Source organism: Primulina tabacum, chromosome 1, assembly GCF_025594145.1.
Source record: "Primulina tabacum isolate GXHZ01 chromosome 1, ASM2559414v2, whole genome shotgun sequence".
Taxonomy (NCBI): Eukaryota; Viridiplantae; Streptophyta; class Magnoliopsida; order Lamiales; family Gesneriaceae; genus Primulina; species Primulina tabacum.
This window is the reverse complement of record NC_134550.1, coordinates 9723972-9788882: the sequence shown is the minus strand read 5'-3', so window position 1 is coordinate 9788882 and position 64911 is coordinate 9723972. Positions and strand designations below refer to the sequence as shown.

The window sequence follows — 64911 nt, the reverse complement described above, 5'->3', positions numbered from 1 at the left end:
CTGGACGAAGTAAGAGGACGAGTCCTTAGTATCAAGCCTCTTCCCTCTCTCCGAGAAGCTTTCTCAGCAGTTCAGCATGAAGAGAGCCGAAGGAAGGTAATGATGGGCGAAGATTCACCAACGCTGTCAATCCCTGCAGAATCATCAGCATTATTATCTGCCGAACACACTCAGCTCCATGCCGCTAAAGTCACCTCTGACAACAGACCTCGGAAGGCTCCACCATACTGCGACCATTGTCGCCGTCCAGGACACACTCGGGAGACCTGTTGGAAAAACCATGGAAAACCACAAGACTGGAAGCCATCACGCAACTTTGGAGATCAAGAGACTCGTGCAAACACTGCATCTATGCCACCATTCAGGAAGGAGCAACTCTATGTCCTCCACAATCTCATCAGCAACGCACAGCCACAATCTGCTTCTTCCTCCAGCTCAGGCAATATCGCTCAACGAGGTACCATCTCTCAAGCTCTTCATGCTCAGGCAGATCACTCATCATGGATAGTAGATTCAGGTGCATCCGACCACAAGACGGGTAACAAATCAGTGTTATCTACATACACACCTTGTGATCAAATCATTACTGTCACAATAGCAGATGGATCACAAGCAATTGTGGAGGGAATTGGAACTGTCCAAGTCACTTATAACATGAAACTTGAGAAAGTGCTTTACATTCCACAACTTAATTGCAACTTACTATCAGTTAGTCAACTAAACAAGGACTTGAAATGTTTAACAATATTTGATGATCATTCGTGTATTTTTCAGAATCAGGGATCAAGGATGAAGATTGGGTGTGCTGAACTGTGTGCTGGACTCTACCTTCTCAAAACAACCCTCAACACAAGCCATCATTGCCACCTGCCTTCTTCACTACATGCTTCTAGTACATTTTGTTTTCAGTCAAATAAACACAGTGATATTATGTTGCTTCATTACCAATTAGGTCATCCAGATTTCCTATATCTCAAACGTATGTTTCCCAAATTGTTTATCAATAAAAATGTTCATGATTTTTCATGTGATATATGTCAGTTGTCTAAACATACTCGGAATACATACTCTCCCCGACCCTACACTGCATCCAAACCGTTTTCAATGATACACTGCGATATATGGGGTGCCTCCCGGGTTCCAAACATCAATGGTGCTCGATGGTTTCTATTATTTGTTGATGATCATATTCGTCTAAGTTGGATATACCTCACGAAAACAAAATCAGAAGCGAGCAAACTGTTTAAACAATTTCATATGATTATTCTAACTCAATTTCAATCACAGATACAAATCTTTCATTCGGACAATGCCGGAGATTTCTTTAACCATGAACTTGAGCACTACTTCACATCATACGGAATCATACACACCAGCTCATGTGTCAAAACTCCTCAGCAAAACGGCATTGCTGAACGGAAAATAGGCATCTATTAGAAGTTGCTCGCTCTCTCCTATTCACGTCAAATGTTCCTAAATTTTATTGGGGTAAGGCAGTTCTCACTGCGGCATATCTTATCAATCGTATGCCCTCTAGAAGTCTCAAGTTTGCATCTTCTTGCCAAGTCTTAAGTCAATCATTCCCCACCACACGACTTATTTCCAACCTCTCTCCCAAGGTCTTTGGCTGTTTTGCGTATGTCCACCTCTACAACCAGGGCAAACTCGATCCTAAATCACTTAAATGTCTATTCATTGGCTATTCTCCAACTCAAAAAGGCTACAAGTGTTGTTCCCCGAGTCACCGCAAATACTTCACCACCATGGATGTATCTTTTCAGGAGGCCAGGCCATATTATCCCACGTCTGAGTTTCCAGGGGAGCCATACGATGAATCCCAGACTTGGTTGTCCTGGCTATCATGTGACACTGAAAATAACCACTCTGAACTTGACCCAATTCGGGTACAAAACCAAACCGAGTTATCCCATGATGAATTTCAACCCGACAGCTCACAGATTCACACCCAAGATTCACCAGATCCCGGTCTGCAAGAACACGGTAACATCTTTCCTTTAAACATTTCTACTTCTGAGCAGTCTGACCTTGATCTTCCTATTGATTTGAGAAAATCCTCTCGATCATGTAAACCTTACCAGATGCAGGATTATGTTTACTACGGCAATCTCTCTGCAAAATATCGGGCCTTTGTATCAACACTAGATCAGATTCAAATACCGAACTCGGTAGAAGAGGCTCTCAAAGTACCCGAATGGAGGAAAGCTACAGTTGATGAAATCCAAGCATTGGAGAAGAATGGAACTTGGGACATCTCTGAGTTACCACCAGGGAAAAGAACAGTGGGTTGCAAATGGTTGTTCACAATCAAACACAACGCAGATGGATCGGTTGAAAGGCTGAAAGCGAGGCTTGTTGCAAAAGGATACACTCAGGCTTATGGTGTGGATTACAGTGAAACTTTTGCACCAGTTGCCAAACTCAATACAATACGTGTATTATTATCTATTGCCGCAAACCTAGACTGGCCATTGTTTCAATTTGACATAAAAAATGCCTTTCTTAATGGCAACCTCGAGGAAGAAGTATATATGAGCATACCTCCAGGATTCAGTAACAGCATAAACGAAAACAAAGTCTGCAAGCTCAAGAAATCTTTATACGGCCTTAAACAATCTCCCCGAGCCTGGTTCGATAAGTTCACTCAAGTGCTCAAGAGACATGAATACAGACAGAGCCATGCCGATCACACATTATTTACAAAACACTCTACCCGAGGGAAATGCACCATCCTAAGTGTTTATGTAGATGACATTGTGATCACAGGTGACGACTCAGACGAAATACAAAAGTTGAAGAAAGTTCTTGCCACAGAATTTGAAGTCAAAGACCTTGGGCAACTGAAGTATTTCCTAGGCATGGAAGTGGCACGATCGAGTAAAGGAATATCAGTTTCTCAGTGGAAGTACACATTGGATTTGCTCAGAGAAACGGGTATGCTGGATTGCAATCCAGTAGACATTCCCATGGATCCAAACCTCAAGCTTCAAACTAGAACCACTGAGGCTACTGTAAATAAGGGAAAATATCAAAGACTCGTCGGCAAATTAATCTATCTGGCTCACACCAGACCCGACATCTCATTTGCGGTTAGTATGGTGAGTAGATTCATGAGCAACCCTTCCGAGACTCATATGGACGCTGTCACGAGAATTTTGAGGTATCTTAAAGCATCTCCAGGGACGGGACTACTGTTCAAAAAAACTAGGAGCAGAGGGATTGACGTCTTCACTGATGCTGATTGGGCGGGATCTATCACAGATCGAAGGTCTACCTCAGGAATGTGTACTTACGTATGGGGAAACCTAGTCACTTGGAGAAGTAAGAAACAAACTGTCGTAGCTCGAAGTAGTGCAGAAGCCGAACTAAGATCCCTTGCTAACGGAGTTTGCGAGGGAATATGGCTTCGACGTCTGCTCGAAGATCTCAGAACCACAGTAGATGGTCCCATAAAAATGCTATGTGATAATCAGGCATCTCTCAGTATGTCAAAAGATCCCGTACAGCATGACAGAACCAAACATATCGAAATTGATCGTCACTTCATAAACGAGAAGATCAATGCCAAAGTAATCTCCATGAACTATGTTCCTTCTCGACACCAAGTTGCAGACATTCTCACAAAACCCCTCCAACGATCAAGCTTCTTGGACTTATGCAGCAAGCTTGATTTATTGAATATTTACCATCAAGCTTGAGGGGGAGTGTAGAAAATCTATCCAGAAGCTAAATCTATCCAGAAGCATCTCCAACGTGGAATTGATAGTCGTTTATGAGTAGAATTTGTTAGCTGAATTTGTGTAGTCAGTTGTTCTCTGAGCTTGTTTCTCGGATCTTCAGTTCTTGGTTTTGTGTTTGTTCCTTCTTTTGTGTGTATATATAGGTGAATTATCAATAATATGGGTAGAATTTTTTTTTCAAGCATTTCTTCAGGATACATGTTTTCTGTAATAAAATGCTTCACTCATATAAAACAAATATAGGTTTAATTGATTTTTAAATTTTATGTTTAGTTTGTTTGGATATCTTTTGTTTTTTTTCCTACTAATATAATGAATTTTGTTTTGCTTATTTTTTATATTTTTTTCTGCTTTTTATTAATCGTCGTGGGCTTTTATGATTAATCGTGTATTTTGGGAAGTCGTGAAAAATTCGATTCAAATAATTAATATATATAGATATATTTGGTGGGAAAAAATGAAAATAGACCACACCCCTGGCGCAAGTCGTATGTCGACAAAGAAATCGCTCTTCTATAGAAACCCGCTGTTCACTCAGGCGTTGACTCCATAAACTTATCAACGACCAACGTTTTCATTAAATTTCCAAAAGGATACGTGGGGAAGCCGTTCAAAGAGAATTCCATGCCTCGATTTTCTCAGGAAGGCTGAAAATCCGAGCTAGAAGCATAGTTCAGAGACAAGAATCGAAATCATATATATTACAGGTAATAATCGATCGTTTATATATGTTCATATTTATTTGTATTGTATGAGCTTCAAAAATCAAAATATTCATGTACACGTTCATGGCAGAATTTAAGTGGGCGGAGTTGGAGTGAAGTGATAAAATTAATTAAACTGCAAAGCTTGAAAATGGGCTGAAATCACGTTTCGGAGGCGGCGACCTCACAAACTCCCCCTCTCCATTCGATTCTTGAATTGATCATCTGTTGTTTTCACTCTATACATAGCACTTTGAAAAAATTGATTTAACATATAAGTACTAAATAACAGAGAATTGTATGTTTCAGATATATAAGTCGTTTGCGGTAATGAAACACTTAACACAAAACATACATCAGAATAAATAATTTATCACACATATACTTTATACAAAAATATTTTAAGTAAATAAATTAAGACACAATACATGTAAACGGGTGCTTATAATTCTGTATTTTTGTTTCTCTAGTTAACATGCGTGTGGGAGACATGCATATAATAATCTGTAAGCCCACCTAGCTCGACCGACCTTGAGCTTTGAGCCTTCTATTCTTTGAAGAAAATTGTTCTTCTCCTTTGTTGTATTTATATACATAGTATTCATCTTGCTGTAATGTATCTGATGTGGGCTTGAAAAAAGACAGGGAAAATCGATATCAATATGGCACAGGTCCTCTAGCTAGTGTAGTTCATTGTGGCAAATTGATATCATTATGAGACTGAGAGGTTAATGGATGATTGAGGAAATATATGGATTAGAGATTTGATAGATTGTATCTTAAAATGGAAAGAAACGACGGTGCAGCTGATATTCTTCTTGATATTGCTCAATCAACATATGGAGCAGTAGTTGCTGCAGGAAAAGTCCATATTCAGAAGGAGAATTTCAAGAAATACTCAATTTTCTTGGAGAAAACAGCAATTTTTCTACGGAAGTTGTCCGAGTTCAAAGTGCAAGATCTTGATTCCTTTGACAGTGCTATTGCGAATCTTAAACAAGAAATAAAATTTGCAAAGCATCTTTCTGCGGAATGCAGCAGGCGGAATAAAATCTATCTCCTCCTAAGTTGTAGGAGGATTGCAAAGGAAATAGGGAAAAGTACTAGCAATATTGGTCGAGTTATGAGCATATTCTGTTCAGGAACTTTGGAGGTCTCATCTGAAACAAATGATCAGATTTTGCATCTGTGCAAAGATATGGAGAACACCCAGTATCAAGTACCGGCAATAGAGGAAGAAATCTTGCAGAAAATAGAAACCGGTATAGAAGAGCGGAATGTTGATAGTTCCTATGCGAGTGATTTGCTGAATGGTATCTGTGGGTATATAGGAATCTCAAACGAAAATGAGGAACTAAAGATAGTATTCAAAAATTTCAAGGATGAGATAGACAGCCTCGAATCGAGGGCAGAGGCTTTACGGATTGAACAGATCATTGTACTGCTAGGAAATGCTGATATAGTCATGACCCCTAAAGAAAAGAAGATAAAGTATTTTACAAAACGCGACTCGTTAGGGAGGCAGCAATTGGAACCTCTCCAGTCATTTTACTGTCCGATAACCGGTGATGTCATGGTGGATCCTGTGGAGACTTTTTCTGGGCAGACGTTCGAGAGAGAAGCAATCGAGAAATGGTTGGAGGAAGGGAATCACTTCTGCCCGTTGACAAAAACTTCGTTGAGTAAATCATCCCTACGACCAAACAGAAGACTTCGAGAATCTATCGAAGAGTGGAGAAAGCGAAATATCATGATCAGCATAGCTTCTATGAAATCTGAAATCCAGTCAATTGATGAGATGGAACAGCTGAATGCTCTCAAGAAATTGCACGGATATTGCATAACGAGTGAGCTGCACAGGGAATGGATCGTAATGGAGGACTATATACCAATTCTCGCCAGCCTTCTTTCTCTGAAAAGTAGTGAATTTAGAGTGCATTCTTTGGCCATTCTTTACTCCCTTGCAAAGGATGGAGATGATAACAAGGTAGATGTCTTTATCTATAATTTGAATTATTTTCGTTTATTTCAGTATTTGATCCTGAAAAACCAAAGGACATATTTTGGAATCAAATTTGATATAATTAAAATTATAATGCCTAGTTGATATAATTTTATCAGGAGAGGATTGGTAACGTAAACCACTGCATCAAATACATAGTTCGTTCTCTTGCACGTAAGGCTGATGAAAGTATACTAGCATTGCAACTGCTTTTGGAACTGTCGAAAAGTAGATTTGTTAACCTAATTGGGAGTGAGCAGGGTTGCATACTTCTCCTTGTCACTTTAGTAAGCAGTGATGATACTCAAGCTTTGGAACACGCTAAGAAGATTTTGGACAACTTAGCACACCTTGATCAGAATGTTATACAGATGGCAAGGGCAAAATATTTTGAACCTTTATTGCAGCGTCTCTGTGAAGGTATATGTTCAACATCATCTCGGTATCATTTGAACTTTACGAATTACCTACAGATGATAATCTGATACCCACAATACAAAATTGTGAGATTTGAATAATGGTAATATTTGGTGAGTTTGGACCGATTGATATAGGGGGTCAATAATTATTTCAAAGCTTCTCTAGAAACTATATCGCATAAACCAAAATCATTGAGATGAATTTGATGCCCCCTCAATGTTAAGAGTCGATTTAAGTTTGTCATCACTGAATCTTTATATGTGGCTGGTGGCTGCAAAAGCTGAATTTAATCTGGTTGACATGTCTGTACAGGACCTACAAGTATGCAAGTGATTATGGCCGAGACGTTGGCTGAGATTGAACTGACTGATCATAACAAGCTTTGTCTTTCTAGAGATGGGGTGTTAAAGCCACTTCTTAATATGCTTCATAACAGTGATATAGCCGTAAATAAAGCAGCCGTTAAAGCTCTACAGAACCTCTCAGGAGTGGCACAGAATGGGCTGCAACTAATTAAAGAAGGTGCTAAAGATCCATTATTTGAGCTTCTCTTTAATCACAACTTGTCGTTCCCTGACTTCCGTGAAAATGTCGCAAAAACGATCATGCACCTAGCCATTTCGACGACTACGCAAAAAGCGTTTGAGAATCAGATTTCACTTTTGGAAAGCGAGGATGATGTTTTTAAATTGTTCTCTCTTATTTCATTAACTGAACCTGATATGCAACAAACACTCCTTCTCACGTTCCAAGCTTTGTGTAAGTCGTCTTCCGGTTATGCTGTAAGGACTAACCTGAGACAGGTGACATCAGCTCTTTCCAATCTTCGTTTTCTTTCATTTCTACCTGAAATATAAGATAGCTTGTTATATTTGAATCAAAGAGTCACCTAATGATACGTTTTTCTTGCCTTTTCCATTTGCTAGATCTGTGCTGTCAAAGTACTGATCCAATTATGGGAATTTGAAGACCTTTCTCTGAGGGAAAACTCTGTAAAATTGTTCTATAATCTAATTCAAGATGGTGGCCATTCAACGTTCTCGGAGCATACAAACAAGAAATGCATTAGTACTTTGGTAACTATAATCAGAAGTCCCACTAATGAAGAAGAATTATCTGCTGCAGTGGGCATAATCTCTCGTCTCCCACACGATCCTCAGACATATCAGAATCTTCTAGAACTTGGAGCTCTAAAAGCCATAATTGATTGCCTCGCTTGCAGAAGCACTAACGCTTCAGATAAGAAAGGGATCATAGAAAACGCTACCGAATCCCTATGTCGTTTCACGGTTCCCTCGAATCTTGAATGCCAAAAAAAAGTAGCAGAATCAGGAATCATCCCTGGTCTGGTGTCACTACTTGAATCCGGAACTTCTTGTACGAAACAAAATGTAGCTATCACGCTGAAACAGTTGTCGGAAAACACAAGCAAGTTGACCTTCCGGGAGAAAAAAAGTCCTCTCTTCAGTTGTTGTTTGACGTCTCCAGAAACTACCTGTCCTTTACACGGTGGGATTTGTACCATCGAATCATCATTCTGCCTTTTCGAGGCTCGTGCTGTGAGACCCCTTCTGCTCGTAATGGATGAATCAGACACCCGCGCTCGTGAATCTGCCTTAGATGCGATTTTAACATTAGTAGTCGATGGTGAAAACCTGCAGAAAGGATCCAAGATTCTTGATGAAACCGGCGTTGTACCTAAAATAATCAAGACTTTGGATTCGTCTAGCCCGGGTATGCAAGAAAAAGCACTCGGTGCATTACAGCGGATATTTAGACTCGTCGAATTCAGAACTAAGTATGGGAAATCTGCAGAGATGTTGCTAGTGGAAATCACTCAGAGGGGGAGTGGTAGCGCAAAATCTTTGGCTGCCAGAATACTGGTTCAGTTGGGTATACTGCATGAACAGTCAACTTTTTTCTGATGATGCATGTTTTTTTGTTCGTATTATCATTGTGATAAATTTTTGTGTTTGATCTTGGAGATGATGAATATAGTTATAGTAATGGTTTGGAATTTTTTTAAGTGAAAAGTATTCTGTTATTCCAGTTTTAACCGTTGAAATAATACCATATTGATGAGAATCACATATTCAAAAATCAAAGGCAAAAACTTGTGTGAGATGGTCTCACGGGTCGTATTTTGTTAAACAGATCTTTTATTTGGGTCATTCATGAAAATATTATTTTTTATGCTAAGAGTATTATTTTTTATTGTGAATATCGGTATGGTTGATCTGTCTCATAGATAAAGATTCGTGAGATCGTCTCACAAGAGATCTACTCAAGTCAAAATCAAAAGAGTGAATTCAAACGCAATCATTCCATTAATTATGTTAAAAATATATTTTGGAGCATAAATGATCATCCACAGCTCGGCACTTCATTCTGCATCTATTCATCTGGTATACATGGAACTTCATATTTTGTATTTGAAAGATTTAATTTGTTATTGTGATTTTATAAGTTTTTTGGGAAAAAAAAAATCCTGAGAAGTGTGAATAACTAAAAGTTGAATATAAAATATTTGTTTCGGTTTTTAATTAAATGTTTGAAATTATAACCATTTTAGAGGAATTTCATACATAGAAGCTAACAAATAAGATCGAGGACGTAATGAATTAAATATGGATGAAAAGTAAAATTTTGTGTGAGACGGTCTTACAGGTCGTATTTTGTGAGATTGATATATTGTTTAGGTCATTCATGAAAAAATATTACTTTTTATGTTAAGAATATTATTTTTTATTGTGAATATCGGTAGGATTGACCCATCTCACAGATAAATATTCGTAAGAGCGTCTCACAAGAGACTTACTCTGGATGAAATATGAATTTTGATTATAAATTTTGTTTTTCAATTTTTTTGATTCAGTCCCGTGTCACAAAAAATTAGTTTTAACTATCTGAATTAATATGTGTTTTGTTGAAAAATATATTTAAAATGTGTGTATTGAATATTTGAATGTTGAATATTTGAATGTTGAAAATAAGAGTTGTAAATATTGAAAATTAGTGTGTGATGATGTAGGTAATGATGTATTTTATTTTTGGATTATTTGTAAAGATTTCCTATAAATAGATCTCTCATTTGTGAAGAAAATCACAATTGAGTAGAGAGAAAAATATTATAAAGTGTGTAGTTTGGCAAATTTTGAGAGTTTGAGATTTTTACTTTTTACCATAAATTTTTACTTTTTCACAACACGTTATCAGCACGAAGCTCTAAAAGTCCTCCATCCTTTTCCAAGCTCCAAACAGAAGAAAAAGGTAACAAAAGTAATAATATTTATTTTACTGTTATTTATTTATTGTGTATATATTTAATATATAATATAATGTTATTATTAATAATAAAAACAAATTTTCCAAAAACTTTTTATAAATCCTAGGAGGATGTTAAGACGACATCCCACACTCCCGGTAAGGGATACGACAAGTATAAAAGCCTATAAGATTTTTAAATAAAATATCTTATGACACATCATTATAATAATATGATATGATATACATAATTATTTAAATATGTCTAATATTATATGCACCATATTATTACCATAAAATTATACAAATACATACCTTTATTTTTTTTTATACACCAACGGTCATAAACGGTAACAAAACGGCTAGTTTTTGCCCTATAAATATGATCTCATAAACACATTCAATCACTCCAACTTTCTCTTCTTCTCTAAAAATTATTCTTCACTAAATTTTCGAAGAAGATGGCTTTCTCAAGGTTATTTTTATTTATTTTAGTTACCATACTCACGAGTCTTTTATTTATCGGAGAATACCCTCCTCGTGTGTTTTCTTTATTTTTACAAATGCTTGTACTTGTTGTTTATCCATTACTTTGTATTGCAATATTCATTAACTAATAAAATGCATCGTAATTTTTTTTAGTACCGCCATGTCAAATTTGACAAAGCTCGAATTTGTTGCGCTCGACATCACTGGAAAAAATTATATGCCATGGACTCTCGATGTAGAAATGCATCTTGAGTCATTGGGTCTAAGTGAGACAATAAAAGAAAATGGCATATCGACATCACAAGAAAAGGCAAAAGCCATTATATTTTTGTGTCGACATCTCGACGAGGGATTGAAATGTGAATATTTAATTGAAAAAGATCACATGGCTTTGTGGAAAGGATTGAAAGAAAGATTTGAACATATAAGGGAAGTTATACTTCCGACCGCCCGTGATGAATGGAATATGTTAAGATTCCAAGATTTTAAGAAAGTCAGCGATGTATCGAATAATCTCGCAGCTAAAATTTTGTGGACATGAGGTCACAGAATCGGAAATGCTTGAAAAAACATTTTCCACGTTTCATGCATCAAATATTACTCTACAGCAACAATATAGAGTACGTGGATTTGCGAGATATTCTGAACTCATCGCCTGTCTTCTTGTGGCGGAAAAAAACAACGAGCTATTAATGAGAAATCATCAGTCCTGACCCACTGGATCAACAGCATTTCCAGAAGTAAATGCTGTAAGTAAAAATGAATTTAAACCTGGAAACCAAAATAAAATTCAAAGACAAGGTTTTGGTCGAGGTCGAGGTCGAGGTCGAGGTCGAGGTCGAGGTCGTGGACGTGGACGTGGACGTGGACGTGGCCGTGGTCGTGGTCGAGGCCGTGGTTTTGAAAACAATAGAGATGGTTATTTTTATAATTCATCTCAAAAGAGCGTCCCAAACCATCCACAGAAAAGGCATCATGAGAATACAAGTATTAATGAGAATCACTCAAAAAGATATGAAAGTTCTTGTTTCAGATGTGGTACTCCAGGACATTGGTCCAAAATTTGTCGAGCCCCTGAACACCTTTGTAAACTTTATAAAGAATCATTAAAGGGGAAAGAAAAGGAGACCAACTTCACTGAACGCAGTGACCATTTGAGTGATTCAACTCATTTTGATGCTGGTGATTTTATGAATGATTTCTCTGGAAATGATCAATATGTTGGTGTGATAGAAATGAACAATATTGATGCTGTAGATTTTCTCAATGATTTCTCTGAAAATGAACAATATAGTGGTAGAATATAAATGTACAATAATTTATTTTTCATGTATCCATATAATGTTTTATTGTATAATTATGATATGTGTTATATTTAAATATATATTGCTAGTAATTTTATTTCATTGCATATTTTTTTGAAGTTCAAAAAATGGAAAATGCTATGAGCAAAGCTGAAGTTTGCATACCCGATAGTGGTACAACGCACACTATCCTTCGAGATAAAAGATATTTCTTGGAACTAAAACCAACAAAAACAACGGTGAATACAATATCAGGTCTTGTAGACTTGATTAAAGGATGTGGTAAAGCACAATTTTTGTTACCTAATGGTACAAAATTTTTTATCAATGATGCTTTATATTCACCACAATCGAAAAGAAATTTGTTGAGTTTTAATGATATATATTCCCATGGGTATGATACTCAAACAATGAATGAAGGGAATAAGAAATATATGTGTCTTATCACATATAAATCAGGAAAGAAATATGTGATTGAAAAACTACCAATGCTCCCTACTGGATTGCATTATACACATATAAGTCCGATTGAATCAAACATGGTAGTTGATAATTCTTCAATATTAACCAATTGGCATGATCGATTGAGACATCCTGGTTCAACAATGATGCGAAGAATTATAGAAAATACATATGGTCATCCGCTGAAAGACCAGAAGATCTTTCAGAATAATAAGTTTCAATGTAAAGCATGTTCTCTTGGAAAACTTATTATAAGACCATCACCAGCCAAAATCCAAACTGAATCACCAATGTTTCTTGAACGTATTCAGGGTGATATTTGTGGACCAATCCATCCACCATGTGGACCATTCAGATACTTTATGGTATTAATTGATGCCTCCAGCAGATGGTCACATGTATGTTTATTGTCAACTCGAAATGTTGCATTTGCAAGATTACTTGCTCAAATAATAAAATTGAGGAATCAATTTCCCGATTATACAATCAAGAAAATTAGACTTGATAATGCTGGTGAATTTACTTCCCAAACTTTCAATGATTATTGTATGTCTATGGCAATCATTGTTGAACATCATGTTGCTCATGTACTTACACAGAATGGATTGGCTGAATCATTGATTAAACGTCTGCAAATGATTGCTAGACCAATGATAATGAAAACAAAGCTCCCTATTTCTATATGGGGACATGCAATTTTACACGCTGCTTCATTAATTCGCATCAGAACAAGTGCATATCATAAATACTCCCCATTGCAGCTTGCATTTGGTAAAGAACCAGACATTTCTCATCTGAGAATTTTTGGATGTATGGTGTATGTGCCTATTGCACCACCGCAACGAAAGAAAATGGGACCTCAAAGAAAGGTTGTAATTTATATCGGTTATGATAGTCCATCAATCATTCGATATCTTGAACCTCAGACAGGCGACATGTTCACAGCACGTTTTGCTGATTGTCATTTTAATGAGGAAATCTTCCCAATGTTAGGGGGAGAACAGAAACATACCGAAAAAAAAATTACATGGCATGTATCATCATTGTTACATCTGGATCCAAGAACAAAACAATGTGAAAAAGATGTACAACAAATTGTACACTTGCAAAGAATAGCCAATCAAATACCAGATGCATTTGCTGACACAAAGGGGGTAACTAAATCATATATACATGCTGCAAATGCCCCTGCTCGAATTGAAACTCCAAAGAAACAAATTGAAGATACTCATGATGTCATTAAACGCCTGAAGCGTGGAAGGCCAGTCGGTTCCAAGGATAAAAATCCTCGAAAAAGAAAATTTATAGAGAAACACGATGATCACAAAATAGAGAATGATGTTCCTGAAGAATCACATGATGATCACAAATAGAGAATGGTGTTCCTGAAGAAACACATGATGGTGAAAATATTCTGTCAGAACCACAAACTGACGAGAATCATGAAATCTCTATCAATTACATTAATAGTGGAAAAATATGGAACCGAAAAGATATAGAAGAAATTGATGATATATTTTCTTATAATGTGGCAATCGACATCATAAATGATAATGAAGATCATGAACCAAAATCTTTTGGTGAATGTAAAAATCGGCATGATTGGATAAAATGGAAAGAAGCTATCCAGGTTGAATTGGATTCGCTAAATAAACGTAATGTTTTTGGACCTATAGTCCTTACACCTGAAGGTGTAAAACCTGTTGGATACAAATGGGATTTTATTCGAAAGCGAAATGAAAAAAATGAAATAGTGAGATATAAAGCTCGACTTGTTGCACAAGGTTTTTCTCAAAGGCCTGGAATTGATTATGAAGAAACGTATTCTCCCGTGGTGGATGCAATTACGTTTCGGTATTTAATTAGCTTGGCGATATCTGAAAATTTAGAAATGCGTCTTATGGATGTTGCTACAGCTTACTTATATGGATCACTTGATAGTAATATATATATGAAAATCCCTGAAGGATTTAAGATGCCTGAAGCACAAAGTTCAAAACCCAGAGAATGTTATTCTGTGAAATTACAAAGATCATTATATGGGTTAAAGCAATCTGGTCGAATGTGGTATAATCGACTAAGTGATCACTTGATGAAAAAGGGATATGTAAATAATTCAATATGCCCTTGTGTTTTCATTAAGAAAACAACATCCGGATGCGTAATTATTGCTGTATATGTTGATGATTTAAACATCATTGGAACGAATAAGGAAATTCAAGAAGTTGTGTCATACTTGAAGGAAGAATTTGAAATGAAGGATCTTGGAAAAACCAAGTATTGTCTGGGTTTACAAATTGAACAAAAAGAATGTGGAATGTTTGTTCACCAGACAAATTATACAGAAAAGATCCTTAAACGTTTTAATATGGATAAATCAAATCCTTTAAGTACTCCAATGGTTGTTAGATCATTAACATAGAAAAGGATCCATTCCGACCATGTGAAGAAGATGAAGATATTCTTGGTCCAGAAGTACCATATCTAAGTGCTATCGGTGCCCTTATGTATCTTACAAATTGTACAAGGCCTGATATATCTTTTGCCGTAAATTTGTTGGCAAGATTTAGCACATATCCAACAAAGAGACACTGGAACGGAATTAAACATATATTCCGTTATCTACGAGGAACGACAGACTTGGGACTTTTGTATTCAAAAGATGCTAATCCAAGTATAATTGGTTATGCCGATGCTGGATACTTATCTGATCCACACAAGGCACGTTCCCAAACTGGATATGTTTTTACTCGTGGAGGCACTGCAATTTCTTGGCGTTCACAGAAACAAAAGCTCGTAACAACTTCATCAAATCATGCCGAGATTATTGCACTACATGAAGCAAGTCGTGAATGTGTGTGGTTAAAATCAATGACCCAATATATCCAAATCTCATGCGGATTATCATTCGACGAGAAGCCTGTGATACTATATGAAGATAATGCTGCATGTGTTGCTCAAATGAAAGAAGGATACATAAAAAGCGACAGAACTAAACATATTCCTCCTAAGTTCTTCGCATTCACCAAGGAGCTTGAGAAGAATAAATGTATTGATGTTCGTCACATTCAATCAAGTGAAAATTCATCAGATCTCTTCACAAAGGCGCTTCCTACGTCAATATTCAGAAAGCATATATATAATATTGGGATGCGCAATCTACGAAATTTGTGAAGAATTGTTCGTGTCAACATGAGGGGGAGTTTACGTGACTGCACTCTTTTTCCCTTGCTGTGGTTTTTATCCCACTGGGTTTTTCCTAGTAAGGTTTTTAACGAGGCAGTATAAAAACACGTAATGAAGACAATCATTATGATCATCATCACAAGGGGGAGTGTTGAAAAATATATTTAAAATGTGTGTATTGAATATTTGAATGTTGAATATTTGAATGTTGAAAATAAGAGTTGTAAATATTGAAAATTAGTGTGTGATGATGTAGGTAATGATGTATTTTATTTTTGGATTATTTGTAAAGATTTCCTATAAATAGATCTCTCATTTGTGAAGAAAATTACAATTGAGTAGAGAGAAAAATATTATAAAGTGTGTAGTTTGGTAAATTTTGAGAGTTTGAGATTTTTACTTTTTACCATAAATTTTTACTTTTTCACAACATGTTTTAATTTCAACTCTATGAACTTAAAAATCCAAAAATTATATTACATACACTCAATTTCAGTTGATTGATACTCAATTTAAGTCACTTGATACATGGAATACATACATTTGTATCATATTTTTAACAATATGTACCTTATTGACCAAAATAATTGTTAACAAATATGTCATATCTAAAAATTATAATTACATACTCAATTTGATTCAGTTGATACTTAAAATATTTATATTTTTTATATAATCTACACTATATTTAACTATATTTATTGAAGGTTGATACTTAAAATTTGTGTATTTTTGATATAATCTACACTATATTTAACTATATTTATTGAAGGGATACTTGCTTTGAAATCTCGAACAACATAGTTAAATGTGTGTTCCGTACATGTCAGACCGAAACTCTCTAAAGTCTGTGATTCACACAAAAAATGTTTTTACACTCAGTTGACCAACAATTATTTTTCGGATGAAATTCGGTACAAAAAATAAAAAAATTGGAATATATATGATAATGTAGAACCAATTAATTTAGATATGGTATAAAATATAAAATTTTGAGTATAAAATATAAAAAACTATATTAATATCAATATTTACTATATATCTTTGTGTGCTCAAATATCATATATTACTATCTGATCTGAAAACGTTTATACTGAAATAATCATATATTAGTATCACATATTTAAACTAATTTTCATTTGAAAAAACACGTGTCATTGATACCAGAATTAGTTATACACATTCGGTTACTCAAAAGTAATATATTAGTGTCATATCTGAAATATTTAGTATTCAAATACATTATATTAATATCAGATTTTTAAAGTTTTGTACCAAATTTTTCATATGAAAAAACGTATCATTAATATCAAAATTTGTTATACATATTTGAGTACTCGAAAATCATATATTAATGTTAGATCTAAAACATTAATTTTGAAATATCATATATGTTCTAGATTTCCAATATAATCCATTTGAAAAACACATGTGATTTCGGAGAATGCACACACACATTTTTGGCTTATATTCGTATAAGAAAAAGAATCGATATATTCCCCTTTTTGAATCAACTAGCCATGTTGTTTTCCCTAAATTACTCGCGTTTCTAACAAAAAATTCGAGTCGCGTTTTTCTGAGTTAATTAATATCCAGAACCACATCGGTCTCCGGCGCAGCTAAAAAAGCCGGCTCCAGTGTCAACTCATAATGTACTTTACGAGGCCGTTTTGGAGCGACAGCCTGACCGCGGAGTCGGAAGCCGAGCCCCAATCGCCGGTACTTGAGCTCGTGAAATCGCTGGACAAGCAGAGACTATATAGAGAGGTGACACTCGCGCTCCGAACCGGGATACGGGAAGCGAGCGCGGAGTTTTCTTTCCTTCGAATTCGCGGACTCCGTAGCATCCTCAAGTTCCTCCGATCCGTCGCCGAGTCGGATAATATGATAGATCTGTTTCGTCACTCGCAATCCATTCCTGAACTCCAGGGTAATTTTCATTAATTTGCTCTATCTGCTTTTCTAGAAGTTTTTAATAACTTGTGATCATGTGGCAAGAATTCAAATATGAGAAATGTATTTGATTGGTGTATGTTTGTCGGTTAATCATATTAGCAAGCCTAATAGATGGAGTTCAATGGTGGCGAATTTCATCTGTGATTGCTAATTTACTTTTAAGTGCAGGTGTGATTGTGAACCATACGATTTAATGAATCTTCTGGCTACGTTTCAATTTCGTATGGAACTTGATACTGTGTTTGAGCTTGATTTGATTGGCAAAGAATTAAACTCAAACATGGTAGCTTGAGTTGCTTTACATTTCTGCTGTACTTCATCATCTATACAATAGGCAGTGAACCCAGATCTTAGGAGATATAATCATTAATTTAGAGTAATTTTATCCCATTTCAGCCCTATAATTGATGGAGCTAAATATTGGAGCCTCGACTGCCTCAGATGCCGGTGTTCCCAATGTTGCATAAGCATATATGTTCTTTAAATTTTGAACCGACTTTGTGTGTATATTATCTTGAAGAAATATGCAGTATAGTGAACGAATGAACTTTAGAGATATTTATTTAATGTATTAGCTTCTTATTTTTTATGTAAGTCATATTTAAAAAGAATACTCCACCTATTTTAATAGGAAAAAACGCTTGGATATTTATTTTACTTGAATTTGCTTTCATGGATTCAAAAGGTGGTGTTTCTCTTGTAGAACCACATTATTTGGATCGGCAATTTATCATGATGTTCTCCAATGATGACACTGGGAGTAATTTTGATGCAAGTAACTAGAATTTGTATGTGACTGGTATCGTGCATGTTACAGTGGTTCCTGTTCTGTTTCAACATTCTCTTAAAGAGATGGAAGACCAGACAGTGACATGTTTGGATCACATATTTACTGTTGAACCCATGAATATAACCAGTCCTTCGACTGATGCTGAAGTGGCTCTTGCACTGCGAGTTCTTGAAGGATGCTGTCTTCTTCATGGAGAGAGTGCAATCTCGGCTCATCAACACAAGGCGATAACTGTATGTGTATACAAGATACTTTTTGCATTGGTCTGGTTATTGTACAGTGATACTTAGAATGCTGAAAAACGTCTGTTCTAACTTTTTAGTTCTTAGCACACCTTTTCTGAAAATTAAGAAGTGAACACATCCAAGACTTTATCTTCTATATATATATATATATTTGACGGAAACTTTATCTTCTATATTGTGTTTGGTTCCTCAATATTTTTGAAAAGTTCAATAAAAATGTGAATTGTGTTTACTAATACTTGCCTTCGTAGAGAAGGAAAAACCTGAGATTAGATTTGGAGAAGGCCGCATCTTTTTACAACTTATAATTCAATACCATTATTTACATTTTTATGTATCATTTTAGTTATTTTGGTGTTTTACACAAACTTGATCTTTATGGGCTCACCAGATTTTACTTATTTTTTTTATCAATCATCAATCAGGTTTTGATGAATATATGGTCAACTCGTGGAGTACTTGAGCATGGTGCATGCCTGGATGCTTTCATAACAATTATGCTAGATTCTTCTTCCAATCAAATGGTAGGCCTCATTCATCATGTCACTGCAAAAATGGTTGGAAAAGTCCGTTTCATAAATAATTTCATTTGTATCCTTTCACCCATGCTAAGTTATTTTCGTAATGGACATTTGAAGGCTTCATCATTGATATTTATCGCTTGATTACATGCCAGGACTTTGAGGAATGCAACATCATTGAGGAAGTTGCTATGCTTATTAGAGATAAACAAGTGGATGAAAATCTAAGGTATCCTTGTTCCATGATATATCTTCAAAATCTTGCACACTTCGTGGTGGCTTCTGCAATCTGAATTCCATTATGTTTGTATTCTTTAACACACCCCTCCATCTCTCTCACTCGTCTGATGGTATGGTTATGCAATCAGGCTGAAATGTGGGGAGTTTCTGTTGCTAATCATTGGACATCTAAATGGAAGAAAAACACCTCCCGTGGTCACAATACACGAGGACATAAGGCAATTCCTGGGGGAAAAATCTGCCTCCTTAATATGGGCAGCAAGTCAATTTGGATCGACCCAGAATCCGGAGGAAAGATTGACAGCTTTGCATATTCAAGCCAGAAGGGTGCTCGACTCAGTTGATATTTACTGAATGCAAACTCAAGAATGGAGCTGTTCGAAATTTAGAGTTTATTCAACTCTCATGAGCATGTTGATGTCACCCACAACGTGAGTGGTTATTTGTTGTTATAGTACATTTGTACAGAATATTTGCAGCATTGAACCATATGCTAGACATGTTTCAATTTCATCTGTGATGTTAAATTATCCAAAACATCATAAATCTCTTTTGCTCTTTTGTGAGTTAAGTCAAATGCCATAAACACATGAGTTTCATCTTTATCCTCAATCCAACTGCACCCTGGATTTTTTTGCAATTGTTCATCCTTTATATGTTTTCTTATCCTTTTAAGTCGATGCCATCTAGCAGTAGAAGCATATAGATTTGCAAGCATCACATAGTTTGCTGAATTGTTTGGTTCCAACTCGAAAAGCTTAGATGCTGCCATTTCTCCTAGATCCACATCCCCATGAATAACACAACTGTTTAGCAAAGCAGCCCAAAGCACCGTATCCGGATTCATAGGCATACTCTCGATCACTTTGCAAGCTTGTTTTAGTTCGCCAGCACGACTTAGAAGGTCAACCATACATGTATAGTGTTTTAAGGTTGGTGTTACACCATAGTTCCCCATCAAATCAAAGAACTCTACTCCTGTATCCACTGCTCCTGCGTGAACACATGACGAAAGAACAGCTAGGAAAGTCACATTGTCTGGTGTACAACCATCCATCAGCATGTCACGGAAGAAAGCAATCCCATCCTCTCCATATCCATGCATCGCATATGCGTTTAGCATTGCATTTTGGGTAACCAAATTATAGCTTCTTCCATTAGTCCTTGAATGAACTAGTTTTGCACGGTTGATCGAACCACACTTGGCATACATATCTATCAGAGCTGCTACAATATAAGCATCTGATTCAAATCCACATGTGATGGCATAAGCGTGAATTTGCTTGCCCCGTTCGATCGTGGCTAACCTTGAGCATGCAGGTAAAACTATACCGACAGTATATATATCAGGTTTCACTTTTGAAGCCTGCATCTCAGAGACCAACTGCAGAGCCAACTCATGGTGATCATTCTCCACATATCCTGCAATTATTCCGTTCCATGTATATACATTAGGCTCAAATCCATCGGCTCTCATCCGCTGCAAACAGTATTGCATATTTTCCATCTGGTTGCATCGAGAATAACCAGAAACTAAAGCATTCCATATCACTATATCTCTTTCCTGTACTCCCTGTAAGGCTATTTCTGCAGATTCCAGTTCCTGGCATCTGCAGTACATGTCTACTAATGCTCCACTCACGAACAGATTTGACTCGAGGCCTTTGATGATGCAATATGAATGAATTCCCTCACCTAATAGCAGAGATTCTGAGTCAGCGCAAGCACCAAGAGCACTCCCCAAGGTAAATGAGTCTGGTTCAACTTCTCCCTTTTGAATTAATTCTGTGAACATTCTCAAAGCCTCTGTGAATCTGAAATTATCTGCGAACCCCGAAATCATTGTGTTCCAAGTAATCAAATCCTTCCTTACACCTTCACCCTCCATTCGATCAAATAGCTCTTTTGCCTTTAGAATCATCCCGTTATCACAATACCCTGCTATCATAGTATTATAAGATACCTCATCTCTCACCGAAAACTTCAAAAAGATCTTGTAAGCACTCTCCATATCACCAATCCTCCTGTAAAGATCGACTAATCCATTAACAACATAAGGACTAGACATAAATCCATGTCTTGTTATGTATCCATAGATTTCTTTCCCCAATCTCAATTTTTTCAATCTTGCGCTGGCTGGAAGAACGCTTGCTAATATACGTGCATTCGGATGACATCCTGAAGCTATCATTTTGTACAGCAAATCAAGTGCTTGCTGGTCGTATCCATTCTGAGCAAACCCACTGATCAAAGCGCTCCAAGAAACAAGGTTTGGAGTTGAGTTACACTGCTTTGACAGCACCTCCGAAAATTCCATTGCTTCAAACACCAGCCCATTAGCAGCACAGGCTGTAACCATTGAATTCCAGGAAACACAATCCCTTGTCGACATTTTACTCAAAATCCTCTTGGCGTCGTCCAAACTCCCACATTTTCCATACATATCAATCAACGAATTCCCCACGTAATTATGAGAACACACGCCAATTTTCAACACCATACCATGTATCTGTCTCCCCAATTCAACCCCTCCATATCCCCCACATATCTTCGACACCACTGGGAAGACGAAAAACTCCAACTCAACATCCTCGAACAGCAACTCCTCAAAATAAATAAAAGCTTCGTGAAAGAGCCTATTATCTAAACACAGATTAAGGATCGCTGTGTATGTGTACAAGTTCCTGTCAGGCATTTTGTCGAACACTCGTACAACATCCTCGAGACTACCACATTTACCATACATTTGCATCAATTTAGTCCCGACAAACTCTCGCATGTAGAACCCATTTTTGAGCAAGTGAGCGTGAACCTGTTTTCCATATCTTATGGAGCTGCAGGAATCGAGTACGGTAGCATACGCAGTGGAATTTATATCTCCATCGAGCTTGCATCTTATCGGCTTTTGCAATGAAATTCCGTTGGCGGGCTTGCTCCATACAAATGGCGGCGGTTGGGAAGTCAAATTCATATGGATATATTCTTTAATACGAAAATGAATTGAATTGGAGTCCTCGGAAGTTGAAGCTTGAACTGAAAACTTACCAATTCATATATGGCTGCAACACCACTTATCTGCATCCATACGACAATGTAACAATAATAAAATACGCACATAAATCAGATGAAGGAGGGGGATCCTAGCTCAAACCCATTAGGTTGCTTTCAGATTGATCAATTATTTATTTTGTTTAGAAAAATAAAATCATAAATTTCAAATCCTAGATTTTTATAAAATATTTCATGTTAGTTTGTATAAATTTTAAGTTCATTCAATAATAATATTATTTGAAATAAATTTTAAATTGTGTTGCTAATGAATGTGTAAATAAATAATGTCTGAATTTGACATTCCATCTATTGTTTCACTGCAAAAAAATAAAACTATAATAGAAATTTATGGATTTCAAAGCATTCTCCACAAACACAATCTTATAATTATATTCAAAAGCTTCTCAAAATTTTGTCAATGATTTATTTATGAAAAATATTATTTTTTTAAAATGTCAAAAATATTATTTTTCACTCAAAATATGAAACCGATGAACTCATATCATAAATATAAATTTGTAAAATCGTCGCTAATAAAATTATTTGAAAAATAGATTTTAATGGTGCAGCAAACTCATAAATACCTAAGTTTCAACAAAGTCTCGGGAGTCGTGACGAAAAAACTGCCTTGATTTCAACTTTAAAACGGAATGGTCGAGATATAAGATTCGAGAAAAATAATCAGGTAGGATGCATATTAACTCACAGGCAAAAACTTGTTTGAGACGGTCTCACGGGTCGTATTTGTGAGACGAATTTCTTATTTGGGTCATTCATGAAAAAATATTATTTTTTATGCTAAGAGTATTGCTTTTTATTGTGAATATAGTTAGGATTGATCCGTCTCACAGATTATGATCCGTGAGACGGTCTCACATGAGACTCACTCTAACTCATATCATCTTAACAGTTGATCTAATTAACTATAAGTCGTACAATAACATAATACCAAGTAGTCGATGAGATCCTACAGTTAGTATATCTCAATCGTGTATTCAATTATCTATATCTCACTATATGAAATTATTTTTTTTATAAAATAATTGTGGTGGGTAGTGGGCCGATTCATAAGAGGATTTAGTGACTTGGAGAGGATAATTCTTCAGCACGCCTGTCGGGGGAGAATGTCTGTGGGCCCACCTTTTCTAATTAAATATAAAAATGTTATTATTATTAAAATACTGAAATTTGCTATTGCCAAGTCAAAACTATCAAGTCAAGATAGGTTTTGGTACACACTGCATATACATGTACATATATAATATGCAAAAGTGTAATGCTAAATTGCTAACAATTATGATTTTAGGTTAATAGCACATGTATGTATGTACACACACACACATTATTTTATATATATATATATATATATATATATATATAATGTAGGAAACTAATGGAGCCACACAAAATGTTAATGGGAACGTGAGTGGGCATGAACTTTCTTTGAAAATTTTATAGCCACTTCAATCATAATGTGCATTTCTTGAACTAATTAATTGACCCTAACATGAATCACAGAACTTGTTTGGGCAATATGTTTTGAAGAACTCGGAGTTACTGTCTGTAATATCCCAACTTTTTATCTTTCTATTGTCAATGATGTTATTCTATGGTTTGGTGTTATGGATATATGGTTAAGTTATTATTGATCATGGTTATTGATATGGTTTATGAGTATAGTTGATGGAAGGGTTGGTATTGCATGTTATAGCATCAATATCGTTATTGCATTGTATTCATGGTTATTTATTGTATGGTCTTGGTATGGTTAAGTAGATGGTTGTGTATTTGAGGAGTTGTTGTCATGAAGGTATAATGTTAGGGAGTTGGATTGATGGTTTGGATGGTTTGAGCCAAATATGTTTTTGGGGTGCAGAAACGATATGAAAATTTTGGTATCTGTTACGGTTTTTAGCATAATGAATGGGATATTGATCCAAATGGCATGAGGCCAATTGCATTAGAAAGCTAAGATCCAAGGCTACAACTTTCTTATTTTGAGTTTTGTTCAAAGAGTTGAGGAAGATGAGTCAAAAGTGGCCCGAAGTGTGTCGTGTGTTTCATTGTTCCTGCACTGACACATGTTGGGAGAATGGGCTTAACATTTTACTCAGACCTTCAAATGACCTGAAATTTTGGGAGCTTCAAGAAAGACATAGGGCTACAACTTTCATGTTTACCACTTTGGCTAATTCGCAAGAAAAATTGCAGGTTTGGCCCCTGAAAGTGGGTACACGGACCCCTACACGGACCCATACACGGGGTCCGGGTCTTGCCATGAAAAATGAGTGATTTCCCGAGTGTACACGGACCTTTACACGGAGGGGGGCACGGGGTCCGTGTAATTGGCGTAGAAAACATATTTTTAAGAGTTTCTAAGCCAATAAGTTAGTCATTTCTCTCTTCCCTCTTGCAACTATCGACTTAGGAACTAGGGTTCTTCATTTCTTCACTTAATTCCTTTCTTTCCAAGGTTTGAATCTTCAAGTTGGAGGTGTGATCTTCATATCCTCAAGAGCAAGTAACCAAGGTAAGGGAATTTATCTTTTGGGTATTTGGTTGAAGTGAAGGGAATGGTGGTTTAGGCTTGAATGGTAATTTATAGGTTGAAGATGTGTAGTTAATGGTATATTCTTGATCTTGTGTTGTAGGATCAACCACCAAGAAGCTATCACAACAAGTTTCATTGGTTGTAAGTGGGATTTTTCCTTGAATGCATCTCATGGCCTATATGTATGATTGATGATGTTGCTATTGTTTCTAGCTCCTTTAATCCATTGATTATATACTTGCTATGTAATGGTTCACTGATTGAAAGAAAAGGGAAGGGACTTTGATGCCATTTGCTAAGAAAGGAGCTAGTTCTAATTCATGCACTCCACATGTTTGATAAAATGATTCAATGGTTTTTTTTATGGCTTGATAGTTATATGGTAGTGGTGGTGCTTCTAGCACTTCTAAACCCACATAACGGAAGTTGATCAACATTTAACATGTACAGTGACTGATTTTGACTGAAATGTACATGTATACCATCGACGGATGACTTATCAATGCCATACAAGGAAAATGAAAGAAATGGTTGATAGAATGCCATCTTATAATTGTTATCTATATATTACATTGAACGATGGCATTTCCTATGGTTCTATTGTAATGATTCCTTTCTTTACACTATTGTATATGTAATTGTTATTGAAAGTTCCACTTACTGAGTTTTGTAAACTCATTCCAGTTATGTAATGTGATGCAGGTAAAAAGGAATAGCGATAGAAGTGTCGAGGCATGGAAGGTGCATGTGCCAAAGCTTGGAGAATTATATTTTGTTAAAATGGTTTTGAGTATTGCACCTTGGTGCATGTTTTGAACAAGAAAATTATGTTGCATCTTTTGTCAAACACTTGGTACTTTTGGAGATGGGATTTATGTGTATTTTGGAAAGATTGATTGTGGTAATGTTTACTCTGTTTGCTTGGGGTTTTTGGTAAATCTATAATTAGGTGCAAACTTTGCCAAAATTTTATTTATTATTACTTTTCTCCAAATCTTTTTAAGACTTCCGCATTATTGCATTTATAGTTTAATATCATGGGGTTAGGGTGTTACATTTAGTAAGCTCAATTGGTACCAGGATTGTGCTAAGTACCTATATATCAATGTGGTCTTAGGTTCGATCCTGGGAAGGCACAAGCTTCAGTGCATGGACTGAAGAGTTCTATGAGTAACCCGTACGACGCCTATGGAAAGCCCGTGAGGGAAGAGTTCCATAGATGGGCCAAGGCCCATAGAGCAAAGCCCAGGATCGGGATAGCCTTGGGTCGATCGGGGCAGTGGGCCGTATGGACGGTCCACTGGGCCTGTAATGGGTCGTTACAATAAAAGGCGCCTTTTATTGTAACGACCCATTACAGGGGCAGTGGACCGCCCATACGGCCCACTGCCCAAATCGACCCAAGGCTATCCCGATCTTGGGCTCCCTCAAAGGGGCCTTTTCTCTCACGGGCTTTCCATAGGCGTCGTACGGGTTACTCATAGGATCTCCCCCTCCCTACCAAGGGGTTTCTTTCGCCTCCCCAGGACTCGATCCCATGACCTATAATGTACTTATCCTATAGGTCATGGGATCGAGTCCTGGGGAGGCGAAAGAAACCCCTTGGTAGGGAGGGGGAGATCCTATGAGTAACCCGTACGACGCCTATGGAAAGCCCGTGAGGGAAAAGACCCCTTTGGAGAGCCCAAGATCGGGATAGCCTTGGGTCGATCGGGGCAGTGGGCCGTATGGGCGGTCCACTGGGCCTGTAATGGGTCGTTACACTGTCCTTTCTTATATGCAACAAACACATTATCTTTTTCTCCTAGGGCGCCATGGAAATATATTCTTGATATATTATAGCATTAGCATTTTATGTATTTTGAAAAAGTATTATACATATTTATAGACAAAAATACTAATATGGTTCATATACACACACATATATGTGTGTGTGTAGTTTTCTTGTGAGACGATCTCACAGATATAGATCCGTGAGACATTTTGATCCGGTTGATATATGCATTGAAAAATTATTTTTTTGACATAAAAAGTAATATTTTTCATTGATTTGAGATCCATCTCATAAAATTGATATGTGAGACAGTGTCACATGAGTTTTTACGTAATATATAAACATATATATATGTGTGTGTTTAAATTGAATCAGAAATAGAGTTTTATCCATAAACCACTTATAAAATGTTTATATTATTGAGAATACATGCAAATAGTTATTCATGCATTGTTTTCAGAAATGGATCGATCGGTTTGACAGGAAATCGGCCACGGACCGGACATCATCCAAAACACTTTTTCTTTGTCAAACCGGTCAAGAATCGGTCGGACCGGTATTGAACAGGTGAGACCGATTCACAAATTTTTTTATTTTTTTAGTTTAAAATTTTAAATTTAATTTTGGTATATATTAGTTAGATTTCGAACTTTATTAAATAAATTATTTTAGTAGTAATAGAACTTATTTGATTTTTTAAACTTTAGAAAGTATATATTTTATTATTTATATAGCATTTAAGATCTTTAAAATTTAAAATATATTATTTACTATATTATATTATTATTTTAATTTATATGATATAAAAATGTGTCGATCCGACCGTTTTGTTGAACCGATCCGACTGATTAAACCGCTATTTTATCATAGATCGGTTTTATAAGCAGTCCGGTTATAAAACATTGATTCCATGTACTATATAATACTCATCATGAACCAAAAAATTGATCTTGAGAAAATTAAGAGAATATTACAACCCTTCAATTTGTCAACCATTTAGTGCTTTTCAATTAATCACATTTAGTGCTTTTTCAAGTCGTCCCTATTAGTGCTCAATCCATGTCACGTGCTACGTATTCGATTCATACATATATAGTTCCTCTATTATATGCAGACAAAAATAATAAATATTACTATTTGGAGAAAAGAAACAAACATACCAGGGAGAGAGTATATATTCTGGCAAAAACTTGTGTGAGACGGTCTCACGAGTAGTATTTTGTGAGACGGATATCTTATTTGAGTTATCTATGAAAAAGTATTACTTTTTATGCTAAGAGTATTACTTTTTTTATTGTCAAATATCGGTAGAGTTGACCCGTCTCACAGATAAAGATTCGTGAGACCGTCTCACAAGAGACCTACCCATATATTCTAACTTATTTACACCTGATCATTCATTTTTTAATTTACAGTATATATATGTTCTGTAAAATAAGATATATTGACTAATTAATGATTAAATAATCCCATAATTCTTGGCAATATATATACATACACATTCACATGTGATTGTGGCCAATGAAATAACTAAACGATAAAGCAATTGATTTTCTTTTCAATATAGATCTTAATTCGGTAATCTTTGAATCAAAGAATTTGGGTTCGAGAGAGTATTCGAACGAAGGATTTGAAATGTCTTCATATTATGATCAATTTAAAATTCACCACAATGACTAAAAAATAACTAGTTGAAGTTCGAAATCCTCAGTTTCAAATCCATCCATCAATCTAAATACAATCTAAGTTCAGATAATACTAAGTGTACTATAATTATAACGATTATTTTTTATAAAAACAAAAAAGAGAGAACACTTTCCACATAAAAGGAAACATAACTTGACCGTAGAATTCTTCTTCATTAAGCTACAATCTTCGTCAAGTGCTCTACCATGTGATACATGTAAAGTTATGAAACATTGACCCAAAAAATGGTTATTAATTCGTATTTATTTCGATAAATATATCCTTCTTTAAGCCGCTTTAATGTGCTTTAATGGTTGGAAGAATCTTATTTTTAAACACAAAATAAATATGTTGATTGATAATTAATATATTAGCTCACTAGTGGCTACGCATAAAAGAGTCATAATACAATCAACCTACATTATAAATAATCAGTCTATTTTATTTGTCTTTGTTTCATTCCCAATGGGAAGATCACAAAACATATTAGTCTTGGTAATATAATAAATATTCATCAATCCCACTAAAAATCACTTTATTGTAACTCCAATAAATTAAACCTAGAAGTCCTAGCCTTTAATATTTTTCTTTCAAAATATCTTAATTGAACTACTAAAAAGTGATTTAAGACATATATAATCATCATCATTACAAGGGAAAAAAAAGGGAGTAAATGCACTATGCATTGGCAAAGTTTGAGCAATGCAAAAAAGGTTCAATTTTTGGCTTCCAATTTAATGACAAACAAAGTTCATACGTTGTATATATATATATATATATATAGTGGCAAGTTTGATGATTAAATAAGGAATAAAATTGCACATATGCAAAGCCTAACTGTTAGTAGTTCTGATATCATACTGTCAAGGCCAAACTAAAACAAATGAAATCACTCGCAAATTCCAAGAGAATAAAAGAAAGAAGAAAGAAAGAAGGAGAAGATCAGAATAAACAAACGAAAAAGAAACATAATGCACAAAATAAAGCACCCAAATTAAAGTTTAAATGTTTCCCATGATCAAATTCTCTTTTTTATAAGATTATACTATGTAGATTTTTTTTTTCACCAAGAACCCTCGGGAAGCATTCCAGTCCAGTATCCATTTGATTCTGCTGGCCCTCTATCTTGCTCAAACTGCTCGTTTGTTGAAACAGGCTTCAATTCTTCAAAAGGGAACAAAATCCTTGATGAGTTTGTGTGATCTTGCAGATTCCCGTATCCATTTTGATTATGATCGACTCCAAGATCTAATGAAAAACTCAAGCTTGATTTGTATCCATGCACGGGAAAATTGTTACCAGTTGAAAAAACCGAGTTAGAATTATCAGAAACTGGTGGGATATTTGTCATGAAAGAACTCAGTGATCCCCTTGAACTGATCCCCGTCTTGAGAAGCTCCATGACTGGAAAATAAGAAGGATTCGAAGAAGTGTTGTTAGGGTTTTGAGATTCAAGATTTTTTGTGTCACTTCCGAAAGGAAAAGGAATGAATTCAGGAAATCCATTATAGTGGGATGGATTATAAGCTAAATTCAGGTCCTGCCCTTCATGGATCTTGGAATTCTGAGGTGAAAAATTTGGTGGGTTTGGGACCACTAATTTCTTGGAAGAATTTACGGATGGAAGCACAGTAGAAGATCTTTTGTTTTTTCTTGATCCTCCACCAACTGGAACATTTCTCAAGGTTCCACCTTCAGTCCAGTACCTTCTACAAGTCTTGCAAAAGTATCTTGGCTGAGTGAGACTGTAGTTGTTGTAATAACAGAACTTTGTGTTTGTAGAACTGCATCTAGGGCAGTTTATTGCTTGTTCCTTTTGAGGCCTCGGCTTCTTCTGATCAACTTGTGGTTTCACAACTCCAATTCCCTTGAAATATGTAAAGATTTGGCAATGAAAAGGAAAAAGGGTGTCAAGAAAACAACCTATCAGTGCATGATATATTGCTCAAAAAATTTTTAAAAAAAAATCAATGAATCTTTTGTATACCAAATTAAAAAAAAAACTAAGAATAATTAACCCTAATAAAGCAAGCAAAGGCTAAACATCACGAAACAAACAAAAGAAACAAGAATTAACTACTTCTCTTGTTCTTATCGAATCTTTTTCAGATGATATATGGAGTAGAAAAAAGGGAGAAAGAGAAGGGAAAAAGGAAAAAGAGAAATTTAATTGAGGGAGCTTGCTAGCTAAGCACTACTTTCCATACAGATGAAAACGCAAAGATAAAAATTCAAGCAAAAGATGATTGATTATGCATAAGTGGGGCTTGTTAGATCAAATTATCTCATCTTCTGGTAAAGCTAGCAATGGACTTTTAAATAAAAATGGCCATCAAGAAAGCAACAAGAAACCAAAAAATTTCAAATCCCAAGTACCGTAGAAAGAAGAAAAAAGTCGTAATGATATCACAGAAGAAAGGAAAACTAAAGATGTTTTTGTTCGCTTTACCTGTGGCCACTGAGCATTAGTATCCATAGCACTAGAGGATGAAGAAAAAAAGGGGGAGAAAGAGAGCAACTTTTGAGAGAGAAAGAAAGGTTTAAAGCAAGAAAGGTACTTGGAGGGTTTGTGTTGGCGGTAGCTTATGCTATATTGTGTGTCCGAAGGTAGTGCGAAATGAAGGATCAGTTTTGTCCACTTGCTAATACTTTACTCGATATATAAAGATACACAAACATCGATTCACAACACATTATATGATGATAAATATATATATATATATATGGAAAATCGTATTTTTGGTTTTATATGTTTGTATTTTGCAATTTTGATCATTTATATTGTCAAATTTAAGTTTTAATCTTCAATTTTTTTTATTACATGACGTTAATATAGAACCAATACGGCGCTGACATGTGTAGATCAGCACTTCACATGATAAATGACTAAAATTACCAAAACTAGAAAAATACTAGACTAAGAATATGATACGGAAAAATCTAAGTTTTTTTATTTGTAAGTTTAAATTTTTGAAAAATTATATATGACATGTAATGATCTTTTTAAATGACTTTTGCAATCACATTCCATTATATTTAATGTTTTTGACGTTTATGATCTTCATATGAAATTTAATGTATTTAGCGTTTAGGAAGTGAAAAAATTAGAGCATATAAAGTAGATAAGTATCAAGATAGAAACAGGAGAGATGCGTGAAAGAAAATCCCTTTCTAAATTTAGCAATTTTGTAAAAAAAGAAAAAGTGATGTGCTGATATTAATTAAGTATGCACTTATATACTAGTTAATTATACGCTTGTGAAAATTGTAATTTTGTGATAAGAGGTATATATTTTAGGTAAATTTCATCGGAAATTGGCCTGAATCAGGTTAATATCTACCGATTAGCCCCATTAACAAAAGTTTGTATACCAATTTACATTAAAAAAAATTTATGAGATCGTCTCATGAGTCAATTTTGTGATATAAATCTTCAACTAAATCCATAAAAATATTATTTTTTATGCCAAAAGTATTACTTTTATTTGTAAATATGGACCGAGTCAACTCGTTTCTCAAATATAAGTCGGTAAGATCGTCTCATAAAAAAACATGTTCATCAATTTAATCATTCAACCAATAGTCGATGTATCAAATTACTTTTTATTGTTGTAGATAATTAATTACATTCTCATACCGATACATCGAGATTTTCATTAATTTTCTTTATAAATTTTTGTAATATATGGGAAAAGTTTTTTAACTCATTTAATTATATTTTGATGATACCAGAATTTTATCTCGGGTTCTGTCTAGAGAGCAGGTCTTCAAATAATTGCAGCTGAGTGGATCGGGTTAGTGGTCTGGGTTCTGCACAGACAAGAGGAGGGTTAGGGGCATCGGAGAGTTTTTCGACGTGACCCCTACGATACTTAAGTCAATCCAGAGAGCAAACTTAAGAGTGAGATATAGTGATGTCAAGTAAGCAAGAGAATGTGAATGAATAAAATCGTAAGCCAATACATGATATTTATAGACACAGAAGAGGTTAGTTAACCTATAAGAATAGAATTTTTCTTAAGATAGAACTCTACTTGAGATAAGAGACATCATGAGGATAGTAGTCAATGACCACAACAGCTAGAACTTTTGATGGCGACTACTCTTGCCTTATCTCGACGAGATTTGATCGAATCACGTATTTATCGAAGTTCCTCCTTTATCGACGAAAATATCTTCATATCCTATAATTGCGCCAGAACTCGGACTTCTCGGCCACATTAAAGGGTTCAGATCCCTCTAGTGAACAGTAGGTGGACTCGAACTTGTCAGACTTTTCATGAGTCTGGCCCTTCGATATGTTCTTGAGCTCGGCCTCTTTTGAAATATACTATGAGCTCGGTCTCTTCCGACCCTGGTTAATAAAGAGGTTTGGCCTTTATCAGGCTTTGCTAATTTTTTAGATGAGTTTAGACCCATCTAAATATGACAATTTTTGTGGCATCATATTCAATGTGAGAGGAATAATGTGCATGTGATAGTTATGTAATTCATCGTAACCCATTTCCCAAATCCTTAAAATAATAAATATAAAAATAAAAAAGCTAATTATTCTGTGAAAATATTCTTCACGCAAACCCTAATAAATTAACCGCCAAACATTTTTAACGGCGACTGGAGGTCAAAAACCGAGGCGCCACGTGGCACATGGTAATGGGACTCCTAGGATATGGGCCCCCATTGAGGCTAACCGGAGACCGAAACGTCGCATGATGGGTTCCACATCAAGGAGCTAATCTAGACCGTCAATTCGGATGGAGAATCTCCACATATGATTGGACGGTGTCAGACATGTGTCACCAATATGCGTCACACTCGAGCGGAGCCGTGGTTCAATCCTTGATTTCTTGAACGAAAATTGATTTTATTATATGAATTAAAAAATTATCATAATTCATTTAATTTATTATATTTTAATCATTATGAAGTAAAATAATAAGAAATATTTATCGGCAAAAACTTGTGTGAGACGGTCTCACGGATCGTATTTTGTGAGACGGATATCTTATTTGGGTCATCCATGAAAAAGTATTACTTTTTATTCTAACGCAGTGTTTGGTTTGGGTGATTAGGTAAGTTTATTTTTTTTAACCTACCTAATCACATGTTTGGTACGTTTTTTATTTAACCAAGTCAATCCCTTCTATGAATGATTATGTTATATTAGGTGTGATAAAATAATCACTCCTCACTAGGGGTGGGAAAAAATACCGAAATACCGAAAAACTGTACCGAAAAAATATCGAACTTACCGGAAAAATTCGGGATACCGAAAATTTCGGTACGGTACCGTACCGACGTACCGAAATTTTCGGTATCGGTATCGGTACGAAATATTTTTTTTTTCGGTATTTCGGTATATACCGAAATATCGAAAATAATTTTTTATTATTATTATTTTTTAAATTTAAGTTCGGTATACCGAAAAAATTGTCGGTATACCGAATTTCCGGTATCGGTATCGGTATGGAAAAATTCCATACCGATATTTTCGGTACGGTATACGGTACCGTAGTTCGGTACGGTATACCGTACCGTACCCACCCCTACTCCTCACCCCCTAGGATTATTTATCTCACTCTTAATTCATCCTATTTTTTCAATTTTATCCTTCTCTTAAATCCAAACTCACAACCACTTCCCTCCACCGATCGCAGGCCGACCACCACCGCCCGCCGCCGACCACCGTCGCAGGCCGCCGGCTGTCGCCGACCGTCGCCGCCAGCCGACGCCGACCACCGCCGCTGCTGCCGACCATCGCCGACGTCGACCACCGTCACTGCCGCCTCCCGCCTCCCGCCTCCTCCTGTCGTTGACCGCCGCCGTCGCTTCCGGCCGGCCGACCACCGTCGACCACCTCCGCCGTCGACCGTCGCCACAAAACTGGAAGGGCAATCTTGTCAATTCATCAAAATATTATTATTTTTCTCATTCTTAACAATCATATCAAACATAATATTATTTTATCATTATCTACTTCAATCATTTTTTTTATCATTTTTCTGCTAATCATTTCATTATTTTATCCTCCAAACCAAACGTAGCCTAAGAGTATTACTTTTTATTGTGAATATCGGTAGGTTTGATCCGTCTCACAGTTAAAGATTCGTGATACCGTCTCACAAAAGCCCTACTCATATTTAACGGTATATCTCGTGAGAAAAACTTTTTCAAAATTAATTTATTTATGCGATAAAAAGAAAATACACTCTACTCATATCCTTGTCTAATAGACTAATACGCACCAATTACTATATATATTTATATTAGTAATTAATGTTAAACTTCTGTATTAACTAACTTTTCGATATGTTCATGAAGTTTTTTTCATAATTCCAAAAATATTCTTTCAATTCCAAAAAAACTAATCCTCATCTCATATTTCTCTTTCCATGTTATATTATCTCGTATCATTTCAATTTTAAAAAATTAATAACTTCTAATTTTTAGACAAAAAACATGTATGAGACAATCTCACGGGTCGTATTTTATGAGACAGATATCTTATTTGGGTCATTAATGAAAAATATTACTTTTTATGCTAAAAGTATTACTTTTTATTGTGAATATCGGTAGGATTGACCCGTCTCACATATAAAAATTCGTGAGACCGTATCACAAGAGATCTATTCTGGAATGTCAAAAATGGCTTAGACAGGAATAAACGGGTCAATCCCATTTTCAACACGCTTCAAAGATAACTAAACGGGGCAGCGTAAGGAATATGGAGCCGTATCATTAGAATAATTGCACAAATTAGACAATATCAAATGTAAGATGGTGACCTTGTCCACCACACACAAAACAAAAACACATCACTTCCCTTTCAAATTTCCCAAAACAAAACTCAATTTTTTTCCCTTTTTCACACAAAAGGATAAAAAGAGTAGACACACATTTTTTTACATAACAACTCATTTTACACTTTTACTTCAAGGACAAAAGAATTTTCCATTAGTACTACTAATTGGTCAAGTGGGGCCTTTAATTACGACATAAATCTTGATTAACTTAAAATAATCACTAGATTTTAAATTTCAAACATAATACAATAAAAAAAGAGAGATATTCGCCCCATCGACTCTTACTTTATATTATATGTCGAATTACATCGTTCTGATAGGAAAGCACATCCAATGGGTGAGTGACATCGTTCTGATATTATATGTGCAATTTTTCTATATTTCATCACATCCAATGGGTGTGTGACACCTCATCGGTGCTCACATAGATGTGCACGGTAAGCGTGCAGCATATCAAAACTATATATATATATATATATATATATAGATCATGAATGAGCATACATACTAGTGGGGAAGCAAAATCTCAGTGGGTTGATTTGAAGAAAACATGCACCAACTCGCTTGAAATTTGTGTATATTTTATTAAAGACTTGTCATCTTCATAGTGCTTTCCCATCAGAATGATGTAATTCGACATATAAAATCTCACAACAAAATCATTTTAAAATGTTAGTGCTTTGCCAGCTCCACTCAAAAGCTAATCAAGATTAATGTATATAAAAATCCGACCACAGAAAATGGGATTAATTATGACTGATATATAAGCTAATTAATTATGGAGACCGGGACATTGGCTCGTTGGTTCTCACTTATATTCCCCACGAAAATGACAATGGTTCTATCCCTCCCCCCACCCCTTAGATTAGGGTTTCAAAAAAAATTTATGAGGATAGAACAGTATGACAAAGGGCTGAAGTGTATTTTGTGTTCGATGAGACCTGAAATGAAAAATGAAAAATGAAGCTTCTTATTATAGTAATAATCGTAAAGTTCAGTTCGTAAATAACAAATATAATAAAGAACACATTAACACACAAGAAACAATATATTACATTAATAGCAAGTCAAAAAATATTTAATAATTACATAAATATTACACGTCTAGTTATTTTAGACATGAAAATATTTACAAAATTTGTATAATTCAGTTGGGATAATTTCTTTAGCAAGCTATTTAGTCTATCATGTGATTGTTGACCGAAAATCATTCCTAATGAAATTAAACTCCTAGAAGGTTCTTTTCATTAATACAACCATGATAGACAATATAATTAATTATTTGTGAATAAACCATTCAGTTTCTCCAGACACTGTGAATTTCTGTTTTGTCCATTTATTAAAGAACATCTCATGTATGATCATCAACTCCGAACACAGCTCATCGTCATTAATATCTTAACGTCCATTGTGAATATAATTATTGTAGCTCCATACAAGATTTGGTCAAATTAGGTGAAAGCTCACTCTTTAACTTCTCCAAATTAAAAAAAAATACAAAACAAAAGTCTCTTGTTGTTTTAAAATTATTCAAATCAAACTTGAAAATAAAATCGATCCTGATCAATTATAAACACAAATATTCAAATTGGTGTTTCTTTTACTTAATATCAGGCTAATTTTATTATTATTTTTATTTCATTTTTATTTTAATTGAGACCCTACCGATCCGGCCCCGGCTCTGAGCGGTCTCTTTGATCTCATAAAAGGTCTGGCCCGGTCAAGGGCATTGAAAAATGTGCAATGTGCCCAAAAAAGTAATCATCGTCATCATAGTTATAGTGGATCATGTGTTCACAATGAGTCCCAACAAATTGACCTCAAACATCGGGTATGCGCTACAAATCCCACTTTCCGGTGATTTTTTTAATAATTTTTTAAGTTGAACTTGATTATGAATGCATTATAACACACAATAATGTCCACTTTGAGATTAATTCCCGCGCATTACTACTACATATTAACTAGAATCTTTATTTGGTTACAGTGTAGATGTTCTCAAACAGTAGGTGTTATATACTTTGCTGTTGAATACTTGGATCCTGATTCGTGAGACTTGAGAAACTTTTCTAAGTTACTTGTGGGGTGGTTATATTGAATCAAGGGATGTGTTTCTTGATTATTAAACGAATGACCAAGAGAATAATGCATCGAAGACATGTATATAAGTTATAAACGACTATATTTTCCGATCAAAGAACAACATTCCGACCTTTTTCTTCAGGATTTCTCGATTGCCAAATCCATTCGGCTTTAATTTACTCGTTTAGCTGGCAAACGTCGATAAACTTCTGTACTGCGTTGTGATACTCCCCTGCAAAAACATTGTATGAAAAGGTTTTAGCAAGACTCGTCAACAAGTCTCGCAAAAATGGTTATTTCGGAGTAGGCCTTGATTTCTTTGTCCCGATAAGTATTTGTTTATATCCACCAGAATAAATGGCCATCGTGTATGGAAAATGAAGTGAGACTGCAGAAATTCGGCAAGCTAGCTATTCACTAGGATGAAACGCAATTGGTGGCTGATATTTCTGAGAGAAGCGAAAAAACAAAGCAGGAAGTTAATCAGATAATTAGAGGGCTACCTCCCAGTAAAGTTGATGGCAGTCCATGTACTTCCAAAACTCTGAGATTTTTGTTGAACAAACAGTTAGGAATCACTTGAAATCCTTTGGATGCCCCGATAGCTTTTGGATGAACCTCCCGTTGCATTTAGTGCATCTTGACACTAGCTGATCTTCAGATATTTTAAGTTGAAATGTTTCAATTACCTGCACCATTTCAATTTAGATGAACATACAACAATTACTGCTTAGCTTGATAGGATTTTTTTTTTGGGCTTTCTTCTCCAGGGAAGGGGTTTTAAGTAACATAAAAAAGTAAGTTAAAGCAGTATCAATGACCTAATTTAACTTAACGAGGAGCATAAATAAGAGATGAAAAGAAAATGTGATAATCTGAACCATTTACCTCAAGAGGCCGTTCATTTCTAAGGACACTCTTCACCTTGTATAGTTGATTTTCTATCAAATATTCATGTCTAAACAGTTTGGGATCCCTGGTTAAGAGAACCCGCTTCTCTTTTAGTGCTTGATCTATTGAATCTCTGAAGAAATTTAGTTCCAGATTAGTTAATCAAGCTTCCGTCATTTCATGATACAAACTAATAAGATACTAACTCTCAACAGTTCCTGTTTGCGAACATAAGTATGCCACCTAAAGAAAAGTGATTATAAAGGGTACCTGGCATCGGGCCTCTTCGAATATGGAAATGTAGCATCTACCCCAACACATCGCAAATGCTTCGCCAAGCCTTCAACCTGAGGGAACCAAAATAGAAAATTCATCCATCTCAAATAACCAGCTACCAAACTAAGCTACAGATATTTCAGCCAAAAGAAAATCTTGTGATGGAAGTTAATTCTTTAACCATTATCTGATGAACATACCATCAAGTCACATAAAAACTTAGGGAATCCGTCACCGCCCAAGGAGGGATCCCATGGAGGGTGGCCATGCTGACTCTCTACTACTTCCAGGGTATTTTGCTTGCACTCCGGTACTGAAGAAGACTTTTTGGTTTTCTTTTTTGATTTGGGATTTCTATCGGAGTCGTCCAACAAGATTCTGTCACCGTACTTCCTAAATATCCACAAGAGGATGGATGCTATCCACTTCTTTGTTGATTTTACACGAGTGAGAGGAATCCACCTCCTTAGTTTTCTTATGCTGCCACACAATTCTGGCATAGTTGTGCAGACCACATTAGAAGCTTCAACGAATTTGGTACTTCCCACCAGACTACACTCATCAGAATTCTCAAAGCTCTTCAACCCAGAATAATTGAATCTGAAAAACTTTAACTAAACTAAAAGGCGACCTTTCAAATCTAATCATTTAGCCATCTAAATAAAGAACATCAAACATTATCTGACAATCTTGGCTTGGAAGACATTAAATATCTCAACCAAACAATGAGCATCTGCAGCTGCATATATCTTCTGCTCTTGTGTCAAGGGACGCTTGGACCAATCACCACACTGAAGTTCCTAATATAATTATATAAATTTTAAAATCCATTTCAGAAATATAACTAAGATGGCAAGAATTAAATACCTTTTGTCATCAGGTGAAATTGGCACTTAATAATTCATAGGATGCACACCTTTGACAGCAAAATGCCCAAAACTTCCTCGCACACTGTTACTAAGCTATCTGTTTGTTTTGGTACCCTTTGTCCAGGTATTTTGGGTTGTAAATAGTTGTATATGGCTGAAATATCAATAAAAGGTTCAACCTAATCGAGAAAATTTGACAGAAGCATGTCAGAAAAAAATCTAACACTAAACTCTACATTGCTGTAAGAGGTTCAACTTGACAGAAAATTTGACAAAGGCACGCTATGAAAACAATTTAATAATAAACTCTAGACTTTCTTTCATCACAATGTGTTTGAATCCAAAAATTGGGCTTAGAATGAGCATAAAGGTAATTCCAAGTTCAAGCTTTATACTATGTCAGAATACTTGAACCGCTGTCAACATTCAGCCACCAAAAGGGAAAAAATACAAAAAACAAGCACAACAAAGCAACTAACAAGAACTTAATATCAGATGTTTGTAATAAAATTGTTAGATCTTTGCTCTTAATCATTAACCTCGTTTCGTGTAGCTAACACCTACGTTGTGTTAGAGTGATATATCCGGATTATATCATTTTTATTTTAAAACAAAATTAGCATGAATTTAAAGGAATGAATAAGATTTTAGATTTTTTCGCTTTATTTCCATTAAATTTTGTGAGATTACAAGATACATTTCACATCGGTACTTCGACAATTTCTATTCTTCGAGTGCACATATGCCTCCTGCAAATCCATGCAATTTGGCCATCATCCTTGTACCGGATTCGCCATAATCCAAACTTCTCAGCAATGTCCTTTGCAGTTGAACATCTCTGGTCCCTTAGAAAGTCCGCTAACCATTGTTGTGCAGCGATATGTTCCTGTTGCATATCCCTTGAGTTCCGGCTTCTATTTCCAATTATAGCCGCTCCTGCTGTCCCGGCAGCAGCAGCTCCAGCTGCTCCGTAAAGAGCTGGAGAATCAATCAGATGTGCAACCTCCCTGCCGAGATCAGGGATCATTTGTCCCATTCCTACTGCTAAATGGGCTCCAATTTTTAGAGCAAATGTCAACAACTTCATGAATGTTTTCATGTATGGAGCCAGAGATTTCATTGCGATGTTATCTACCTGCATTAGTTCACATCCAATCTGATCTTCAACCACATGCATCTCTCGCCTGTATTCACATAACATATGCAGCCGTAGTGCTGTCATGCCTGAAATCACGCTGGTGATCAATCGCCTTGAGTAATTCTCCGTCCTGACGAAATAGAACATGTTTGGGACCTTTCTTTCTTCAAGTTGAGTATTGTAGTTTACGAGGTAGTTCACTTTACGATGCACTTCAATTAAAATCCTGTGTTCATAATATCTCAGGCCCTGAATTTCCTGCTTGATATCTCTGATTTCCTGCTCAATGATCTTTAATCTTTGTAGAACTGCTTCTACGCCCTTGGCTATCCCGACAAATGTTGGCTCGACCGAGCTAGTTATTTCTTGGCTGATAGTCGGAGGATGATTTGGGTCATTTTCTTGTGTGACTTGAAGCTCATTGGCAAGATTATACAAATCATGATACCTGCAGTGAATAACTTCTTGGAAGTCATCATCGGACAACAAATCTCGAGCAAAATCAAAACCAGGGCCAAGAATTAGACTCCCAGAATCCGTATATGAATCCCATGTGTGCTGATAATCATAAATGGCATCAGCCGGGAGAGAGAGCAGTGCTTGCTTTAATTGTTGCAGATGAACAAATTGGTTTCTCCTATATCTATGAAGTGTCAGATTTTTCACGCATTCGGAGCGAAGAACGTACTCTGATAGAGTGATCCCATGACAAAGGCTCTGGATTGCTGGTATTATGAGCTGTTGAAAAAGTCTAAGCATTTCTGTTGGACTCTTGGTGGAGCAGGCGAGCACATCAACATAATAACCGAATTGTTCACCAAGTTCTATTCTAGTGTGGATCCCGTTTATAGTTATTGAGATCAGGCGTTTCTCAAGGATGTATGATGCTCCATGTTGGTTCTTCAACCCCATAACTTTGTTGTGCAAATGTACCTACATGTCCGCAAAACATGTCTTTATTATGGCCAAGACTATAGAGCATCTACGAACAAAGGGAAAAAAGAACCCAAAAAAAAAGAAAGAAAGGAAGCATAGTCGATCTTGCCTGTAAGCGGGGAAAGAAGTCTGGTGCGAGAAACATGTGGGAGTCGTCGCTCTGAAGATGTCTTCCCACATAATTGCCATCCGGAGTATCCACCAGCCATCTTTGATGTTTCCATCTGCCTTCTTCCAAATTGGAAGGGAACAAGAGAGGCGAATTTGGATCCGATGGATCTTGTTCATAACAGATTTCGAGTTTCAGCATGATTTTTACAAGAATATGGGCTTCCAAATTCTCAAAAACTTTTGTTTTCATTCCCGGAATATGACTCTGTAAGTTTCTTACTAGAATTTTCTCCAAGCTCTTTCTTTAGTATAAATCCATTATTTTCTGCAGAATTTTGCCCTTTGAAAGTTACTCTTGCTAGTTCACCAAGTACCTCTCCATAAAACCACTCGTAATCCAAGATCAAGAATTCCAATTCGTCAAAGTATATCAACTCTCCTATATGGTGAAGACAGGTAGCCACTGCTCTCCTTCTCGTCTCGAATTTCTCTTTATTGTCAGTGTCTTGAGTGGATTCTTAGAGATGGTATATTGATTTGGCAAACATCCTGAAACTCTTTCCACTTCATTGTTGGTTTTTTTCCATTCTCCAGTCTCCAATCTGATATTTTATCCACGAGATCATTGCAGAGCTGATAAACTCGAGGAACCCTTTCAAGAATCGTCTTGCATGTCTTTCGTACATGGTGGACCGAGTTTATTCACTGATGCAGATGATCTTGCATCCAATGTGAACACAGTCGGATATAATTCAACAAACCCCTGGAATTTATCTCTCAGTCTTTTAATAGAACTTACAGTAACAAGTAAATCATCAGACTGCTTATTGATTTTGTCAAAGTGAGTTAGCACCATGGTTACATTAGGCAGCATACACTGCTGAAGAGCTCGTCTTGAGTTGGAAACAATATATCGTAGCCAATATTGGAGATCCTCTTCTATTTCATTCGCGAGTTTGAGTTCTCTGTTGTTAGGCTTCCTGAATAAGCTGGATATGATAAGAAAGAGCGATGTGCAACCATAGCCAGGAAACATGAGGTCGTGCAGTGAGTAAATCTCGTGTTGTCCAGCAAGATTCCATATCGAGATCTTTGTGTCTTCATCTTTAAATGCTTTAATTTTTATTCCTGATGTACTTACCGCTTGTTCAATCGGGTCCACAAGAGTCCTTACATGATCCAGGTATGACCCCTTCAAAGGAGAGAAATTTCGAGATAGGGAATTGCATAATGTACTTTTACCTGCATATGTTACACTGAGCATTATATTTCCATTTGCAATATCAATATATTAAGTTATACTACATTTTAAAATTCATTTTTACCTGCATATTCTTGACCGCATAGAAAAACACGACAACTCTTAGGCACTATCATAGGCATGTTCTTGAGCATATCAATATCTGGTTCGGTTCTTTCAGTCCGACCCAATTTTTTGCTGATGTCTTCAGTTTTTCCAGCTATCTGGAGTGGCGTTCGTTTCAAATCGATGTCTTCAATCCAAGGATTCACGTTCAAAGTCTCCATTATTTGCTGCAACACAAGCTCGCCCTTCACCCCTTTACAACCTTGCAAAGATAAGCACTTTAGAGTAGCATTCCTCTCCAGGCTCTTAAAGATTCTGACTATTTCGTGTGGCTTCAGACTCTCGTCATTGTATATACCCAAACATGTCACACTTTGATTACTTGTTAACATTTGTATAATAGCAGCCAACCCTTCTTTGCCAATCTTAGTCTTGCCTCCACCTAAAGTTAATGTCTTTAGAGCCGTATTCGCTTGATTTTGAAGAGTGGTATACTTGCTCAAAGGACAGAGTAAATGCTCTACGCCTATCCCTCCAAACCAGTTTCCATCTAGGTACAAATTTTCCAAACTCTGGTTCTTGAAAAGTCCAGCTGCAACATATAGAACTCCCTTGTCCTTTAAATATGTTTTCGACAAATTCACCTCTTTGAGGGTTCGATTTTGTTCAAGAACCCAACGGAACTCCTTTGCCCATCTTGACTTAAGCCTGACTCCAGTCATATCTAGGGACCTCACAGTTGAATTCAACCCCAAGGCACAAGCAACTCGACAAGCACCCTTGATGTCAATCTGGTATATTCGAAGTGTGCTATTTTCGTGTACAAATTCAACCACCTTGGAACTTTTATTCTTATAATCCAAACTCCAGATATGGACCTCCATAGACCTATTCCTCGCCAAAACAGCTGAAACCAGAGGTGTTGCTGTGATCGATTTTGAGTCAAAAATAGTCAATAATCTAAGAGTTGAGTTTACTTCAATCATTTTGGAGAGTTCTTCTGCGCCTCCCGAACCTATTGAGTCCTCCCATATTTGCAACTCTTCCAAGATATTATTCTCCGAAAGAACTGAAGCAAGGGCTCTAGCTCCAGCTGAGCCTATTCCTGATTCAGACAGCATTATTTCCTTGACACATTTATTTCTCCTCAAACCCTCTGCTATCTCTTTGAAACATTCTGCATCAAACTTGTTTCTTGTGAACACTAACTGCTTAACGTTTGGGTTATTTTCAAGTAGCAACAAGAGGTCTTTGGCTTGTTCCATATTCCATTCTACTAGGTGGAACTCTATGTGTTTCAACACACTTTTCTTGGCCATTCCTAAAGCTTTAAGAAGCTCAGAGAAGCTGAAAACATCGTCTTTAGACAAGTTGACAGTGATGGAGTTTTCGGTTTCTTGGTAACAATAGGAACCCTCTTGAGAAAGGAAGAAAGAAACACTGTAAAGATCAAGACTTCCATTTCTCATTGATTTCAGAACCCACTGAAGATCTTTCGAGTCCTGACTTGACGCCATTCTTGAATGAACTCCTACAAAATTCTCAGAGTGAAGCGATTGTGGTTACCCAATAACGAAGATCATTGGATTCATTATGTGGGCAGATGGTCAAAATCTTTTTGGGACAGTTCGAAAATTGAGGTCTCTTGTTCTTGATATGGTGCAATGTCGTACCTGAAATTTTTATGGCCCAAGTCAAATTTAAGAAGTTGAATCCCTCGAGCCCGAGTTTTTCAAAACTAACCGACCTGGTCTTACTCTTGAGTCTCGAGGAAGAAGATAGCCACGGAACATTGCTTCTATTACAAGACCTGCATACAAGATACATATTTCAGAGAGTTCGTGATTAAGATGAGATCAGAAAACATTGAAACGCGATATACAAAGCGAGAACGAAGTGGATAAGAATCAAGGTGATAGTTTAATGAATTCTGCAAATGAATAACTTCCAAAAGGACATATAACATAACAATGTAGCAGTGGAATCCAAAAATAAAATAACAACATGAACATGGTATGCATTACCTCAAAAATCTAATCACTAATTTACTGAGATCGTAGGACTAGATCAAACTTTGGTGAGAGCGAATGATGTCACTTAGTACGAGAAGTATCTTATTAAGGTGCTCAAACTATGATTTCTAGCCATGAACTCGCTCCCATTCTAGATTTTTGCTACAAAGAAATATATTGGTATTGATTCTGTACTTCTCTGTAAAGGGATTGGTAGGAGCTAACTTTGCTGACACGGTTTGAATTCTAGTTTCCTCAGCTTTCAGACAGACTCCTCAATTAACGGAAAATCCCAACATCGAGTTTCCATTTTTATCATTAAGGGGGACCCCGACAATGAAATCGGGGCTTCTTTTTTGGACTTTTGAGAATAAAAGATAAAGAGAGAATCCTAATAACACAAGTCAAAGGAAATGGACTTTGCATGTGCAAGAATTATGTTTTTTTTTCAAAAATGGTATCCACCTATTAAAATAATAAATTTGTGAATATATACAAGCTAATTTATATCATTAACCGTTCCTTTAATGTATTTTTGATAGGATTAGGTCGTCTAAAATATTCTTACGAATTTTTATTTGTTAAACGGATTGATTTAGTTCATATTCAATGAAAAATGATATTTTTATATGAAAAAATCTCATAAAATTTGTGAATGTCGTTTGTTATTTTTAAATAAAAAATATATTATTCGATATATCTAACTATTTATGATTTTAATCTTCTTTATCATGTAACTCTAATCTTAATACACTATCTTTCCTTATTTTAATTTCTTTACAATTAGTGTTTTTTTCCCGACACAAGACTAGCGTCGCACCGTACTTCCAATTAATAAAAATATTAAAATTGCCGATATATAACATCATACCAACACTTCAATTAAAAATATTAAATTAACGCTTAAGCACACCGATTAACGGATGAAAATCGAGAAAGGAAGATAATAATCTATGAATTTCCAAAAATTTAACGTAGTGGAATCCACATAGACACATACATACGTACACAAACATGCATGAACACAAATATGTCCGAACATGCAAATGAGCGTAGAAAGATGGATGATGAAGATTATACACACAACAGGGAAGCGAGGCAGAAGGACCAAGTTCTTTCAATTCCGAACCTAGCAACACAATAAGGACTCCCCTCTTTGACCTCGAATAATCAAAAATCCAAATCAATTAGGCGTGAAATGTAATGAAAAATCCCTTTAAAATACAAATACCCTGTCCTCCTGTAAACAAAATTTCACGTTCCTCTCATCCCTCTCAATCATCAGTTATCAAGGAACCAAACCTAAAAGATCTAATATACCCAATCTTCTACAATTCATCATGGGCATCTTCGTCGTCTTCCTCTGATTTGCCACCAGGGGCGCCGCCGGATCTCTGATAAACAGCGGTGATGATAGGATTGCATACTGCTTCGACCTCCTTCAGCTTTTCGTCGTAATCCTCCTTCTCTGCATTCTGGTTGTCATCCATCCACTCAAGGGCTTCTTTCGTTGCTGTCTCGATCTTCTCCTTTTCATCCAACTCCAGTTTGTCAGCGAGTTTGTCTTTGTCGTTGATTTGGTTCTTCATGTTGTAGACGTAGGTCTCCAGGCTGTTACGTGCATCTATTCTTTCTTTGACCTTCTTGTCTTCCTCAGCGAATTCCTCGGCTTCCCTTACCATCCGCTCAATTTCTTCCTGACTTAGACGACCTTTGTCGTTGGTTATGGTGATCTTCTCCGATTTACCAGAGGCCTTGTCCTCCGCCTTGACATTTAGAATACCATTGGCATCAACCTCGAATGTGACTTCAATCTGAGGGGTTCCTCTGTTCAAAAAGAAAAGACGCATGACTAGTAAGATCAACTGATCAAGTCTACAAACCATAAAAACTGCCCAAGGAATACATAGTGGTCGAAATTGAACGCTATTAATCTAAAGCTTGTTTCGTGACTTAGTTTGGTAGGGTAGCTTATGTGATTTTAAACATGTTCATAAATTAATTCTACATATTAAAGGCATCTGGCAAAGTAGTTTAGATCCAAATCCAGATGACAACATATTCGAGCACATTCGAACTGGATTCACATATGATAATTTCAAATACAAATTAAGTCAGTCATGAAAAATATTGCAGGTCGGGTTAAATTCAGCCATATCGCTAGACTAAAAAAATACAATCATACAAACCTTGGGGCCGGGGCTATTCCAGTCAGGTCAAATTTCCCAAGCAATCTGCAGTCCTTTGTCATACTTCGTTCACCCTCAAAGACCTTTCACGGATTTCAATTCAAGTCATCAATTGCAAAAAAAAGCAAAGCATTACTATGCATTCAAATTTTCAAAAATGAAATGCCAGTTACCTGAATTGAGACCGTAGTTTGTTGATCCTGATAGGTAGTAAAAACTTGGGATTTCTTGGTTGGTATCACAGTGTTTCTCGGAATCAATTTGGTCATCACCCCACCAACAGTTTCAATACCGAGGGTCAGTGGAGCCACATCCAATAGAAGAATATCTAACATGAGTTAATTTAATATTTACTAGTTAGAGATTAAATAGTTTGATCCAAGCTTTTCACAAATTCAACTCACTGATAAAATCAGCTAGAAAAAATAAGAAAATGTTAGGTATTACCTTTCGTTTCATCACCTGCCTCTTTGCTCAAGATTCCTCCTTGAACAGCGGCGCCAAAAGCAACTGCCTCATCTGGGTTAACACCCTTGTTAGGCTCCTTCCCATCAAAATAATCCTTAAGTAGCTGTTGAATCTTAGGAATTCTGGTGCTTCCACCAACAAGAACAATTTCATCAATTTGGCGCTTCTCCAATCCTGCATCTTCCATGGCTTTCTTCACAGGCCCCATGGTCTTTCTAAACAAATCATTGTTTAATTCTTCGAAACGAGCTCTTGTGAGAGGTTCTGAGAAATCAACACCATCAAAGAGAGATTCAATCTCCACTCGGACTTGGTGCTGACTGCTCAATGCTCTCTTAGCTCGCTCGCATTCTCTCCTTAGCTTGCCAAGTGCTCTTTTGTCCTGGCTGATGTCCTTTCCATGTTTCTTCTTTATCAATTTGATGAAGTATTCCATGATCCTCTGATCAAAATCCTCACCTGGGAGGGCAATCAAATGTGTCAATACTGATATGAGTTTCCTAAAATGGTACTCAAACTAGCCCAAGACCCCAGGACAAAAACAAAACGCTAAACCAGACACAGCAGTAATCCCACAAGCAAACTCTTGATTTCAAGATGTGTGAAATAGTAAACAAGCAAATTCATCGAGAAGAGACAATAATATAATATCTTGCAGATTGGAGCATCAGCTCGACTCATTTAACAATCATATTGGTAGTTTTATTTTCAATTCCTGTTATAGAGAGGGAACAACCTGAAAAATGAAAAAGAACCAATTTGTGATATCAGGTAACCTTGACGTGAAATACATGAGCATAAATCATATAGCCAAATAAGGTTCCATTTGGCTTCAGATGAATCTAAAGTAAGATTATTTCTCTCCTTTATTGGTTTTAATTAATTATATCATGAAATCAATATTTAAAGGTTAAAACAAAGTCAAAGAGACTCAAAAGCAGCTTACCTCCCAAATGAGTGTCTCCATTTGTAGCAAGAACCTCAAAGACACCATTATCAATTGTCAAAATACTGACATCAAATGTTCCACCACCAAGATCAAAGACAAGAATGTTCTTTTCACCGCCCTTCTTGTCCAAACCATAAGCAATTGCTGCTGCAGTGGGTTCATTAATTATCCTTACAACATTCAACCCAGCAATTATACCAGCATCTTTTGTGGCTTGCCTCTGCGCATCATTGAAGTAAGCTGCAGAAAGAGAAGATGCAGCAAATAATCAACAAATGACATAATATTGCCTCTCCAAGTAAAAAACACGGGGACAAACTGTTTACCAGGGACAGTGACAACAGCATTCTTTATCTTCTTTCCAAGGTAAGCCTCTGCTGTCTCCTTCATCTTTATCAAAATCATGGCACTGATCTCTTCAGGACTGAAGACCTTGGTCTCACCATCTTTGATCTTGACTTCAATATAAGGCTTTCCATCTTTGTTCACGATCTTATAGGGGGCAAGCTTCATGTCCTTTTGAACTTCTTTGTCCTCAAATCTGTATAGTAGCGAGAATTAGAATAATCATGATTGTAATCTTAATTAATGTAAAATGACATAATAAGTAGAATTGAATGCCACAAAATTTTTTTTATTACTTTCTTCCTATAAGTCGTTTGACATCAAAGACAGTCCTTTCGGGGTTAACAGCTGCCTGATTTTTTGCAGCCTCTCCAATCAACCTCTCATTGTCGGTGAAGCCAACCCAAGATGGCGTGATGCGGTTTCCTTGATCGTTCGCTATGATTTCAACATGCCCATTTTTGTAAACACCAACACATGAATAAGTTGTGCCAAGGTCTATGCCAATGACTGTTCCGATTTTTTCAGCCTCCTCTTTAGCTATGGAAAATGCAAATAAACTTCCTGTTTCGAGAGAAACACATCATCGCATCAATACATTAATTACAACGAATTTAATCCTGCCATATGCTACGTAACTTTGTATGGTACACGTCAGAGTAATCACATCAACTAACAAATGAGTTGCTTAAATAGCAAAAAAAAACATATTATCTCCTCATTAGCTTCAAAAAATAATCTCATATGTTCTACTCTAATGCACTTCATCTTACATCAATACACAGAATACAGACACAGGTTAAGATTTAAAAAAAATGGCAACACCCCCAAATTCTCATAATTAGCACATTACAAAAAACAACCATGACTCCGAAACAGGAAGTAATACGCCAGATCAACGATTAATTCACCATTATATGATCATAGCATCGCCACCAAATCAAAATAAAATCATCTACAACTTCAGATCTACAAAATGGAAAACCTTGCAACGACAAAAACTCGGATCGACATATCTCGAAGACATATAATCACATTTCCTCAACAACAACAAAAACACATTACTCACAGAAATGCAACACGAGAAGCTAACAAGGAAAATATGAACCAAAATCAAGACATAAAAAGCTAATCTGCACCGCAAATATTTAAGCTAAATATGATGATTTCCATGAAAAATAGGAGAGGAAATCCGACCGAGCAAAATGATCCCCAAGACGACCGAAGATGCGCGTCTTTCCCACGCGGCAGCCATATCGGTGAAGCTTCAACAATGGAGAATCCTGTATATTTCTTTTGGTCTCTGTGTTTCGGTTTCAGAATCTGAAATAGGTGATTGAAGGTGGAGGGATTTTATATAGCAAAATACTATGCGGACGTATCACGTCACTGGTGATGACGTGGACCAATGATCTCTCGTGTATATGCACTTCCTTCCCTCCGTCTTCGTGTGACCTTTGATTTGGGAAACGGGCGCTCGCTAGGCCACCTGTAGAGGATTAATCGTCATTCGTTCTGACGTGGACCAATCAGAATCGTAGTATGGAGTTGCGGACCAATGGGCTTATTCACTCGGAGAACTCGTTCGGATGATCGATTTTAATTAGTTACCAGCCTATATTTTAATGAATGTACTATAATATAATATAATCTTTTTTATTATAACACTCATTAATTTTGATAATAAACAATATATTAATAATGAAATAGTAGTAATTTTAAAAAGTAGGGAGAACCAAAATTTCTTTTAAATCAAAATGACCAGCTGAAATTATTTAATTCAAAATAACATAAATCAAACCCGAATCAAATACGATTATTTTGGTTTGTGTTTAAATTAGCCAATTTATTAAAAAAACAAAATTTAAAGATACAGATAGACTTAAATTTAAAAATTCTAATAAAACTAAATATGAAAATATTTGAAACTTATTAAAAGGATTAATATACCCAGTTTTATCCATTTTTTTATGAAAATAACCTCTTAAACTTATTTGATCGTTCTTTTAAAAAGTAAAAACACGAGTTCTCAATTTTACAAAATGTTATGTTAAACGTTGCATGAGTTAGAATATTATTAAGGAGAGTGATCTCCTGAAAAGTTCTCGTGTGCAAGCTATTGACGTTGCGTCGTTTGATTTGGTTGGATAGGTGGACCGTAAAAGAGTGATATTAGATCTTAATGGATAATACTGTATCTGTTGGGGACATAGTCGGTGATAGGAAAATGGCAGCATTGATATCTACGGAATATAACTTATATGATACAGTGCCAACATTTAGACACGCACTTTCTTGAACTCAGTGGACTTAACATCCCGACTTATTAGCATCAAGTAGATGAACCATGCGCTAATACGAATAAGTATAAGGAAATAAAGTTATGCTTTAGTTAACAGCTATAACTTTTGACCTAGTGATAAATGTTTGATTTTAACACAAAACCTAATTTTTGAATTTATTCATAACTTCAGTTTTTTATGTCAATCTTTATTAGATTTTTCCCCAAAAATCGGTTATTTTAGATACCCACCAAAAGTAATCCATTTTATTTCGGATGTGTTTATTTGGTTTTTCATATAATTTTTTGCTAGGATTCGGTTTAGTCGAAAGAATTCGATTTAATTTTTAGAATAAAATTTAAAAAATATATATCATTTTGTTTTAAAAATCTAATAAAAATATTAAACTTTATTTGGCACCGTGGTAAGCGTTTGATCATAACAATTGATATCAGAGCGATGACATATGTTCGAGTCTCCTGATAAGCATATTTCTATACTTCTTTGTGTGAGAGAATGTTGGGTTAAACATGTATGAGTGAGAATAGTTGTGAGATGAAGGACCTCCTGAGCAGTTCTCGTGTTCAAAATGTTTTAACGTTGGGCATATGGATGTTAAACGAATCAAACCGTTCGCGAGTTATTCGGAGTTGGGCTTGATTAAAAGCTCGTTGGAGTTCATTTGTTAATCATATCAAGCAAAGCTCGAGCTCGATTTCGAGTTCGACAATTTAATCAAACCAAGCTGATCAAGTATAAGGATATTCGACTCATGATCTCACAAAAATATTTGTTAATAGCTTATAACTTATGGGTAAATTGAAAATATGAAAAGAGATAATAACTCATTTCAAAAATAAATAAGAGATTAATTACTAATTTTTTTTAAAAAATGTTCATTTACCCCTTATAAAAATATTCATTTGATTTTAACACCTTTTGTTGTGTATAAAATAATTTTACATCATATTCATTCACTCTCTAAAATCTTTCTCGATCCTAACAGTATTAGAAAACAAAGTGAAGAAACAAACTTTTTAGATTTTATTTTTATTTAATTAATTTAAAAAAGTTGTTTGTTTTTTCAAGATTTAATTAATAATGATATATGTTAGTAAAAAGAGGTTGTCTTCTGTAAGACGATATCATATATTTATATCCGTGAAATAGATCAACTAAGTCCATACCTACACTGAAAAATAATATTTTCGATATAAACTAATATTTTTTAATGTGTAGTTTCAGCTAAAAGATAAATCTAACAAAATTGATCTAGGAGCGGTATAATAAAAAAAACAAAAAATATATATTAAAAATTGAAATTGGATTATATATTTAAAACAAACGAAAATAAGTAAGTTTATATAATTCAACGGAGATCATATAAGGATTTTACTTGTATTTTCACTAAGGGCACCCACAGTAATGGGTATTGTGGGTGTCATGTCATCCAAATATTTTTCACCACCAAATATTCACAATTGTGTTCTCTTGATTTGGGTTAATGAGATCCTACCTATGTGGTCACTACCCTCACTTCATTTCAACGGGTAAGATCTTGCTACACACACAATTTCAAAAAAAAAAAAGTGGGTCTTATATATGCATGGGCAAATCTTGGTCATCCATCCTATCATGGGGACAATATCCACATGGGTAGGATGAAATAAACCCTTGATTTGTGTGCCAAATTAATAACTGGCTACAAATTTGTAACCGATTATTCATATTTTTTTTTTCATTTTTAATATCTTTTAATTAAACTTTCTAATTTTAATAATCATTTTAATATTTTTTTAATATTCAAAATATTCAAAAATATTTTGTAACCGTTATAAACTAATTCAAAAATATTTTTTTAATATTCAAAAATATTCAAAAATAATCGTTATAAACTTTCTAATTTTATATTCGAATAAAAATTACATATTAAATAATAGATGAAATAATTTTTTATAAAATTGTAAGTTATTTTATATAAATGAAAATAAATTATTAATTAAAGTGACAGTGGGAACAATAGATATTTGGTTGGTGTGATATTTGATTGTGAAATTTGAGATATTTGAATAGTGAAATATTTGATTGATGAAGTGGATCATGAGCTTACAAATATTTGGAAAAAATATATTTACTATTGTGGATGGCCTAAAATGAAATTTTTTTCCGGAAAATCGAAGAAATCTTGTCTAAAAATGGAAACGTTGGTCCAATCCTCAGTCCATAAATTCTGTCAGGACGGAAAGAAATGGAATGATCAATTAATAAATTTATATGTCATATATATGTTTATAAATATTATTATTAATATTTTTATTAATTATTAAAAATATAAAATAATAATCTATTATCTTATCTCAAATATAATTAATCAATCAAATAATACATTAATTATTATTTTTGTTATCGTAATTACTAATTATTTTTCTCAATCTTTAACTCGAAACTATGTTTTTTCACGTGCCTTTTCTCTCTCTGAAACCACTTCATTTAGATCATCTCCAACCCATAAATCTATTTTGGTGCAATTTCTGCACCAAATACAACATTCATCTCCAACCCATTTACTTCAAATCTTACGCTAAAAAGTATATTCCTAAAATATTATTTTTGTTTACTATTTATTTATAAATTTAACAATATAATTATAATAAATGTTAATATTAGTATTATAATTATAATTTTATTTTTATTAATAGTTAAATTTATTTATTTGATTCTTATATATATTAATTCTAATATTTATAATACGAAATAATACAAATGCTTCATTATTAAAATTCACATAATTTTAATACAGATAATTTATTTTTAGAACTTAATATGAATCCAAATTCAAACATCTGAACAATTATATTCCTCCCATAAATGATCAATTAAAATATTTCGTAGTACGCAGCGAACATATTTATCTTTTATCTTTTTATATCGAGCGAGAAATTAAAAATAAAATCAATAAGTTTTTAAATATTAATAAATATTATACTATTATTTTATAATATTTACAATTTTTAATATAAATATTTATAATAAATACACATTAAAAAAATTAAAAAAAAAATGACCCCTGCGCCAATTGGCGCAGGGGGAGAGGGGCTGCGCTATTTCGACCCCATTGGAGTATTGAATGCTGCGCCAAAATGGTGTAAAATGTCATTTTGGCGCAGCGTTGGAGTTGCCCTTAGTGTCTAAAACCACTTCATTTAGGGTTTCAGTGGGCGTCGTTTTGGGATTTCCTCGATCCTTGATTGGATTGGAATCTATTCTCTTGTCAAACAACTCTTCTTAGGTAATTATTTGATGAATCATCTTTCGTCAGTGGAGTTCAGCTGCAGTTGTTGATGACTTACTGTTTACTGTATCAACGTAATGGATTGTACTGATCGCTTACTTGATTTTTGAAGCTTAAGGATTGATGATCCGCTGTAGTTACTTATGAATGTGTAAATCTGGAAATCTTAGTTGGGAGTTGGGTTGATAGATGCGGATAGATCAAATCGCTTTCTTATGTTTTTTCTTTTTTGTGTAGCGGAAAGCTTCGTCTGATGTTGTGATTAGCTCTTGGATTATCCCCTTTTTATCTGTTTTCAAGTGGTCTAATTCTTTCTTTATTTCTCTCTGATACGGTTCGAGGAATTAATTGATAATGGTTCAATTGCAGTTGTTTGCGACTATTTTAGATGTAGATTTTCTTGGATTTTGAAGGATCGACTTCGGATCTATTTTGGGTTAGTTCTTTTTACTGAATTTTTTCATACGCGGCATGGGACACGCTGTAATGTTAATCCAGTCAGTCAACGATCTTACTGCTTTCGGGAATCAATAGATTGTCAATTCATATGTGGTAAACTGGTAATGTAACTAAAGTCGCACGCTTCCTCTGACTCTGTCATGGAAGACAAAATCTCATTTTTGTTCTGTGTGCCATGCTGTGCAAAAATGATGCATGTAGCACATATTTTTGGGATTTTGAACGTGTAAAAAGCAAAGGATGGTCTGTTAGTTAACTTGTGACGGCCACTATGCTCACCGATTCTCTATAGATGCATTGGATAATTGTTAAATAAAATATAAATCTTCAAAATATTCATCTCTATGGAATTCTTAATTGAGTATTGTCCATTTTTTTAGTATCCGGCATTTTTATTTTTTGAGAATTGTCTCTGGCATTCAGAAAGACCTAATCTTAGTGTCTATTTTGCTGTGTATTCATGGTAATCTGATCTGTCACCTGTGAATTTGGCAGGGGAAATATGGCTATGGGAGTCACTCAAGTTCTTCTTAGCGCACAATTAGTCGATTCAACATTAAGGAAGCACGCTGAAGAAACCTTAAAACAGTTTCAGGAGCAAAACCTTCCTGGTTTCTTGTTTTCCCTTTCTGCAGAGCTTGCTAGCGAGGAGAAGCCAGTTGAAAGTCGTAAGCTAGCAGGTTTGATTTTGAAGAATGCTTTGGATGCCAAGGAGCAGCACAGGAAGTTCGAGCTCGTGCAAAGATGGTTATCATTAGATGCATCTGTGAAGAGCCAAATCAAGGCATGCGTGTTACAGACCCTCTCGTCTCCATTATATGATGCTAGATCAACAGCTTCACAAGTCATTGCAAAAGTTGCTGGCATTGAACTACCGCATAAGCAGTGGCCTGAGCTTATAGGATCCCTTTTATCAAATATTAACCAGGTCGCTTGTCATGTTAAGCAAGCCACACTCGAAACTCTGGGGTACATGTGCGAAGAAGTCAGTCCGGAGGTTGTTGATCAGGATAAAGTAAACAAAATACTCACAGCTGTAGTTCAAAGCATGAATGCTAATGAAGGAAATACAGAGGTTCGACTTGCTGCCACCCGAGCTTTATATAATGCTCTTGGATTTGCCCAGGCCAACTTTTCTAATGATATGGAGCGCGATTATATAATGAGAGTTGTTTGTGAGGCCACTCTCTCACCTGAGGTGAAAATTCGGCAGGCGGCATTTGAGTGTTTGGTCTCAATAGGGTCATCATATTATGATAAATTAGCTCCATATATTCAAGACATTTTCAACATCACATCCAAGGCAGTCCGAGAAGATCAAGAACCTGTGGCTCTTCAAGCAATTGAATTTTGGAGCTCAATCTGTGATGAGGAAATTGATATCTTGGAAGATTATGGTGGTGATTTCACAGCAGATTCTGATGTTCCATGCTATTATTTTATCAAGCAGGCACTCTCTGTGCTCGTTTCTTTGTTGTTAGAGACACTTCTTAAGCAAGAAGAGGATCAAGATCAGGATGAAGGTGCTTGGAACCTTGCGATGGCTGGTGGAACATGCCTTGGTTTGGTTACCCGTACTGTGGGGGATGACATTGTACCACTTGTGATGCCGTTCATTGAAGAAAATACAACAAAGGGTGATTGGAGGCAAAGAGAAGCTACCACTTATGCGTTTGGTTCCATACTGGAAGGTCCTTCACCTGACTAGTTAACCCCTACTGTCAATGTTGCTCTTAGTTTCATGCTCACAGCTTTGACTAATGATCCCAATAGCCATGTAAAGGACACCACTGCATGGACCCTAGGAAGAATATTTGAATTTCTTCATGGTTCAACTATGGCGACTATTACCCTGACAAACTGCCAACAAATCATCACGGTTCTCCTCCAGAGCATGAAAGATTCTCCTAACGTTGCTGAGAAAGCCTGTGGCGCTCTCTATTTTCTTTCCCAAGGTTATGAGGATGTGGGATCTACATCTCCCTTGACGCCATCTTTCCAAGAAATTGTTCAGTCCCTTCTTAATGTTACTCATAGAGAAGATGCCGGTGAGTCTCGACTTAGGACAGCTGCGTACGAGACCCTAAATGAAGTAGTGAGGTGTTCCTCTGATGAAACAGCTCACTTAGTGTTGGAACTTGTTCAAGTGCTCATGACAGAGCTTCACAAGACTCTAGAGGCACATAAACTTTCATCTGATGAGAGAGAGAAGCAAAATGAGTTGCAAGGCCTTCTCTGTGGGTGTTTACAGGTCATCATCCATAAATTAGGTGCATCAGAATCCACCATGCATGCCTTCATGCAGTTTTCAGATCAGATCATGAATCTTTTTCTCCAGGTATTTGCTTGTAGAAGTGCAACAGTCCATGAGGAAGCAATGCTTGCTATTGGGGCGCATGCCTATGCTACAGGTCGCAACTTTGCCAAGTACATGCCAGATTTTTACAAGTATTTGGAGATGGGTCTTCAGAATTTTGAGGAATACCAAGTTTGTGCTGTTACTGTTGGTGTGGGGGATATCTGCAGGGCACTGGAGGATACGGTTCTACCCTTTTGCGACGGAATCATGACTCTGCTTCTGAAAGATTTGTCAAGCAACCAGCTACATCGGTCTGTGAAGCCTCCAATCTTTTCGTGCTTTGGTGACATAGCTTTAGCAATCGGAGAGAATTTTGAGAAGTATTTGATGTATTCCATGCCCATGCTGCAAACTGCAGCGGAGTTGTCGGCACGCACATCAAGTGTTGACGATGAAATGCTGGAATATACTAATCTTCTGAGGAATGGAATTTTAGAGGCCTATTCTGGGATTTTCAGGGCTTCAAGAATTCTCCTAAGACCCAACTCTTGATTCCACGTGCGCCTCACATCCTGCAATTCCTGGATAGCATATACATGGAGAAAGATATGTGAGTATCTCTAATCTCATCGTTTGTTTTTGAGTTCAGATTTTGCTATTTTTATTTAAAAAAATCTCTTATCTAATTGTTTTATCCATCCATCTCAGGGATGAGGTTGTCATGAAAACTGCAATTGGAGTCCTTGGAGATTTAGCAGATACTCTGGGAAGTAACGCTGGTTCTTTGATTCAGCAGTCTCTATCAAGCAAACGCTTTTTAAATGAATGCTTGTCTTCAGAGGACCGTTTGTTTAAAGAATCTGCTGAGTGGGCCAGGATGGCCATTAATCGTGCTATATTTGTTTGAGATTGTGTACACCTGGCGAATATTGCATTACCATCATATGGTTATGTAAAGTCGGGATCCAAGTTAGACAATAGTTGTGTCATGCTGATCATTGCCATTTATTGATAGCAGAAGTGTTTTTCTTCTTGGTGTTGCAACCATGCATCAGCATCAGCAGCATCGGCATGTATGGGTTCTTTCCTTTTTTCATGAGATGGAGTTGGCTGAAGGGACATCTGAGAACTTTCTTGAAGGACCTAGAAGTGTGGTTGTCTATTTTGGTGATTGCCTTCAGAGAGGGAGATGGTTTCAAATGTGCTGGATGGAAATATGGATACATACTTGTTCCAAGCTAATTTATTGAACCAAAATGGTGGTGTACGTTGGATATATGCGGACTTGTATTGGTGCTACGGTGATCAAGCGATAACCGTACCAGTGCTACATTTTGACCATGTGAAATCGAAACCAGCCCTTCAGTCGCCTTTTTCTTCCATATCTTGTATTTTTAATCTCATACATAATTTTTTTCCATTTATTATTTGGTCTTTGTTTTGCACTGGTCCAAATCATCTATTTGCATTAAATTTCATTCATTTCATTAAATTAGCAGTCTCATGGAGGTGGGTGTCATTGTATTTTAGTTAGGTCATGTATCATTTGTTTTTTTACGTTGTGTATAGTTCTTGTTTAACACGTTGTAGAGTCCAAATACTACCTATCCGTGAGAACATGCATGCTGCTGCTCTTTTCTACCGCTGAAGGTACAATTTTTCTTCAATCTTGCTTTTTTGAATGTATAACAAATTTTGTTCGAAACTGCTCAAGATTTGAATTTGGCATGTCATGAAATAGCGATGACAGAGAAAACGTTGAGTATTTAAGTTTATATGCCAATGAATATATATATGATTCGTTATTTCTTTTATGCTCGGACTTTTTTTCATCTTCTTCATTTTAAAGCTTGCTCAGAAATGGTGATGGCTTATGTTCATAAAAGTTATGCATGTTGGTGGCTTATTTATTCAACTGCACCGTGCGTTAGTATGATTCTTATTTCATCGCATTATCTTGGATTCCAAGTCCTCGACCTTTTTGTAATTTGGCCTTGTAACCATAAGTTAACCGAAGATTTTCTTTTGAATCCCTATGTCTGCTTCTGATTTAGCTTAATTCCGTGTTCATCAGTAAACTTTCCACTGATCTAAGCTCTCTCTGATGGATGGAAAATTGATGGTTTTGCCCAGAGCTGAAATAGCAGAAGGGCCCAATTGGGTTTTGTTGACAACTTTATCATATTTGCGTTATAGGTTAATTTATGGCGCATGTTTCGAATATTGGTGAGTAGATTTGTTGTTTAGATGTGCAGGGTGGATATATTCAAGTTCCACATTTTCTATGCAACCATAGTGTCATTATGCTCATGTCACAGGCCGATTCATTTAAAAACCAGTATTTGTGCGAAGTGTCTGTCACAGGCCGATTCATTTAAAAAACCAGTATTTGTGCGAATGAAGTGTTTATAGTATCTCTGACACGACACAGTTTGTTTTAAAGCATGCAAGAACTTCAATGGGGGGAGAAAGATTACATGCCTCGCACAAGATCATTCAAGTGCATACCAAGGGCTAGTTTCTCAACCCAGCCTGATATTTTAATTTCTAGTCCATTTTCTTCTTGATGGGAGATTTGTTCCTAATATTACCATTCATTTATACACAGCTTTATAATAATATCAACTAAAAATATATTAATTTTCATGTAAGATTACATTAGTGAGCTCCATAACGCCTTTCTAAATATCCAGGCAAAAAAGCTTGCGAAAAAAAAAAGGCTTATAATAAAGGTTTGCCCACACGTAGGGATGGCAATGAGACGGGGCGGGTTTGGGTTTGTCATCCCCATCCTCGTCTCCGAATTCTATCTCCACCCTCATATCCGTCCCGATCCCCGTTTTTTCGGGTTCAGAGAATCCCCAGACCCGAAACTTCGGGGATTGACTTCTCATCCCCGCCTCCATCCCCGTTTCAAAAATATTAATATGGTAAGACGATAACGGGTTCGAAAATTTTCTCAATAAAATTTATTATTATCTATTATTATTAGTGATAATATTAATATTGATAATACTATTATTTATTATTGATATTATTTTCGGGACGAGTTCGGGGATGGGGATAGTAATCTCATACCCGTCTCGAACTACATCGAGGATTTAAAAAAATCCCCGAACTCGAACCCAAACCTGAAAAAATCGGAGATCTATATCCTCGTTTCGGGTTTTTCCCTCGGGACCCCAAATCCGTGAGGAAAATTGTCATCCTTACCCACATGAAATTGAAGCACTTCTCCTGCATTGACGCGACATTCACGTGAAAGAAATTGGCTCATGGTTCGGTAATGAATATTGTCATTTAAAATACGAGCTATGTTAGATTAATGACAAAATTTGCTGAGGATGTTCTGCTCAAACAATAAAATTTCATTATAAAAAGGTTTTGCAATATATTTATTAATTTCTTGTCTGGATCAAGATCTGACGTAGGAGTGGAAGTGTCGATATGGTACCCAAAAACGAAGAATGAAATGAGAAGCACTTTTAACAGTCCTTAATCAAGATCATTTCATAACCATGATCTTATTTTCTCTAAGACAAAAACTTGTGTGAGACGGTTTCACGGGTCGTATTTTGTGAGGCAGATCTCTTATTTGGGTCATTAATGAAAAAGTATTACTTTTTATGTTAAAAGTATTAATTTTTATTGTGAATATCGGTAGGATTGACCCGTCTCACAGATAAAGATTCGTGAGATCGTCTTACAAGATACCTACTCTTTTATCTGACGATGACAATATGATATTCCGGGCGTTGCATTGTCCGATTTCTGTCAAAATGTACATTTAACTATTTTTTAAGGAAAATTGTAATGGATCACGTGTATGATAATAATAATGGTAGACGAGTAAGACATGTGACTCATCTCTTTCGTGTCACACTTCCTATCTATCACAAGTTTCTTAGCCACAATCTCAAATTTGTCTTTTTTCTCCCTCAAATCATTATCCATTACCTTCGACCCTCTGACATTTGTACATACAATGATACACACATATATTAAATATTATCAAAATTTTAAGAAACTGTATTTTTACTATTCAAAAATTGTTCAACCCGAATCCAACCTGAACCCGAGCCAATCCGAAAACCCTCAACTCGAACCTGAATCCGAATCAACTCGATCAACACATCAACTCGTATAAACCGATTTTGAATTTTTTTAAAGAAAATGAAATGAAATTCAAATAATAATAATAATAATAATAATAATAATAATAATAATAATAAAATCTCCCTCATATATATAATTTAAATTTGAAAATCTAACCGTAGAAAAATAAAGTATATTTACTAAATCAAATAAATAATTATTTTTTAAATATAAAAAATGTTCAAAATAAATATTAAATTATGAAAATTTATGATATAAATATACAATAAATATTTTTTCAGACATAAAATATATAAAAAATGTAGTCAATATTTATTAATTATATATATATTTAAAAAAATTAAATTCTCGGGTCAACCCATTTCAACCCGGGTTGACCCGAACCCAACCCAACCCGATCACTTTATTCGGGTCAGCTATCGGGTTCAATCCGATCTGACCCGAACCCAAAAACCCCAAACCCAACCCGATCACTTTTTTCGGATCAGCTATCGGGTCCAACCCGATCTGACCTGAACATGAAAACCCCAAACCCAACCTGATAACTTTTTTCGGGTCAGCTATCGGGTCCAACCCGATCTGACCCGAACCCGAAAACCCCAAACTTTATTTTTTCGGGTTGAACTATGTCGGGTTAGTGAATCGTGTCTGATTTTGACACTCCTAATTGAAATAGCATAATTCCCTTAATTAGTTTTCGATTTTTTTTTAAATTTTTGAATATCTTTATTGAATTTATTGCAATTTTTTGTAAGAATAAATTTTGTTATAATTAAGTCTCAAATGACAAACTTTAGATTTCGTCATACAAAAAAATAATTCAACGAACGAAAAAAAATTTTAAAAACGTGAGAGAATAATCGTGACGCCCGACCAGAATTGCTTTATAATTTACTGAATAATATTATAATATGAAAAGCAGCCATTTGAATTCTTGACCCTGACTTGTCTTTTCGTTTTATTTTAAATTAAACTTATAATTTGTTTATATTTTTAATTACCTGATTAGACAGAAAGTTGGATTACACATCGCTTTATATAAACAAGCACGTTTTTTCGATCGTTTTCAATTATAGATCATTTTAATAATTAAAAGAAGAATTTGATATTTCGATTGATCATTTTTTATTTTAGAAATCGATTAATTCAATCAACATTGTTGTGATATAGTAAATTAATATATATAATTTTTCGGATATGATCTTAATTCTAATATGTTTTTATTGAATGATATAGTTGGATATAATGAAAAAATTATTAGAATAGAGTTTAAGTTATTTTTGTAAGATCGTTAATGATGTTAGGTAAATTGTGTTGGGGATCGAGGAAGAGTTTAGAGGGGGATGAATGAACTCTTCTCCAATTTCTTTTTTCTTTCTTGGATAAAGAAGGTGCTAAAATCCTGTTAGAGATAGTAGCTTATCTTGTGGTGAATACTTCCAACAGATTACAATATTAAGTGCGGAAACAATCTGATGGAGTAAATGGAAATAGTAATATCAGTAGACAGTAGTTGTTTATGGAAGTTCGAAGATAAAGCCTTCTACGTCTCCTCTTCTTCTGTTTCCAGAAGGTATCACTAAAAGACTTTGGATTTTATAGTACAACTCTTGTACATACCCACTTCAGCAGGGCTTACTCTTTGCCTACTGAAACTCTTAGTTACTCAACACAGTGAAAATACGATACAACAAAGTTCTGAAAAGACTCTTTTCAGATTACAAACTCTTCTTGATAAAATATGAGTGCAGTGAATAATTATGAAGAGTGTAAGAAACAGTAGCACATAATGATCTCAATAGATCAGATATCTGCTATGAAACGTGTGCTACTTTTCTTTATGTTGAACTCGAAGATATTAAGGATTCTCGTTTCGTGAAATACAGATTGATTTTGAGAGATGTTTCGCACTGTCTTCTATATGGGTTTGTTCCATATATATATGTGACTGAGTTCAACGTCTTTAATCAGAAACTGTCTTCTGACTTCAGATATAATAAGCTTTATTACTGAAATAGGTTCCTGCAGAAAAGCTATAAAACAATCAGTCATGTTTTATACTAAAATCGGCAAAGTGAATTAAATGTCTTCGTACAGTGATTAATGCTGCAATTAATACTTGTACTAGAAAAAGGTAACGGTAACATTTAAAGCTGATAACGTTAAGATGTCGAGTCTAATAAAGTCCTTTCTTCTGCTTCTGATTCTATATCCGTTTAGGTACTTCTTCTGCTTTTCTCCGCTACTGATTCTGCTTTTTAGTTATCTGCTGTTTTAACGAGTGATCTACTGGTTTTAATTTTCATCGCCACAATAAATTTAGATCTAACAATTTCCCCCTTTGTGGTGATGCCAAAACCTAGATAATGTTAGAACGATAATAAAGATAAGATAAATGCAAAACATAAATATAAGAAAGTAGTAAGAGTTTTAGCACGAATTTTAATTATTGGTTTCAATATCCCTGTAAATGATTTCTTCATTCTGGTCATCTTGGTCTCTTTGTCTGACTGAGGATTCTGCGTTATCTCTGTTTCTCCTTTGTTCTTCTTCTGTTAGAACTCTTTCTCTTTGTTCTTCTTCCTCTCCCTTTTTGGCATCATGGGCAATGACCCGAGCAAGTAAGTCATCCATGCGTCCAGACAAGTTTTGAATCCCATTCGTAACCATTTCCAGATAAGGGGCCTGAGTAGAAACTCGGTCATGAAGAGTAGTGAGAGATTGAGATTGGGAGTCAATCTTGGCATCCAAAGATTCCATGGTGTTAGAGAACGAGCGGATAAGTGCATCATGATCAGTGAGACGTTGCAAAATATCATTCTGACCAAGCACTAAGGTACCGTATCCTTTGGAAATTGTTTGTCTGAAGGCAATGGTTTCAGCATGCATCCTGTTCACAGATTCTGCCGTGTTGAAGATTTCCCTTGTAATGCGGTCTTGAAAAAACTTAGAACCACTGACTTCTGCAGCATGTTCATGAGATAGCTTCCGAACTATATCGGAGAGATTGTTGAGATTATTCTGTAAAATATTTATCTCATGTTCGATATCGAATGGTTCTGGTGACGGAGTTCTTTCACGCATACGACGCTTCATTTCTTCAATTTGATCATCACGAGCAGTTCGGGCAATTGTGGATAATGCCAATGCAGTAGAGGGTTGAGCATCTGCTTGAGCAGAAGAAGTAGGAACGAGAATAGTAGATAATGCAGTAGTGAGGCCTTCCTGACCAGTAGATTGTTCAGCAGCCACGGGTTCAACAGCAGCAGGTTCAAAAACAGTAAAAGGTGTAGGAAGTGTGCTTTCTGCTGGTTGAGCTACTGCCATGGCGTTAGATTGTTGATCAGGTTGAATTGAATCATTCAAAATCAGGACCATCTCCTCTTGATGTTCAGTAGAGAAAATCGCCAAATTCGGCAAGGAAGAAGACTGGTCAGCATGCGATTCTTCCTGAGTTGGTTCTGCTAGTTGGACAGTTGGGTTGCCGGAATCATCAGCTAGAACGGTATCCGATACCGCAGGGGAGTCCCGAGTGATAGATTGAATGACTTCCTCTACTGAAGCCAATTCACGAACAGATACAAGTGAAGAGGATGGAATAGGCACCTTGGAAAATGCAGGAGTACTGGAAACTATAGCTTCTGGAATAGCTATAGATTGTTCCTCAACTGACTGAATCTGAGCA

At 35.7% G+C, this 64911-nt stretch overlaps 7 protein-coding genes and 1 pseudogene across 8 annotated transcripts; 3 read left to right on the top strand and 5 right to left on the bottom strand.

Moving 5' to 3' along the window:
• Window positions 1-4306: 4306 nt before the first annotated feature.
• LOC142540387 (U-box domain-containing protein 44-like) lies at window positions 4307-8917 on the top strand. The gene is made up of 5 exons (XM_075646509.1): window positions 4307-4465; window positions 5108-6449; window positions 6584-6884; window positions 7197-7687; window positions 7811-8917. The coding sequence occupies exons 2-5, from the start codon at window positions 5247-5249 to the stop codon at window positions 8807-8809; spliced, it is 2994 nt and encodes a 997-aa protein (XP_075502624.1). The 5' UTR covers window positions 4307-4465; window positions 5108-5246; the 3' UTR covers window positions 8810-8917.
• An 8193-nt stretch (window positions 8918-17110) lies between these two features.
• On the top strand, window positions 17111-19946 carry LOC142540383 (uncharacterized). The gene is made up of 5 exons (XM_075646495.1): window positions 17111-17519; window positions 18363-18568; window positions 19006-19104; window positions 19257-19330; window positions 19470-19946. The coding sequence occupies exons 1-5, from the start codon at window positions 17240-17242 to the stop codon at window positions 19693-19695; spliced, it is 885 nt and encodes a 294-aa protein (XP_075502610.1). The 5' UTR covers window positions 17111-17239; the 3' UTR covers window positions 19696-19946.
• On the bottom strand, window positions 19835-22510 carry LOC142540375 (pentatricopeptide repeat-containing protein At2g13600-like). Its single transcript, XM_075646482.1, has one exon. The coding sequence runs from the start codon at window positions 22310-22312 to the stop codon at window positions 19835-19837; it is 2478 nt and encodes an 825-aa protein (XP_075502597.1). The 5' UTR covers window positions 22313-22510.
• A 6748-nt stretch (window positions 22511-29258) lies between these two features.
• On the bottom strand, window positions 29259-31027 carry LOC142540365 (dof zinc finger protein DOF3.7-like). Its single transcript, XM_075646470.1, has 2 exons — window positions 30853-31027; window positions 29259-30270 (listed from the first exon to the last, which is right to left on the bottom strand). Exons 1-2 carry the CDS (start codon window positions 30877-30879, stop codon window positions 29467-29469), a joined length of 831 nt encoding a protein of 276 aa, XP_075502585.1. The 5' UTR covers window positions 30880-31027; the 3' UTR covers window positions 29259-29466.
• A 6022-nt stretch (window positions 31028-37049) lies between these two features.
• Window positions 37050-39763, bottom strand: LOC142517840 (uncharacterized). 2 transcript variants are annotated; one of them, XM_075620317.1, is made up of 7 exons: window positions 39323-39763; window positions 39132-39255; window positions 38656-39007; window positions 38450-38526; window positions 38177-38312; window positions 37792-37977; window positions 37050-37676 (listed from the first exon to the last, which is right to left on the bottom strand). In XM_075620317.1, exons 3-6 carry the CDS (start codon window positions 38953-38955, stop codon window positions 37864-37866), a joined length of 627 nt encoding a protein of 208 aa, XP_075476432.1. In that variant the 5' UTR covers window positions 38956-39007; window positions 39132-39255; window positions 39323-39763; the 3' UTR covers window positions 37050-37676; window positions 37792-37863. The 2 variants fall into 2 exon arrangements, with proteins under 2 accessions (XP_075476432.1, XP_075476422.1); XM_075620307.1 differs by having other exon boundaries at window positions 37051-37520.
• A 234-nt stretch (window positions 39764-39997) lies between these two features.
• LOC142540357 (protein TORNADO 1) lies at window positions 39998-44990 on the bottom strand. The gene is given in 7 exon segments (XM_075646460.1): window positions 39998-41395; window positions 41508-41804; window positions 41806-42009; window positions 42011-42202; window positions 42204-42751; window positions 42835-44625; window positions 44840-44990. Coding segments are annotated over 6 exon segments (4110 nt in total). The 5' UTR covers window positions 44333-44625; window positions 44840-44990; the 3' UTR covers window positions 39998-40024.
• Window positions 44991-45692: 702 nt separating this feature from the next.
• Window positions 45693-50204, bottom strand: LOC142540351 (luminal-binding protein 5-like). Its single transcript, XM_075646447.1, has 8 exons — window positions 49976-50204; window positions 49075-49342; window positions 48760-48974; window positions 48431-48673; window positions 47464-47943; window positions 47190-47344; window positions 47017-47099; window positions 45693-46654 (listed from the first exon to the last, which is right to left on the bottom strand). Exons 1-8 carry the CDS (start codon window positions 50031-50033, stop codon window positions 46156-46158), a joined length of 2001 nt encoding a protein of 666 aa, XP_075502562.1. The 5' UTR covers window positions 50034-50204; the 3' UTR covers window positions 45693-46155.
• Window positions 50205-54386: 4182 nt separating this feature from the next.
• On the top strand, window positions 54387-58922 carry LOC142540345 (importin subunit beta-1-like; annotated as a pseudogene).
• Window positions 58923-64911: the final 5989 nt, after the last annotated feature.

Coding starts and splice junctions, on each gene's coding strand:
- LOC142540365 (XM_075646470.1), bottom strand. CDS start 30,879: ATGGATACTAATGCTCAGTGGCCACAG. Junction 30,271..30,852: donor CTAATGCTCAGTGGCCACAG/GTAAAGCGAACA, acceptor ACATATTTCAAG/GGAATTGGAGTTGTGAAACC.
- LOC142540383 (XM_075646495.1), top strand. CDS start 17,240: ATGTACTTTACGAGGCCGTTTTGGAGCGACAGCCTGACCGCGGAGTCG. Junction 17,520..18,362: donor ATCCATTCCTGAACTCCAGG/GTAATTTTCATT, acceptor TGCATGTTACAG/TGGTTCCTGTTCTGTTTCAA. Junction 19,105..19,256: donor ATTCTTCTTCCAATCAAATG/GTAGGCCTCATT, acceptor ATTACATGCCAG/GACTTTGAGGAATGCAACAT.
- LOC142540351 (XM_075646447.1), bottom strand. CDS start 50,033: ATGGCTGCCGCGTGGGAAAGACGCGCATCTTCGGTCGTCTTGGGGATC. Junction 48,975..49,074: donor AAACGACTTATAGGAAGAAA/GTAATAAAAAAA, acceptor GCTACTATACAG/ATTTGAGGACAAAGAAGTTC. Junction 47,944..48,430: donor TGGAGACACTCATTTGGGAG/GTAAGCTGCTTT, acceptor TTGCCCTCCCAG/GTGAGGATTTTGATCAGAGG.
- LOC142540375 (XM_075646482.1), bottom strand. CDS start 22,312: ATGAATTTGACTTCCCAACCGCCGCCATTTGTATGGAGCAAGCCCGCC.
- LOC142517840 (XM_075620317.1), bottom strand. CDS start 38,955: ATGCCAGAATTGTGTGGCAGCATAAGAAAACTAAGGAGGTGGATTCCT. Junction 38,313..38,449: donor TCGAAGAGGCCCGATGCCAG/GTACCCTTTATA, acceptor AAATTTCTTCAG/AGATTCAATAGATCAAGCAC. Junction 37,978..38,176: donor GAAATGAACGGCCTCTTGAG/GTAAATGGTTCA, acceptor GAAATGGTGCAG/GTAATTGAAACATTTCAACT.
- LOC142540387 (XM_075646509.1), top strand. CDS start 5,247: ATGGAAAGAAACGACGGTGCAGCTGATATTCTTCTTGATATTGCTCAA. Junction 6,450..6,583: donor AGGATGGAGATGATAACAAG/GTAGATGTCTTT, acceptor TAATTTTATCAG/GAGAGGATTGGTAACGTAAA. Junction 7,688..7,810: donor TAAGGACTAACCTGAGACAG/GTGACATCAGCT, acceptor TCCATTTGCTAG/ATCTGTGCTGTCAAAGTACT.